Genomic DNA, 69,985 nt, shown 5'->3' on the forward strand with positions numbered 1-69,985 from the left:
CCTCATGCATGTGAGGCAAGCACTCTACCACTGAGCCACCTTCCCAGCCCTCCAAGAGACTGTTACCCAACGTTAACCCCCCAAATTTCAGAAATGGAGCTGTGGTGCAAGTGGTAAACTGCCAGCCATGGGTAGGAAAAGCCAGGTGAGAGTACAAGTTACTGAGTTCTAGCCCCAGGACTGACTGGTATAAGGAGAAGGGAAGTGGGAGGTAGGGCAGGAGGTAAGGGGAGGACAGGGAAGAAAACAAGGACAGGAGAGGAGAGGACTGGACAGGAGAAGAGAGGAGAGGAAAGAATTGAGAGGAGAGGAGAGGAAAGCAGAGGAGGGGAAACTATTGGTTCCATCTAGCCAGAGGCATGCCTCTCCCTTCCTCCTCCTCCACTCTGCTTGGTGTCTACTGTGCAAACCCTGACCCAGAATAACTGGGGTTGCTGGTGCCTGACGCCAGGCAAATGGCTTCAAAGAGAGCCTGGCCGGTCAGTGGGGCCACACAGATGGACAGCACCCTGTCCACACCTCCCCGTCCCCCGCTGTTAGCCAGGCCTGGGGCCCTAGCACCCACTGCATACCTCCCTCCAGAGGAAGTGGCCAGGAAGAAAATTCTAGAAAGACACCTGTTGGAGCCGGTGGCCAGTAGGACAACACCTTTAGGCCCTTCAGAGACCCAGAGACATTGGTGGGGTTGTAGTTTCTTACTCTTCCATATGGACCCACAGTGTGGGAGGAAAACCTTCATGCTGGGGAGACTGAAACCCAGAAGCAGGATTCTGAGGAACAGCATTACAGCCCCAAGGCCAGCCAGGACCCTTCTCTTGGAGTTAACTCCAACAGAATGGAGGCGCCATGCAGGAAGAGTTGGCTGCAGTCATGGAGTCCTGCAGTCTGCAACAGCCAGGAGCTCATGTCTGATCTTTCCCACTTGTGCCCCTGCCTGAGTGGAGGTACTGGACAGTAAAGGTGCCAGGAAAAACGGGGTCAGGTCATCCTGCAGAGGCAGGGCAAGCTTCCTGGAGGGAACAGGAAACCCAATGATTGTCTGAGCAGCTTCCTCCTGTGTCCTGCGGAGCTCACTCAGGAATCCCATAACCACTGAGGGGAGGCTGGGGTCTCAGGGGCCACAGGGCAGTGGCGTCTACTCAGACGGCCTTTGATAGAGGGGAAGGGAAGTCTTGGAGTCCTGTTCCCATAGAAAGAGGACAGATAGATGTTTGTGACATCTATTTGGGGTTCTTCCTCTTCCCCCCCCTCCCCCACCAACACACACTCCAGAAAGGACAAGGCCCTCCTCAGGCCAGAAAGGCAGTTACGGATCAAGGAGTCAGGGCTAGTGCCTCTGCCATGCCTGGGAGGTGTTTAGGCCTCAGACTGTCTGTTGGCTCTACAGAGGGTCCTGAGTAACACGCGTGCTCCACTGTGCCTGTGGACACACACACACACACACACACACACACACACACACACACAATGGCTCCCAGGCTCTGATCTGATTTCTGCCCCTGCTTATCCCACCTGAGTTTCTGTGGCAGCCCCAGGGCTGGTAGGAGGGGGGCTCACATGAGAGCACAGACACCGAAACCCACAAGTATTCATCCGGTCCTTCATCCCAGGGTGTATGAATCCCACACCAGTAAGAGCCTGAGTCCTCCAGAGAGAGGTTCTTCAAGGTCACAGTGAAGGTGAGGTTCTCAGGATGGTCACTGATGGACATTCTGCCTCTGCTCACTTCTCTCTCTGAGTCTTTGGTCTTCACAGTATTCTCACATTGTCCTAGCACACGTGAGATTCTGCACCAGTATTTGTTATATGTCTTGTATTTCTCCTCATACCAGAACTGCAGGCTCAGGGATCCGCCCTGGGTGCCTGTCACTCTTCTGGGGCCTCTCAGAAGACAGCAGCCTGGAAAACACAAGCTCCAGTTCTAGGCCTTCACAGATGGGTGGGGTCAGGGCCTCCAAGCCAGATCACCCCTTTGCACCACTCCAGCAACCCAAGAGGTTGACCCAGCAGTGTCTCCCCTCAGCCTCAGTCCCCCAGAGTCCTCACCCTGCTTTCACACATGCTGCCCCTCCCCCAGCAGCCACCACAAGCCCATCTGGTCCCACTGGGGAAGAGGAGCCAGACCCAAGCAGGGAGGCCTTTTGTTTTGTTGTGCAGATCTGGCTGCTTGAACTCTGGGCCTCAGCACTGCCCCTGAGCTTCTATTCCTCAAGGTGAGCACTCTACCACTTGAGACACAGCACCACTGCCAGCTTTTTTGAGTAGTTTATTGGAGAAAAGAGTCTCATGAACTTTCCTGCCAGGACTGGCTTCAAACCATGATCCTCAGATCTCAGCCTCCTGAGTAGCTAGGATTACAGGTGTGAGCCACAGGCACCTGAGCAGGGTGGCTTTTTTGACAAGGGCAATGCACACAGTTGATTAGGGTGTGGGTCAAAACAGTTCTGAGTGCAGGGCTCAGTGACAACAGCCCTCACTCACCCACACTCAGCCCAGCTGGCCCAGATCTGCTCACTTAATTTTCAGGTAAGCTTTCTTCCTTCCTTCTTTCCTTCCTTTCTTTCTTCCTTTTTTCCTTTCTTTCTTTTTCCTCCCTCCCTCCGTCCCTCCGTCCCTCCCTCCCTTCCTTCCTTCCTTTCTTTTTTCTTTCTTTTTTCCTTTCTTTCTTTTCCTCCTTCCCTCCCTCCCCCCTTCCTTCCTTCCTTCCTTCCTTCCTTCCTTCCTTCCTTCCTTCCTTCCTTTTCTCTCTCTCTTTCTTCCTTTCTCCTTTCCTTTTATTTGTTTTTTTTTTTTTTGGTGTGTGTGCTATTACTGGTGCTTGAACTTAGGGGCTACGTGTTCTCCCTGAGTTTTTTGTTCAAGGCTTAAGCCATAGCTTCACTTCCAGTTTTCTGGTGGTTAATTGCAGAGAAGAGACTCATGGACTTTCCTGTCTGGGCCAGCTTTGAACCATGATTCTCAGATCTTAGCCTCCTGAATTGGTAGGATTATAGGCATGAGCCACTGGCCCCCAGCTTAAGCTCATTTTTGGTTGCCAATATTCTATCTGCCATTTTCCCTAACACTTCTCAGACGCAAAGCTGGCAGCTAATGCTGCCCCCCCAATCAGGGAGCTTGGAGCTGGCCTTGGGATGGCCACACGCCCGGCTGAGGCATGGCTGTGTGTCTGTCCTCCTGGGACCCTTGAGAGGCCCTGTCATCAGAAATGGTGGGGTCCACTCTTTACCTAGGTTGGAATTCTTTGGAGTAGGGCAATACTGAGGCTTGAACTCAGGGCCACTCATTTGCAAGGCAAGTACTCGAGTACTCTACCACTTAAGCCTCAATGACAGCCCTTTGTCTTAGCTTCTTTCTTTTGTTTTTAGATTTTTTTATTGCTATTCTAAAGGTGGTATACAGACGGGTTACAGGTACATAAGTCAGGTAGTAAGTACATTTCTTTTTGGACAATGTCACCCCTTCCTTCAACCTCTGCCAGTTTTTCCCACCTGTACTTGCTGCTTTGGTTATTTTTTATATAGGTTATTCTTACATTTGTGCCCCTGTCACCCAGCGAGCCTCCTATTTATACTTCTCCTGGGATGACAGGAAAACACAACCATACCCAGTTTTTCACTGTTTGAGATGAGGTCTCAATAAGTTTTGATTGCCAGGCACTAGTGGCTCATGCCTATAATCCTGGCTACTCAGGAGGCTGAGATCTGAGGATTGAGGTTTGAAGCCAGTCCAGGAAGGGAAATCTGTGAGACTCTTATCTTCAATTAACCACCAAAAAGCCAGAAGTGGAGCTATAATTACAGTGGTAGAGCACCAACCTTGAGCAAAAGAGAGTCAAACAAGAGCAAGAATCTCTGAGTTCAAAATGGGCAGAGTTAGGGGGAAAGGCTGGCTTCCTAGCACTAAATCAAAGAAATTCTAGGATTTAGTCCAACAAGACAGCGGGACGGTTTGAGGAGTCTGTGGCAAGGAGGACTCAGAGACCAATCTGAGGGAGGAGGCTTTGTCCTTAGCCGGACTCCTCTCCTTTTCTCTTCATGAAAGTCTCCCCCTTTGCTCTGCCACCTGTTTCCTTCCCCAGCCCCATCTCCCCTCTGGTGGGACAGCTGATCCAGGCCCTCCACAGAACCCCTGTCTCATGTCTGCCACCCTGGCTGGAGCTGCTTAGCTGAGACTGAAACCTTCTTTCCCTGTCCCCACCCTTCCTCTTACACCCCAAATCTGGTGACCCACAGGCACCTTCCCCAAGCACATAGCACCTAGGTGTCTGTTCCTGGCCACTCTTCACCCAGGCTGGCACATTTTCTCTGGGGACCCAGATACCTTCCCCTCCCCCACACCTCTCCATGGCCCCCACTCTGCCCTGCCCCACACTGGGGTACATCCAAAGTCAGAGGCACCCTGGCCCTTCCCTCCCAGGAGTGAGGCCTTCAGCCAGTCCCTCCCATATGGTGGACACAGGGCACCAGGGTATGTGGACAGAGGAGTCCAGGCTTGAATGCCTCACATGAAATCTCCCCACAGCCTCCCCCCCCTCCTGCCCTCCTTCCATCTCCTGCCCCCCCCCCAGCCCCCAGGAAGAAGACCTCTCACCTGGGAGCCAGAGAAGCAGTAGATTCAAAGGCAGCCACACAGCCAGGACCCAAGGGCTCATTTTTCCCCCTTCAGGGCTGCCACTGGCAGCCACGCCAAGACAATGGTGGACCTGGGGCCCCTCTGGGCTGGGCCAGTCCCCAGGCCTCCAACTTCTGCTTTTTCTCCTGGCTATTTCCTTTAGGGCTTCTTTCAGCTCTGTTCCTGAGGCTCGTGAGAAAATGGAGGAGAGGACCCCAGGGTGGTGGGCAGGACCCAGTGGTGCCCCAGAGCTGAGAACACCCTTCTGGGGTTTCCTCTCTCCTCCCCTCCCAAATCTCACAGGTCTGTTCCCCCATGTTCAAGACATCCTCAGAACTGAAGGGCGGGATTTCCTTCTGGTTGGCACCCAGCTTCCCTGTAATTGGCATGGCAGCTCTGTGGAAGGGACAAGCAGAGCCGTGGTCCCTGGGCAGGGCCCACCCTGCAGTGCCACCCTGAGGCCTCCAGCAGAGCTCCCCTCCCTGGAGCTCCATCTCTAGCTCTGTTTCCCCTGAGTTAGCACAGTGGCCTCAGGACCCATCAGTGGTGCCTGGTCTGGGATGGATGATCTCAGTTCATCTGGATGGTCCTCAGGAAGACTGTGACCTTCCTTCTGGTGTCCCCAGTGGACCTGGGCAAGAACCCATTAATCATTTTTAATTAATTAATTAATGTGCCCAGATTGGTTTCAAACCTCCTTACATCTCAGCCTTCTGAATAGCTAGGATTACAGCCATGAGCCACTGGGCCCCAAGACATGGCTGCTGAGGGACTGAAGTACTTCTTACCTGTGGCTCCCTTTCCACCCAGCAAGTCCTTTTTTGCCCTTTACCAGGTCTCTTTAGGGAGTGGCTGGATGTGCCAGTGGAAGCCCAGGATTAAAAAGATTATATGCCATGATCAAGTTGATTTTATTCCAGTAATGCAAGGATAGTTCAACAAACTGAAATGGATAAACCTAACAGCAGGTTAATACAATAAGGACTGAGACTGGGAATATGTCTTAGTAGTAGAGTACTTGCCTTGCATGCATGATACCCTGGCTCCATTCCTCCATAACACATGAACAGAAAAAGCTGGAAATGGTGCGTGGCTCAAGTGGTAGAGTGCTATACTTGAACAAAAAACGCTCAGGGACAGTGCCTAGGACCTGAGTTCAAGCCCAGGACTGGCAATAAAATTAAATAAAGGAAAAAGTCACATACATGATCATCACCTCAATAGATGAAGAAAATGCCTCTGACAAAATTCAACATCATGAACTGGGCACTGCTGATTCATACCTGTAATCCTTGCTACTCAGAAGGCTGAGATTTGAAGATCAAGGTTCAAAGCCACCCAGGAAGCTGGGTGCCAGTTGCTCATTACTATAAGCCTACCTGCACAGGAGGCTGAGATTTAAGGACCACAGTTCAAAGCCAGCCTAAGCAGGAAACTCAGTGAGACTCTTATCTTCAATTAATCACAGAAAAAGCCAAAAGGGGAACTGTGACTCAAGTGGTAGAGCACTAGCTTTGAGCAAAAGAAGCTCAGGGACAGCACTCAGGCCAGAGTTCAAGCCCCAGGACCAGCCCCTCCCAAATAAAACAAATCCACCCATAATGGAAAAATACAAGAGACTCTCCAATTAACCAGCAAAAATCCAGAAGTGAAGGTGTGGCTCAATTAGTAAAACACTAGTGTTGAGTGAAATTGAGTGAAATACCTAAACAAGAACTTGGATGACCCAAGTACCAGCACACACACACACACACACACACACACACACACACACACACACACATATCTCTCTCTCTAGGGGAGGGGATGGGGCCTCTGCTTTCCCAGGCAGTAGTTGCTGAAGCTTAGGCTCTGGGGTCTGTCTGGCTCCTGGCTGATAGCAGATGAAAACCAGAGATTTTATCAGATGCCCAGCAGATCATCTGGCTTTGTAGCCAACCTGATATTGTCCACTCACTGGACCTCTAGGTAGGCAGGCTGCTGCTCTATTTCCTACCTCTGCTGATCTGTCCCTGGGGTGGGACTGGTATGGGGCTACAGATGTAAGGATGTAGAAAACACCTGCTCATTTCACCTGGTGGGCTGAGAAGACAAAGGCAGGGAAGTGGATCTCAAGCTTCCCTGGTTCCTCCCGCCTCTTTAAGGTTGGGGTTTTCACCAACAAACTCTGGGCTGGGGACTAGCAGCCCAAGACTCTCAGCTAGTGAGAACCCTTTCTGAGGACATGTTTTAGCCACAGGGGAAGGGACCCAAGAATGTGACTCTAAACCCTTCCCAGGATTCCTGCTCTTAGGAGAGGAGGAGGCTCAACTTTCTTCATGGGCCATCTAGGGGTCAGAGTGTGTGAGTATGAGTTGAGGTGGTGGTTAACAATTGAAGCAGAAACAGCCCTGTGCTGAAGGGGGCTCTGGGGTAGAGCACAAAGAGCACAGGCCGAATGCCACTTCCTAGTCAGGCTAACCACGTCTCTCTATGAGGACATTGACAGCGGGTTCAAGCCATACACATTAGAATGTTTTGGTGATGTTATGACTGGGCTGTGCCTTCCTGAAATCCCAGCACCTGGGAGGCTGAGGCAGGAGGATTGTAAGTTTGAGATCAGCCTGGACGACAGAGGAAAAAAAAAGTGAATAAATGAAATATAATCCTTTGGAGAGTTTCTGAGAAATACACATGCCTGAGCCATGAGGAGTTTCCCTACCCAAGTGCACCCCCTGCTTTTCACTGGTGGCTGGGTGGAGCCCCAAGGAGGAGGGAGGATGGGAGAAGGGGGGAAGGAGGCTGCAGATATAGGGAACTCCTCTCTCTAGATTCTGGATCACACACACACACACACATACAAAATTAAATAAAAATCTGCCCAGAAAAGGAGGGGACCCCTACAGAAACATAAGTTGGTGCCTATGGGACCTGGTGTCCAGCAAGGGCCAGCTGGCTTGGTCTGAAAATGAATAAATGAACCCATGAATAAACACCAAGGGTGATGATAAGCAAGGACTCAGTAGATCTGGGTCCACTATGGGGCTTTACTCCCTCCCTCTGCCTGGGACACGCTGTGTGGCCTTGACTGAGTTACTATCCTCTATGAGCTTCAGCTTCTCGACTTGGGCATTGGAATAATGATCGTAGCGCCACTCCACAGGATCCATATTCCATGAAGGTATGGAGGGGTCAGGTCCACAGCCTTTCGATGTCTCCTGCACCCAGCCATGTTCCTAGGGATGCATGAAGTCCTCATCTTACACCTCCAAAGAGGGCAGTGCAGCCTTCTCCTTTCCTCTAACAGGACAGCCATGTCCCACAAAGGCCCTTCCCTAAACCTGTTCGGGACCTTACCCCACCTTTATCTGACCCCACACTTGGTTGCTACACATCAGATCTTTCCAACGCCACCTGAGACACTGCCATATGCATTGTATCCACCAGGTGGCACTCAATGCCCAGGCCCCATTTATTTGTGTAACAAATAGTTCATAGCTATCCCTGTTGTGCCGGGCACTGGGCCCAAAGATGGGGACTTAGAGATAAAAATGCAACAATTTCTCCTCTCCAGGAGTTCATGGTTCAGTGGGAAACACATAAACAAAGACAGGAAAACACAGGATTCCCTTAAAAGGTAAGAATCACTGCTGAGGTCAAGGCCAAAATCCAAGTGGTCAGATTGAGGCAGAACTGGGCCTTGCCTATCAGGAGACACGAAAAAATGGCACAGGAGAGGCTTAGCACCTAGTGAGCAACAAGGAGATAGCAAGACTTATGGTCTAAAATCTTCCAAGGTTGTGTTAAATGGTATAAAATATTTATCAAAATGAACTCCAGGAAATGGATACAAGTTGTTTGGTTGTTTTTTGTTTTTGTTTTTTCTTTTTTGTCAGTCATGGGGCTTGAACTGTGGGCCTGGGCGCTGTCCTTCAGCTTTTCAGCTCAAGGCTAGTGCTCTACCACTTGAGCCACAGCTCCACTTCTGGTTTTCTGGTCGTTTGTTGGAGATAAAAGTTTCATGGACTTTCCTGCCCTGGCTGGCTTTGAACTGTGATCCTCAGATCTCAGGCTCTTTAGTAGTTAGGATACAGGTGTGAGCCACCAGCGCCTGGCATCAAGTTTTGTTTTAATTCTTTGTTGCTGTTTTTGTTTTCTTTTTGTTTGCTCCTTTTCTGTCTTTGGGAAGATAAGGGGGACACAGAAATGGAGGGACAAAGAGTAAACAAATACAGCAGTGGTACTCACTAGACACTATGTTGAAAATGAACTAGACAATTTGTGAGTGGAGATGGCAGGGAAAAACTAGAAGAGAAGGAGGGAAGGGGTGACATTGTCCAGAAAGAGATGTTCACTTGCAACTCCTTTTGTACATCATCTTTATAATGAAATAAGGATACTGGGTCTAACTGGGCCCATCTTGGCAACATGCTGGATGATAGGGAATTTCCGAGCCGGTTTGATCTGGTTCTGACTGGTTTGAACTGGTTCTGACCGGTTTGATCTGGTTCTGACCGGTTTGAGCCGGTTCGATCCGGTTCTGGCCGGTCTGATCCAGTTTGATCCGGTATGAGCCGGATCGAACCGATTAGAGCAGGTTTGATTCGGTTCTGACCGGTTTGAACCGGTTCTGACCGGTTTGATCCGGTTCTGACTGGTTTGAACCAGTTCGGTGGGGTTTGAGCCGGTTCTGACGGTTCGAACTGGTTCTAACCAGTTTGAGACGGTTTTGAGATGGTTCTAACCGGTCTGATCCGGTTTGAACCGGTTTGATCCGGTTTGAACCGGTTTGATCCGGCTCTGCGTAGTTTGAGCCAGTCTGATCCGGTTCTGACCGGTTTGAACCGATATGAGCCGGATTGAACCGGTTAGAGCAGGTTTGATCCGGTTCTGACCGGTTCAAACTGGTTCTAACCGGTTTGATCCGGTTCTGACCGGTTTGCTTTGGCTCTAAGAGCCGGTTTGTTAGAACCTGTTTGGGCCAGTTTGAATCGGCTAGAGCAGGTTTGATCCGGTTCTGACTGGTTTGAACCGGTTCTGACCGGTTCCAACTGGCTCTAACCGGTTTGAGACAGTTTGATCTGTTTCTAACTGGTGTGATCCGATTTGAACCAGTCAGAGCAGGTTTGATGCGGCTGTAACCGGTTTGATCCGGCTGTAACCTGTCTGATCCGGTTCTGACCGGTCTGATCCTGTTTGACCCGGTTTTGACTGGCTTGAACCGGTTCTGACCGGTTTGAGCCGGCTTGATCGGTTTCTGACCGGTCTGATCCGGTTCTGGCCGGTCTGATCCATTTTGAGCCGGTTTAAACCGGTTTGATCCGGCTTTAAACGGTTTGGGCTGGTCCGATCAGGTTCTGACCGGTTTGAGCCGGCGTCTGATCCGATTCTGACCGGTTCGAGCTGGTTTGAGCCGGTTCTGATCAGTTTCAGCCGGTTTAAACCGGTTTGATCCAGTCTGACCAGTTTGATCCGGTTTAATCCGGCTGTAACCGGTTTGATCCGGTTCTAACTCTCTGATCCGGTTTGAACCGGTCAGAGCAGGTTTGATCCGGTTCTGACCGGCTTGAACCGATTTGAGCCACTTAGAACCGGTTGATCCGGTTCTAACCGGTCAGAGCCGGCTTGACCCGGTTCTGACCAGTTTGAGCTGGTTTGATCCGGTTCTGACTGGTTTGAGCCGGTTCTGACCGGTTCCAACTGGCTCTAACCGGTTTGAGACGGTTTGAGCCGGTTCTGGCCGGTCTGATCCGGTTTGAACCGGTAAGAGCAGGTTTGATCCGGTTCTGACCGGCTTGAACCGATTTGAGCCACTTAGAACCGGTTTGATCCGGTTCTAACCGGTCAGAGCCGGCTTGACCCGGTTCTGACCAGTTTGAGCTGGTTTGATCCGGTTCTGACTGGTTTGAGCCGGTTCTGACCGGTTCCAACTGGCTCTAACCGGTTTGAGACGGTTTGAGCCGGTTCTGGCCGGTCTGATCCGGTTTGAACCGGTAAGAGCAGGTTTGATCCGGTTCTGACCGGCTTGAACCGATTTGAGCCACTTAGAACCGGTTTGATCCGGTTCTAACCGGTCAGAGCCGGCTTGACCCGGTTCTGACCAGTTTGAGCTGGTTTGATCCGGTTCTGACTGGTTTGAGCCGGTTCTGACCGGTTCCAACTGGCTCTAACCGGTTTGAGACGGTTTGAGCCGGTTCTGGCCGGTCTGATCCGGTTTGAACCGGTAAGAGCAGGTTTGATCCGGTTCTGACCGGCTTGAACCGATTTGAGCCACTTAGAACCGGTTTGATCCGGTTCTAACCGGTCAGAGCCGGCTTGACCCGGTTCTGACCAGTTTGAGCTGGTTTGATCCGGTTCTGACTGGTTTGAGCCGGTTCTGACCGGTTCCAACTGGCTCTAACCGGTTTGAGACGGTTTGAGCCGGTTCTGGCCGGTCTGATCCGGTTTGAACCGGTAAGAGCAGGTTTGATCCGGTTCTGACCGGCTTGAACCGATTTGAGCCACTTAGAACCGGTTTGATCCGGTTCTAACCGGTCAGAGCCGGCTTGACCCGGTTCTGACCAGTTTGAGCTGGTTTGATCCGGTTCTGACTGGTTTGAGCCGGTTCTGACCGGTTCCAACTGGCTCTAACCGGTTTGAGACGGTTCGAGCCGGTTCTGGCCGGTCTGATCCGGTTTGAACCGGTAAGAGCAGGTTTGATCCGGTTCTGACCGGCTTGAACCGATTTGAGCCACTTAGAACCGGTTTGATCCGGTTCTAACCGGTCAGAGCCGGCTTGACCCGGTTCTGACCAGTTTGAGCTGGTTTGATCCGGTTCTGACTGGTTTGAACCGGTTCTGACTGGCTTGATCCAATTCTGACCGGTTTGAGCCGGTTCTGGCCGGTCTGATCCAGTTTGAACCGGTTAGAGCCGGTCTGATCCGGTTCTAAACGGCTTGATCTGGTTCTGACCGGTTTGAGCCTGTTTGATCAGGATCTGACCGTTTAAGCCGGTTTACACCCGTTTGAGCCGGTTTGATCCAGTTCTGTCCGGTTTAATCCGGCTGTAACCGGTCTAATCTGGCTGTAACCGGTTTGAACCGGCTAGAGCAGGTTTGATCCTGTTCTGACCGGCTTGAACCCGTTCTGACCAGTTTGATCTGGTTGTAACAGGTTCGATCCGGTTCTGACCGGTTTGATCCAGTTTTTACTGGTTTGAACTGGTTCTGACCGGTTTGAGCCGGCTTGATCCGGTTCTGGCCGGTCTGCTCCAGTTTGAATCGGTTTAAACCGGTCTGATCCGGCTCTAACCGGTTTTGGCCGGTCGGATCCGAATCTGACCGGTTTGATCCGTTTTGACCCGGTTTGATCCGGTTCTGACCGGGCCGGTCTGATCCACTTCGAACTGGTTTAAACCGGTTTGATCCGGCTCTAACCTGTTTGAGCCGGTCTGATCTGGTTCTGACCGGTTTGAGCCGGTTCTGACCGGTTCGAGCCGGTTTAAATCGTTTAGAGCAGGTTTGATCCAGTTCTGACAGGTAAGAACCGGTTCTGACCGGTTCGAACTGGTTCTAACCGATTTGAGCCCGTTGGATCTGGTTGTAACCTGTTTGAGCCGGTTCTAACCGGTTTGAGCCAGTCTGAACCGGTTTGAACCGGTTTAATCCGGCTGTAACCGGTTTGATCCGGTTCTAACTCTCTGATCCGATTTGAACCGGTCAGAGCAGGTTTGATCCGGTTCTGACCGGCTTGAACCGATTTGAGCCACTTAGAACCGGTTTGATCCGGTTCTAACCGGTCAGAGCCGGTTTGACCCGGTTCTGACCAGTTTGAGCTGGTTTGATCCGGTTCTGACTGGTTTGAACCGGGCCAGAGCAGGTTTGATCCGGCCGTAACCGGTTTGATCCGGCTGTAACCTGTCTGATCCGGTTCTGACCGGTCTGATCCTGTTTGACCCGGTTTTGACTGGCTTGAACCGGTTCTGACCGGTTTGAGCCGGCTTGATCGGTTTCTGACCGGTCTGATCCGGTTCTGGCCGGTCTGATCCATTTTGAGTCGGTTTAAACCGGTTTGATCCGGCTCTAACCGGTTTGGGCCGGTCCGATCAGGTTCTGACCGGTTTGAGCCGGCGTCTGATCCGATTCTGACCGGTTTGAGCTGGTTTGAGCCGGTTCTGATCAGTTTCAGCCGGTTTAAACCGGTTTGATCCAGTCTGACCAGTTTGATCCGGTTTAATCCGGCTGTAAACGGTTTGATCCGGTTCTGACCGGTCTGATCCGGTTTGAACCGGTTACAGCAGGTTTGATCCGCTTTGAACTCGTTCTTACCGGTTTGATCCGGTTTTGACCGGTTTGAACTGGTTCTGACCGATTTGGGCCGGCTTGATCCGGTTCTGACCGGTTTGATCCGGTTCTGACCAGTTTGATCAGGTTCTGACCGGTTTGAGCCGGTTTAGACCGGTTAGAGCAGGTTTGATCCGGTTCTGGCCTCTTAGAGCCGGTTCTAACCGGTTTGGACCGGCTGGATCTGGTTCGAGCCGGTTTGAGCCGGTTTGATCCGGTTCTGGCCGGTCTGATCCAGTTTGAACCGGTTTAAATTGGTTTGATCCGGTTCCTGGTTTGAGCCGGTCTGATCTGGTTCTGACCGGTTTGATCCGGTTCTGGCCGGTTTGAGCCGGTTCTGACCGGTTTGAGCCAGTCTGAACCGGTTTGAACCGGCTTAAACCAGTTTGATCCGGTTCTAACCAGTTTGTTCCGGTTTCTGGCCAGTTTGATCCGGTTCTAACCGGTTTGATCCAGTTCTGACCGGTCTGAGCCGGTTCTAACCGGTTTGCTTCGGTTCTGGCTGGTTTGAACCGGTTCTAACCAATTTGAGCATGTTTGATCCAGTTCTAACCGGTTTAAACCGGTTCGATCCGGTTCTAACCGGTTTGTGCCGGTGAGGTTTACGGTATTACTCTGAATCTAGTCCCTAACTAGCTTCTGGCTCCTCATTCAGTAACTGCTCATAGTTCAGCTCTGCCTCATGGAAGGAAAGAATATTGAATTAATTTGTGGGGTTAGGAGATAGGGGAGGGAATGTTCCTCAAGCTGGTGAGTTCAGGGGAAAGAGGTGTCAGGATTGAGCTTACTGTGACACAAAGCAGCATGGGTCCACGGATGATCCACCAGATGTTCTTGTTCTTGTTTGCTGCCCAGCACCTAAGGGCAAAGAACAGATAGGAGACCAAGTTGAAGGTCAAATTCTCATGGCCTGTGGAAAACCTGTGCTTGCTCTTGCTTGTCCTCCAGCCTTGCTTTCTACTAATCATTCTCCCAAGAGGTGAGATAGAGAGAAAAGGACTAAATCCTTTGTACTGGTACTGCTGACTATTCTTACCATGCAAGAGCTCTTCAGTATTAACAGCTCAGTGCATGAGCCCCTCCACATTTTTCTCCATGTAACGTAAATCTTTAATTGTGGTATGTTATTGCTTCACTAGTTTACTTTTTGGTTGTATACCCATACTCGGGCTTGAATTTGGGGCCTAGGTGCCGGGTAGTGTCCCTTAGCTTTTTCTTTTTCTTTTCCTTCCCATTCTTTTCTCTTTGGTCTGAGATTGAGATTCAAACTCAGTACCTGACACTTTTACTCACTGGCTGACACTGTACCAACTAAGCCATGCCTCCAACCCCTGACCCTTAACTTTTCGCTCAAGGCTGACACTCAATCACTTGAGCCACAGCTCCACTTCCAGCTTCTCAGTGATACATTATATGTAAGAGTATCACATACTTTCCTGCCTCCACCTCTTTTTTCAGGACTTTTAGTCTCTAAAAGTCAAAAGATAAGAACTAATTTGGAGCCAGGCATAGTGACACATGCTTATAATCCTAGCTACTCAGGAGGCCAAGACAAGAGAATCAAAAGTTGAGTCCAGACCAGGAAAAGTTAGTCTCTCAAAAACAGAATACAAACCAAAGGCCTGGAGGCCTGACTTAGGAGTTAAGAGTGCCTACCGAGTATGTGTGGCCCTGAGTTCAACACCAGTAGCTTTAGAAAAGTTTTTTGTTCTTTTTGTTTTAATAAAAGGTTCTCATAATATTTCACAAAACAGGTATGCCACAATTTGAGTAATGATTCTCACACTGATGGGAATTCAGGTTTGTTTTTGTTTTTGCTTTTTTTTCTGTCATGTTGACAGTGTTCTAATAACTATCTCCATGCTTATGATGTCCTTACATACTCAGAATCACAAACTCAGCCTCCTGACTAGACACCAGCGCCTAGCTGGAAGCATGCACTCTTACTAGAGGTACCCTTGCACCAGGACTTTGCTCCTCCATGGGTCCTCCCGCACCCAGATTTAAGAACAGCCCCTGTGAGGCAAGCCCTGGTCCCCAACCCAGATACACACAGACACACAGACAGACACACACACACACGGCTCTGTCACTGCCCTCACACACTTGAGTGTGCAGCACCTTAGTGACACTGGAAAGGAGATACAGCATTCACACACCCCACCCTAAAGATGTACAACACTTGGCTGCAGTGATGTGGGGACCGGGGATTGTGGACAGGAAGAGATGGAAGCAGACAGTCTGGGGTGTGAGGAGAGTGGTCCGAACCAGGATGTCAATTAAAATAGATGTCAATTAAAATGATGGCAGGGAGCAGCCCTTAATAAATATTGATGAGGAACCTGGCATTGAAGGAAATAATGAGCCAAACGTTACTCCCACGCCTGCTGTTGTCTGCCTGGAGGGACACAGCCTGTTTGATCAGGGAGCTGGGTGCCCAGAAAAGACAACTGGTAACATTAAGCCAATCTGTTCCCTGAGTGTCATTGGAGTCTAGTCTTCTCAGCGCCGCAGATGCTCACTGAGGCTGGAGTGGGAAAGGGGGCATCACACACACACACACACACACACACACACACACACACACACAACACACGCTCTCTTCCCCAGGCCCCATCCTCAGCCGCCCCAGAAATCCTCCCAAGTGGACAGTGAATTAGAACCAGCAGACCAGACAAGAACTGCCCATCTTTCTAGAAAGGAGGATGAGGGGCGAGAGGACTGGCAGGGAAGGCTGGTCGGCTTGTCTCTATGAAGGCTGGGCAGGGGCACAGGACACCATAGAACACAGAGGGACCCAGTGCTACCACTGGACTCTTTTTCTTTCTTTCAATGTGTATGTATTTGTTAGTTTATTCCTGATCCTGGGCCTTGAACTCCGGGCCTCTTATTTTCCCTTGGCCTTTTTCACGCACACTACCACTTGAGCCACAGCTGATTAACTGGATATAAGAGTCTCTCAGACTTTTCTGCCCAGGTTGGCTTCAAACTGCAATCCTCAGCCTCCTCAGTATCAAGGATTAAAGGCATGAATGAGCTTATCTTCACCGTGACTTTCTTACAATTTTAAACAATATTGTTGCTTATTTTTTAATGTGATTTAGGTTTAGGGGTGTAGCTCAGGGGCAGAGCGCTTGCATAAAGCCCTGGGTTCTTTTCCTAGCACTACAATCAATTAAATATATAATTTGGGGGGTGGGGAGAAAAGAGAAAGGGAAGGAAAGGAAGAAGAGAAACAGAACAGTAAGTCTTCTCCCTCATCTGCCAGGCTCCAGGTGATACTCCCTGCCTAGGCCCACTGCTCAAAGTTCTGCTTGACTTGTGGGGCTGGGGTCATTGCTGAAAGCACTCTTCTTGGCCTTGCTAACATCCTCACAAAGGACCCACTACAGGGACCCTGTGTGTGTGTGTGTGTGTGTGTGTGTGTGTGTGTGTGCAGCCCTCTCATGTCTGGCCTGTCCCTAGAATGACCTGCAGCAGGGCACCACTGCTGGGAGCTCCCTGACCTGCCCTGGCCTCTCTCTAAACCAGAAGCCCCTGCTACTCCAGCTGGCGGAGTCTTTCTAATACTCCAGCTGGCCTGATGAAGTGACAGGACACAGGCCTGTGTCCCCAGCATTGCCTGCATCCCCAGCATCCCCTGTCCCAGGACAGGCTAGGCTCAGCAGGTGTCTGAACGAGAGAGACAGGGCAGGTGTTTGGCCAAGGGTCACGGCCCCCAGGCTGGCCTGAGACAGCTGTCAATCAACTTAACAACAGAGGGAGGCCCAGCAATGCTGAAACAGAATTCTGCTCTGTATGGGCCCCAGCTGGCCTGTGGCAGCGGTGTGAACTGGGTGCCTGTTCCCCTCTGGCTGGGGGTTTACAGGGGTGGGGTGGCATATGCCATACTTAGAGATGTCTTGGATTGTCCCAGTGCTGGCAGTGTAGTGGGCAGAAGCCAGGCAGCTACCAGAAACAATATCCCCCAATATATCAACAGTGCCAGACTGAGGAACCGTGCCTCAGAACCCAGCCAAAGGCAGTGGAAGGGTCTGGGCGCAGCCTGGCCGTCCACTCCACCTCTAGGGAAACCCGAGGGGCCAGTTCTGCTGGGTGGCAGGGACAATGAAGCGCGAACAGTGTGCAGAGTCGCAACTGGGGACCCGGGAGAGGTCAAGAAGAATAATCGCAACCCCAGGAGACTACATAGGGCTGGGAGCCCCCGGAGTCCCCACAGCCAGAAAAGGGACAGAGGACAAGGACAAGCTGGCCCGGAGCCCCAGGGCGCGGGAATCAGATTATACAGAGAGGAGGGGCGGAGCGTGGAGTGGAGGCGCGAGGAGACCTCGGATTGGCTGGGAGGCAGGATGGGGCGGGGCTTTGCTGGAGAGTGACGTGGTGCGTCCCCATTCCAGTTCCCCCTTTCCTACTCCAGGAGCTTAGTAAGAGGGCGGGGCATGTGAGAGGGCGGGCTTGTGGAAGAAGGCGGGGCCTGTGGCTGCCCCGTGGGTGGCGGAATGTGAACCAGATGCCGAACCCACCCGCTGAAACTAGACCTGGACCTCCAGGAGGGTCTTCCTGTACCGTGGGAAGGTGAATGAGCTCCTGGGCCAGGTTGAGTCTGTTTAAAGGCACAGCCAGGCCAAGGCCCTGCCATCAACCAGCCCAGTTCTGTTTCCAGGGGAACACACGCTAGGGCACATAGTGCTGAGGACTGGGGTTCACTGGCAGCTGCTGGGGACTCCCAACTTCGGGGCAAATGCAGACCGATAGATCCAGGACGCCCCTGCTGGGCAGGAGGAAAGTGCCATCACTTGTGAGTGCCCCAGTGAGTGGGCTGAATCCACCACAGCCCCAGGTCTGACCTGAGAGGCGAGGGACCATGTCATCTCAACCCACATCCTGGAGTTACGTGTGCAGCGACGTCTGCTGAAGGATCGACAGCATTTTCCCTAGCTCCCCGAGGACAGGCCAAGGTCAGGCATAGGTGCTGGTAAACTAGACACAGTTTCCTGTCTGTTGTCTCCAGCAGGGCCCGCCAGGAAGCTGCAGCTCCCACCACGGCAGCCGCATGAATTATTTAGCATCTCCACCACTGCCCGGCAGTGCTGACCTCATCCTCCTTGGGCCCGGGTGTGGCTCTGACCTCATTCTCCTGCAGGAAAGGCAGCTAGCTGCTAATGGTCAGAGGTGGGGATGGCAGGTCTTCCCAGGATGGCAGTGATGGCCAGAGTGGCACTCAGGGAAGAAGCTGGGCACCAGGAACTTGACTGCTTTGAAGCAGGAGGTAGCTGTACAGATTGGACAGAACATGGTGTAGGAACCTACCACTGGATTGAGATACTGGCTTTTCCTTGCTTTGTGATGCTGGACAGCTCCCTTGGCCTTCCCTGTTTCCTCACCTGGAAAATAGATGAGCCAATACCCTAGCTTTGTGTTTGGCGGCCTAGCTGCAGATTACTCCCATGGAAGTCACAGCCAAACCAGGTGATTCATGCCTGTAGTCCCAGCTACTCAGGAGGCTGATATCTAAGGATTATCGTTCAACTCTAGCTCCTGCAGAAGTCTGTGAGACTCTTATCTCCAATTAACCACCAAAAAGACAGAAGCAGAGCTGTGGTGTGAGTGGTAAAGTGCCAGTCTTGAGCAAAAAATGCCAAGTGAGAGCTAAAAACCCTGAGTTCAAGTACCTCCGCCCCCCACTTTAAGGGCAAAGAGTCCTGAGTCTGCTGGAAAAGCCAGGAATGGCGTGTGATAGATATTCCTGACCAGGCAGCTATAGAGCTCCTTCTGGGCCGGACACCCATATTCACCCAAGGGGCTCTCCTGGCTGTGTTCCAGCCATATCAGGAAGCAGCAGGGCTGCCACCACAGATGGCTCTTCTCTGGTCCTACCCCTTCCATCTCTTGTGTGGAGGTCAACTGATCTCTAGGCTCAGCTAGTCAATAACTCAATGTCTTTGGTGGCTCCATTTTTCCCTTTAGTCTAAGTCCCTGATCTTGACCTTAAGAAAGGATGGCTGGAATCAAACAAGCTTTGCTGGTATAGAAGGCTGGATAAAGTGATAGACAAACAGACATTCCATATACATACAGTTCAGTGGCAGGAACCCCTCACAGATGGAGGGAACAAGTCCTTTAATTCTAAGCAGTTATGAAGTGGAAACTCCTGCTTTGAGCTACAGGATTTGACAGGGTGTGTGTGAAATTTATCAAGCCATTGGTAAGTACACTTGCACCTGGCTCTGACCCAGGCCAGTTTTCTCCCACTCAAGGACGTGTATAACACAACCTGACTCTCCTCCCAGGAGTGCATCCATTTTCCCCATTTGGTCCAGGACTGGAGGATTCAGGACCCCAAGGAGCTCCTGCATCCGGGCTAGCCTTCACTTACACTAGCCTTCATCTGCTGGGAGCCGCTCCTTTTTGAGCCTGCAGGTCACACCCTCCTGCCATCCACCAAGCGCTGCACCCATGGCTGGCTGATATTCTTAGTGACTCCGTAGTGCTTTTGTTCACTGGAAGGGATCTTGAGGCTGCTACCCCAGATCAAAAGCAGTCTTGAGGTACACGAAGCCCCCCCTCCTGTCTCCCCCTCCCCGGCCTCCCCCCGCCACTTCCCTTCAAGGTAAATATTGCAACTCGATTCATTGGAGCGGTGAAGGGAGAGGTCACACTCGGGGTACAGCCTTGCTCTGTGAGGACCATTCACCTGGTAAGCTCTGAGAAAATACTTTAGTAACCAAGGCACAGATTGTGGGGACATGAGGGTGGCTCTGGAGGACTGTAATCTGACCACAGCAGGGTGATGCTGGGTGGAGTAGCCCAATGCTACTCTCAGAAAGAGTCAGTTCTGTTCAGTGTCCAAGGGCAAGGCAAAGGGCAGGGCAGAGGAAGCTATGGTGATATCCCATGAGACTGAGCTGTGCTGTTTCTGCCCTTGGTACCAGAAGTATGCATTTCCCAGAAATGGCTCCCCCTTAGCTGAGTGGCAGCCATCAGGACTCCCAGGAGCAGGTCCTAAGGCCCAGATCACAACAAGCTCCTCCGGTGACGAAGGCAGTCCTGGCATATCCAGGTGCCCCAAGGGCATTAGCTACCCCAAGTAAGGTAGAAACTGACATACCTGCCAGATAAAACCAGTGAGATTGCCATGAGCTAGAGGCTCACATGTGTAATCCTAGCTACTCCAGAGGCTGAGATCTGAGGAATGAGGTTTGAAGTTAGCCTGGGTAGGAAAGTCCATGAGACACTTATTTCCAATGAACCACCAGAAAACTGGAAATGGCGCTGTGGCTCCAAGTGGTAGAGTGCTAGCCTTGAGTAAAAGACCTCAGGGACAGCACCTAGGCTCTGAGTTCAAGGCCCATGACGGACAAAAATTAAACCAGTGAGATATTCAGTCCTGGACTCCATCTGCCTCAGGGGTCTCCCCATGTCCCCCAAGTCTGAGCCAGCAAAGTCTTCAGACCCTCAAGTCACCTAGTCCCTGAGAGTACTGCCCGGCATCCACAGGGTGCTCCAGTGGGTGTCAGCTGAGCCCCCAGAACCTGTGCAATGAAGGCAATACAGGGACATCTACACTTGCACAGGTCCAGGGGCTGCCTTGTAAACCATGTGAGAAACCAAAAATATCCAGACAGAAGAGCCAGGGAGAGAGCACGGTGACTTGCCAATGCCCCAATTCCTCACTGGGCCCCTTGAAGGAACGTTACTCCTCAGCGCTCCTTGAGGGGCAGCTGGGAGCAGAGAACAGCCAGCGGGACCCAGTTCATTGGAGACAGGGAAGGCTCAGTCAGGGTAAGGGTCACCGTCAAGGTCCAGTGGTATCTGGGACCCACAGGCCATGAAGAAAAACAACACCCAGCTGTGCTGAGCTCTGCCCCCAGCTCCATGATCTTCCTTCCACAATCCAGGTGTGGTGACAGAAGGTCCCCCGGGGAGAAGAGCGAGGGGATGGCTTCTGGATGGTTTAGCTTCTCAAGACTCATGCAGGAAATTCACCCAGGCGGAGTGGGAACAGGATGATGGGCAAGGCCAGGAAGATCCAATGTCAACACAGATCCAGTGTCAGCCAGGTACCAGTGGCTCACACCTGCAACCCTAGCGACTCAAGAGGCTGAGACTGGAGGATCGAGGTTGGAAGTCAGCCTGGGCAGACAAATGTGAGAAACTTTTTATCTCTAGTTAACCAGCAAAAAGCTGGAAGTGAGGTGACTCAAGTGGTAGAACACCAGCCTTGAGTGGAAAAAATAAGTAACAAGCTAGAGTCCAAGCTAGAGGCCCTGAGTGCAAGCCCCAGGACTGGCACACATGCACATACAGGAGGCATGAGACCCGATGAAGTATCAGGAGAAGGTGAGCAGCAGCTGCAGCCAGCTCCTCATACAGGTTGTCACTCAGGGAACAAGAGGCTGGCATGGACAGAGACAGGGTAGAGTGGCCCTAGGAGCCCCAGTCACGTGCCTCAGGCCTTCCCAGTCCCCTCACTCAGTGCACTGCTTCCGATTGATGGCCTCCAGTCCCTCCCAGCTCCAAGAACAAGGTTGGGAAAGAAAGGTGCTGGGCCCTGCTCAGCGTGGGCATGAGCAAAGAGGACATCAGGATACCGTGCAGTCCAGGGAGAGCGTCTACCATCTCGTTTTATTTTGCGGGGACTGAGCCTAAAGCAACCAGAAAGAACAAGAGTCAAAGGGGAAGGATCCGAATGTCCTGAGCCCAAGTACGATTGATGCAGTGCTAAATCAAAATAAAGTTTGTTCCCAGGAGGACACATGCCATCTAAACACAGGATAAGGCTGCGAGTTATTTTTGCTTCCGGCAACCTTTCTCTCCCTTTCAACGCAAATATGTTTCCCCTTATAACCAGTGTCAGAAACAAACATTTCCAGGCTCGGGATGATGGGCGGGCCCCTCCCCAGTTCCCTAGAAAAGCTGTGTCACAGGATCAGGATACAGAAGCTCCATCCCAGCCATAACCCAGGACACCGCAGTCTCAAGAAAACCTGGTCAAGTTGAGAACTGGTGGCTCATGTCTGTTTTTCCTAGCTACTCAGGAGGCTGAGATCTGAGGACCATTGGTTTAAAGCCAGCCTCGGCGGACAAAATACAAGAGACTCTTATCACTACTGAATCAGCAAAAAGCCAGAGGTGGTATGGTTCAAGCAGTGGAGCACTGACTTGGGAGTACAGAGTGCCAGGCTCTGAGTTCAATCCCCAGTACTGGCATAAAAGGAAGAAAGAAAACCTGGTTTTAGTCTTGTCACCTGCAGAGGTCCTGTGCGGCCTCCCTGGGTCTCTTAGGATCAACTTCCTAAGGCTCTGCTTAAGCCTACCATGGTTCCATTCTGAGATGTGGGGTCTAGAAAGGAGAATGGTGGTATTGTCTGCCTCCTGGGACAGCTGCAGGGGAAAGGCTTTTTCTGACAGTAAAGTCCTGAGCAAATGAATACTGTAATTCCTGAGCCAGCCAGGACCCAGTTGCACCTCGGTTAAATCCATACTGTAAACGACCCTAGCCTTCTCTGAACCATCTTTCTTACCTCCCAGGGTGTCATTTTATCCCTCATCCCCTAAGGGACCTTCATTCTCTTCTTTCCAGGAGGAAGTGAGATTAGCAGAGCTCCCTCTTAACCCAGAACACTGCCTGCTGAGTGATAGTTCTGCCATCCCTGTTCCCCAAATGCAGCCAGTGTGGAAGGGGAGGGGTAGAGGAAGAGGAGATCCCAGAGGGAAAGCTGCCTAAGGTTATACAAGCCCAACTGTGGGGCTACACCCCAGGCAGGAGCCAAACACGAGCCAGGCACAGTGGCTCACGCCTATAATCCTAGCTATTTAGGAAGCTAAGGAGATCTGAGGATGGATCGTAGTTCAAATCCTGCCTGGACAGGAAAGTTTGAGACTCTTATCTCCAATGAACCACCAGAAACCAGAAGTAGAGCTGTGGCTCAAAGTGGTAGCCTTGAGCAAAAAAACCTCAGGGATATTACCCAGGTCCTAAGTTCAAGTCCCACAACTGACAAAAAAAAAAAGGAGCCAAGCCCATGGGTTCATTCTGATTATAGTGGATATGGATGAAGCCTGCACCTCAGAACACCCTGAGTGGAGGTGCCAACTCCTGATGGCACCAGCAGTATCTGGTAACATGAGCTGAATTTTGGGAGGTAGGGATGGAAGCCCACACAGGCTGTGGAGGAGAAGAGAGAGGGTCAGAAAGCATAAGGCCACAGTGTGAGTTAACAAAGCAGAAATGTGTTTATTAGGCACCCTTGGTCCTCACAGAGGAGCAAGATCTAGGCCCGCGGTGCCAGCTCAGAGACCTCCAGAGAACGTAGGCACAGGCTGGCCATCACCCCAAGAACACATTTGGCCAGAGCAGGAAGTGGCCCAGGCACCAAGCTGGACAGGTTCCTGGACTCTACAAACACTGAGGAATGGGTAGGGACCTCAAGGATGAGGACCCCCCCCCAAGTCAACATTGGCAAATGGGGGAACCTCCTGGCTCCGAGTCACAAGCTGCTTGGAGCCAGCAAAGAGCCACAGAGCACGAGGGTCCCTGGGCAAGCAGGGAGTGGTCCTGGCCAGGGCTGGATCCCAAGGGCCCTCCCCAGATCTGCCCCGTTTCCTCCTGGCCATGCTGCCGCCGCCGCCACCTCAGTCCCACACATAGGGGTTTCTAAAGACCTGGGAGTTCTTGCCATCTTTGGAAGGTGTGGCCGCCTGGTGGCTCTGGGTCATGTACATGTCTTCAGCCCGCAGGGTTGAGCTGGCACTGCCCATCACCTGGCTGTTGGCGGTGGCTCGTGGGAGGATGACGTCATAAGACGTTTCGGCCTGGAAGGAACAACAGGTGGTCATGGGGGAGTGTCCGTGCCTCCCCCAGACCAATCCCATGCAGACACTCCATTTCCTGTAGCCTTCTGCCTTCCAGCTCTCACTTCTTGTCTCTTCTGCCCATGCTCTTTCTTGTCCAGTAGAGCCAGAGCAGCCTCAGATGATTAACTCCACTTTTGGAAACAAGAGGGCTTTCCTGGAACCCCTAAATCATCCGGCCTGTAGCCCCACCCCCGCCACCTTGGAGCTTCCCAGATGGGGACCCTCTTTCTTCCCCAAGCTCTCTCTCCTGCTTTCTAGTTCCTTAGGGAAGCCTCCAGTCCACTGGATGCTGAGCTGCTATTATCCACTAGTAATGTTTCCACGCTCCCTCTGATGAATCATGGCTAACGCCCCACCCCATCCAATGCCACTATAAAACCATGTGCCCTTCCGTTAGGCCCTGGCTATGTCCATGAAACTTTGGTGTAGGAGTCTGGGCCGGCGAGTCTAGTTTGGAGACTAAAATTCTAAATTCTCGGGGCTGGGAAGATGGCTCAGTGGCAGAGTGCTTGCCTTGCATGCATGAGGCCCTGGGTTCGATTCCTCAGCACCACATAAGCAAAAAGAAAAAAGCTGGAGGTGGCGCTGTGGCTCAAGTGGTAGAGCACTAGCCTTGAGCTGAAGAGCTGAAGGACAGCGCCCAGGCCCAGAGTTCAGGCCCCACGACCGGACCCCCCCCAAAAAAAAAATATTCTAAATTCTGGAGCTGCAGCTGGGGCCAGTGGATTCTGGGAACAGTGTCCTAAGGCAATGGTTTCCTGTGGTTGGGGGCTGGGTGGTAAACTTGGGGCCCCACCTGCCAAATCCCAGTGGAAAAGAACTGCCACAGACCTCTAGATTCCCAAGACCTTATCTAATGGGGTGCAGGTGGCCGCCCTGCCACTCCGGCAACACCTAGATCCTTTGGTGGTCCCAAACCTAGGCTCAAACCAGAATCCGAGTAACTGTTTGTTTAAGCCACACCTCCAGGGATGGGGGAGGCCACCCCCCAGAGGAACTGGCAAATGTTTAACCACTGGGATGGGAAGTAGGGAGCCTTGATGTTCTGTTTGCGGACTTTTCTTGGGGGTTACCGCCTGGCTACTCCAGCAGTTTCACCAGTCCCAGGTTGCAGATGCCAAGGAAGGCTGACAATCCATCCCAGTGTTGGCCAGGCCTCATATCTACATTTCCAACAAGTTCCCAGGGGATGCTTATTCAGGGACCAGGCTCTGAGAACCAAGCAGGAAACGTCTCCCAGCTATAGTCTACATCATACTCAAACATTAACACTGGGGAGGCAGGAGAGACAGGGCAGCCTGTGGAGGGGCAGCTCCTCCACTAGGGCCAGGGGCTGGAGAAGACAGGCTGTGCTCTGGATCTGACAAAAAAAATTCCAGCCCATCCCTACCCTTGGCCACAGCCTGCTCTCCCCAGTCTGGAAGCTGAGGTTGGAAGTTGCAGATACCCCAGTGCCCAGGCTCAGCAGGAGGGGTGAGGGGATGGGAATGGCCCCCCGGCTGACCTCCGGCTTCCTGTTCCCAGCATCCTGCCAAGGCAGGTCGCTGACCTCTCCAGCAGCCACTGCCAGCCAGGAGTCGGAACATATATGGAGTGGGAATCTGACCCACAGCCTTCCTGTCCCGCCCCCATTCCCCCCAAGGCAGCATCTGGCTTCTAGTCCCCAAAGGAGGTTTTAAGGTCAGGACTAGTTGGCTGATGGGGGGGTGGGGGGAGTCAGAGGCCTCTAGGGACAGCTGTGGTTCAGAGCTAAGTATCTATCCAGGCCAGGTGTCAGTGGCTCACGCCTGTAATCTCAGCCACTTAGGAGGAGATCTGAGGATAACAGTTCAAAGCCAGCCAGGGCAAGGAAAGTCCATGGGACTTTTGTCAGTTGTAGGACCTGAACTCTGGGCCTGGGTGCTGTCCCTCAGCTCTTCAGCTCAAGGCTAGCACTCTATCACTTGAGCCACAGCACCATTTCCAGCTTTTTTCTTTTTTCTTATGTGGTGCTGAGGAATTGAACCCAGGGCCTCATGCATGCAAGGCAAGCGCTCTACCACTGAGCCACCTTCCCAGCCCCTCTATAAGACTCTTATCTCCAATTAATCAGTAAAAGCTGGAAGTGGAGCTGTGGTTCAAGTGATAGAGTGCCAGCCTACACACACACACACACACACACACACACACACACACACACACCCATTAAGGAGTGCACTCAACATTTGAAGGGTGGATGCCGCAGGTGACAAGCACATATTCCCCCCCCCCCACTCATCAGCCCTCTCTACCCCACCTACCCACAGGGAAGCCCCAGGAACCACTCACCGGGCCTTTGTGCATCAGGGCCATCTCGGTGGGCTGGTACACACTGGTCAACAGTTGCCCATTGTAGCCACTATAAGGTGATACGGGTCTTTTGGCTGCAAGGAGAAATAGGTATGATTTGAGAATCCTGGGGGTGGGGAGCCTGGCCCACCCACCCACTCTTTATCTACCTCCCACAACCCAAGCAACAGAAGGGGGGACCACACTTCCTCTGGCGTGACATCTGATCCAGAGTGGCTGACTTTGGGGTACCCCCACGCCCCTTAGTACAGATACCCAGGAGGAGAGCACAATGCTGCTTGGTTCTGTAGTACAGCACCCTCCCCCCCAGTCCCTACTCCCCCTCAACAGCTGAGAAAAATGCCCTGTCAGCAACCTTCACATCCTCATCCGCCCTCAGGGCCAGAGGCCAAGAGGGGCACATGGGCCTTCGGCTGCCTTCCAAGATGGCCAGCCTCCAGTTCTGGCCTCTACAGCTGCCAGGCACTGGATGGGGCCAGGGGGGCGGGGGTACAGCTGAGATTCCCCCCCACCCCCACTTCCCTTCCTCAGCTCAAGTCTTCAAATCCCCACAGGGCAGGGCTGGCCACTGACAGTGTTGTGTTGCATGCCCAATCCAGGGCCTGGCCACAAAGATTGCATGCTCATCCCATCCTTGGCCCCCTGGCAGGCTTCCAGAACTATTTGCAGCTCCAAGAATACTTTCCTGTGCCTTTGGGTGTTGATTTCCTGATCTGTTCCACCCTGCTGGGCACCCCTGGGATGTTTGAGGGAAGCTGCAGACCAACTCAGAGCCCAAGAGTAGCCAAGCGCACGGTGGCACAGGGCCGGTCTGTCTCTGCACGCAGGGACCACAACTATATACATATCTACATGGCTTCTAAGTGCTAGCCTCGCTCTATTGATTTTTCCATTTAGTTTTCTTAAAAAAAAAAAAAACAACCACCAAAAACCTCATAGCCCAGAAGTATCTGCGAGAACAAAGGCTGGAACTATGGGCCTGACAAACAGATCTCAAGATGAGACCCGAGGTCGGGGGCTGTGCCCTGAAGTTCTGCCCAGCACCCAGGGTGGAGGCAATGGCCAGCAGGTAGGGGCGGAGTTACTGGCCCCAGAGTCCAAGAGGGCAAAGGTCACTCCTGTCCCCACAGCAGGGATTAAGAGGCTCTCCTGGGGCTGGGAAGGTGGCTCAGTGGTAGAGTGCTTGCCTTGAGCTGAAGAGCTGAAGGATAGCGCCCAGGCCCAGAGTTCAGGCCCCACACAAATCAAAAAAAAAAAGACTCTCCCAGTGCGGAACAGGCATTAATTCTGGGACACCCAGTGTCGCCGCGCCCCCGCCCCCAATCCCCATGCTCAGTAAGCATGTACAGTAACCATGTCTCAACTCCTAAACATTTTTTGTTGGTGGTGTTTTTTTAATAACTTGGAACGTGCAAGGTGCCTGGATTACAGGTATGTGTCACCACATCCAGCTTTTTTCTTCTTTTGGGGGCAGTTATGAGCGGACTACAGCATCTACCTTCTTTCTTTACCAATTCTTGGTACTGAGTTTTGTTTGTTCTTCTGTTTCGTTTTGTTCTTTTTGAAAATAGGGTCTTCCTAGGTAGCCAGGCTAGTCTCAAACTCAGGATCATTCTGCCTCAGTCACCTAAATGTTGGGATCAACAATCCTAGCCACTAGAACTGCTCCAAGTATCTTTATTTCATGTGTACAGGTACTGGGGGTTTTGAACATAGGGCCTGGGCACTGTCCTTTAGTTTTTCCACTCAAGGCTAACGCTCTACCACTCGAGCCAGATCTAAGCCCCCTGAATAGCTAGGATAACAGACCTAAGCCACCTTGTTCCTGGCTTGCTCAAAGCATCTTAAACAACACAAGGAGCCTGAGATCGGGGCAGGGTTTTGCGATTGTGCCTCTAGATCAGGTTAGAAAGTATGGCTGGTACACAGTAGGTGCTCAGTAAATGCTAGTACACAGTTCACAATGTGATGACTTAAGAGCTTTTTCTTTTTCTGGTGAAAGCTGAGGGTAGAACCAGGGGCCTTGCTAGACAAGGGCTGGACCACTAGGGAATACGAAGGCAGAAAATTGTCCACAACCCTAAGAACCTTCCATTTGGCTCACAACCAGTTCTCTGGCCTGCAGTGGAAGATAAAGAAGGGAGGGACAGAGGGTGTCCGCCAGGACTTACCTGAGCCTGGCTCATCCATGGAAAATGCCTTGTTCTCCACAAACATGCTCTGGCCAGTCTGCTCTTTTAGGATGGTCTCGTAGCCCACGCCCCGGGTAGGGTACATGTCACCCTGGTAGCTCTGCTCAGGGCTGGGCTTGGTCACTTGGGAGACCTCGGGGATGACGTAGAAGAGGACAAAAGCCCAGGCATTGGCGGCCAGGGCAATGGCTAGCGTAGGGTCATCCCAGGTGGGGCTGTTGTGCTGCTGGTTGCCGTAGGTGTACATGACAATCCACACCACCCAGATGGCGATGGACATGGTCGTGGTGAGCAGCACGAAGACCCCGTGCTTCCGCCAGCGTTTAAAGCGGCCACACAGGGCAGGCCAGGCCCCCACGAAGCCCCCCAGCAGCAGCAGCATCACATAGATAAGCGCCATGACGAAGTCCATGTTGGCAATGGCGCAGGCAGAAGTCACCGTCCAGCCCGCACTGCCATTGCTCAGAGGGCCCACCTCCCCTCCTCCACTTCCTCCTCCTCCTCGGACCAAGGTGATGATCAGCCACTCGGTGTTGATGATGACCTCCACGAGCGTCAGCAGCAGAGCCACGGTGAAAAGCACCCAACCCCGGGGCCCATGGTTCTTCCGGGCCAGGAAGTTGAGCGCAAACACGTGAGCCAACAGACAGGAGAAGCAGATAGCGAACAGAACCCCGAAGAGGAACCGGCGGGAGGCGCAGGTGGAAAAGTCTGGCTTCACCACGCAGGCGAACACCAGGCAGAAGAGGCCAAGGGTGCCCAGCAGGAAGAACACCTGAGTTCCCAGCAGGCTCCGCTTCTTGGTGTCCTGCACAAAGGGGAGGCTGGCCACCAGGATGATGGTGAGCACAAACGTGGTGATGACACCCGCCCCGGCCACGGCCTCCAGGACGATGCCCCAAGCCCCGGAGCGGTCACACAGGTTGTAGTAGATGGGGTTGAGATCTGGGCTGCAACCTGGTGGGACATGGTTCTGAGCCTGGGTCCTGGGAAATAATAAAAGAGGCAATCCCAGGCATATCAGCAGAGTTTGGTGGGTGGCCATCCTGGCTCCCAGGCCAGGCTCCAGCTGGGTCCCTAGAGTCAGAGGAAGAAAAGGCAAAATCAGTTCCCCAGGGCCAGATTCCAACAGGCACCGTGTTCCTCCTCCATCAGAACCAGGGAAGACAGTGCTAGTCAATCAGTAGATGATCGCCCAGAGCTTTGGGCTTCAGAACGCTTCTTTTATTTTGGGGGGAGGAGAGGGGTAAGGGGGTGGTGTTTGTTTTGTTTTTGGTGCTGGTATTGTGGCTTGAATTCAGGAGCTTGCGCTCCCACGTGGCTTTTTCACTCAGGACTAGTGTTCTACCACTTGAGCCACACCTCCACTTCTGGCAGTTAGTTGGTGGTTGATCTCTCAGATTTGTCTGTCTGGGCTGGCTTTGAACTATAATCCTCAGATCTCAGCCTCCAGTGTAGCTAGGATTACAGGCGTGAGCCACTGGTGCCTGGCTCAGAATCTTTCTTAACACAGAACTCACACAAAGACTTATCAACTGACCAGAGATGAAACCCATCTGTCATCTCTATTCTTTTTTTTTTTTTGCCAGCATTTGCTGAACTCTAGGCCTGGGCACTGTCCCTCAGCTCTTCAGCTCAAGGCTAGTGCTCTACCACTTGAGCCACAGCACCACTTCCAGCTTTTTCTGCTTATGTGGTGCTGAGGAATCGAACCCAGGACCTCATGCATGCAAGGCAAGCACTCTACCACTGAGCCACCTTCCCAGCCCCTATCATCTCTCTTCTTTTTTTTTTGGGGGGGGTCCGGTTATGGGCCTGAACTCTGGGCCTGGGCGCTGTCCCTCAGCTCTTCAGCTCAAGGCTAACGCTCTACCACTTGAGCCACAGCACCACTTCCGGCTTTTTTTTTTTTTTTGCTTATGTGGTGCTGAGGAATCGAACCCAGGGCCTCATGCATGCAAGGCAAGCACTCTACCACTGAGCCACTTTCCCAGCTCCTGTCATCTCTATTCTTAAACACGGAAAATGAGAAAATTCTCACTAGTTTCACCCATCAAATCTCGGGCTTAAATACTCCCTGAGATCCAGGAGCTAGAGGTATATAACCTGTTCAGCACTTCCTCCTCTGCCTTGGAATTTCCAGGGTTCAGGTCAGATTCTACGCCCAAGTCCCTGGCTAGTCAACCATGCATTCCTACATTAATCATTCATCATTCAACAAGTACTTAACAAACACTTAATAAGGACTTAACAAGTACCTGTGGCAGGCATAGCTGCCAGCCAGAAAAAAAAAAGAAGAGATAAGACTAAAAGTTATGTTTACCAAACCTTCCCCAGTCCTCCCACTTCCTCCCTTTTTTGTCCTTCATTTCCCCCCTTTAGTGCCAACTTTCCTCTTTAGAGCCTCGAGTTCTTTGTGTGGCTCAGAGGCTGAAGTTAAGAATAAACTGCCAGGTGCTCATGGCCCAAACTTGTTGTCTGAGCTACTCAGGAGACTGAGATCTGAGAAGCCAACCTGGTTTAGACAAGCCCAAGAGACTCTTATCTCCAATTGACTATCAAGCAGCCAGAAGTAGAACTGTGTCTAGAGTGGTAGAGTCAGCCTGAGCAAAAACAAAACCTAAGTACCAAAAACAAAACAAAAAACCCAGTACCAGCAAAGGCACAGATACGTATGTATACATACAGGAGCACACACATACACACACAAATAAACTAACCTCTTTACTAAGGTGTTAATGACCTAATACAAAGACTCTTCTATAAAGCATTATACCATTTTAAAAGCTAGATCCAGGCAAAAGCAATGCAAAGCAATTAATATTTAATGGAAGATTTAAAGCCATTGCAGCTAAGAACCATATCTTTTATTAACACCAGGAAGGTGTTAATAACGCTGGAGATCTGCACCAAAGAAAACCAGCTCAGCTGGGCGCTGGTGGCTCACTCCTGTAATCCTAGCTACTCAGGGCACTGAGATCTGAGGATTGTGGTTCAAAGCCAGCCCAGGCAGGAAAGTCTGTGAGATTCTTATCTCCCATTAACCACCAGAAAAACGGAAGTGGTGCTAAGACTCAAAATGGTAGAGCACTAGCATTGAGCAAAAGAGCTCAGGTACAGTGCCCAGGCCCTATGTTCAAGCCCATGACCAACCAAAAAAGAAAGAAAAACCAGGTCTTCATACCAACTAGATTGTCCCTTTGTTGTTTTTTGTGTCAGTCCTGAGGCTTAAACTCAGGGCCAGAGTGCTGTCCCCGATTTCTTTTTTGTTAGATGTTCTGAAAGTTTATAAAGTCCAAAATTCTATGAAGTACAGGTCTTCCACATTTAAGTCACCCTAAATGTTCAAGTAACTAGTTGAAGCCAGGCCTTTCCCATGGCTCCAGAGACAGCAACCAAGCTTTCCTGTGATGACAGCGACTACTAGGGGCTGATACTAGAGTAGCATTTCTAACTACAGGTCTTAAACTACCCCACCCCACTCTCTTTTTTTCTTTTTCTTTCCTGGTAGTCCAGGCCAGTCTCAAACTCTAATCCTCCTGCCTCAGCCTCTGAAGTTCTAGGATTATAAGCTTCCACCACCACACCCAGCAATGGCTACACAATTTCCGATAAATAACCCAAATTCCCAAATCTCATTCAATAATATGTCCTTCCATAACTGATAAATGATCAATTTTCAAATGTTCTTGCTCCTTGAAAATATTTTAGGTATCATAAGCCAACTTAACCCCCTCTTCATAGTCCAATTAAGTTTGCTTATTTATCATTATTTTTCCTAAATTACAAGGATCGTAAAAGCCAGTTTCTCTTCGTTTATAATGAAAAAGCTCCTTTCTCCTGAGACCTACTTCAGCTTTCCTAGGGCCTTTGTGTAGTTTGAATCAATAAAGCACCAGTACTACAAACACAAACAATGAGAGAGAGCTAATGGGTAAGAGTAATATGGACCCATCTGGGAGATCCTACATGGTTTAACTCAACCTTGGGAAGTATGGCCTACAGACTCAGCTGGAACTTGGGGTACAGTTAGAATATGAAACTGAACACTGAAAACAACCAGGACACATTTGCACCTTCCCAAACAGAAAAGATTTGGACAAGTCCCAGTGGCTCAGTCTGGTAACCCTTGCTACTCAAGAAGCTAAACTCAGAGGACTGTTGTTCAAAGCTACCCCGGGGCAGAAAAGTCCAAGTGACTCTTATCTCCATTAACCTCCTAAAAGACAGAAGTGGAGCTGTGGTTCAAGTGGTAGAGTACTAGCCTTGAATAAAAAGCTCAGGGATTATAGCTGCCATGAGTTCAAGCCCCAAGACTGGCATGCACGTGTACGTACACACGTACACACACACACACACACACACACAGAACAAAAGAGATGTCTTGATTTCAGTCCAAAGTCACAAGGAAAAAAAATCCAGATTCACCAAGTATGGAGTAAACTCCTATAGGAGGCTGCAGCTGGTTGGTGACAGACAGAAATGCATTAGGTCAAGAGCTTGGTGATGCATTCTAGAGAAGCAATGGGGGCTCACTGAAGAAGGCATATCCAGGGCTGCTTTAAGAGATGAGTCTGAGCTGGATATGGTGACTCGAGCTTGTAATCCTAACTACTTGGGAGGTAAAGATCAGAGATTGTGATTTGGGCATGAAAGTTGGAGAGACCGCATTCAATCAATGGTGGGGTGTGTAGAGATGTCCCAAGTTGTGGCAAAAGGGTTGGGTGCAGAGATGTACATGGGCCATCTCAACAACACAGGGAAGCATAAATAGGAGGATCACAGTCCCAGCCAGCCCGTGCATGATGTTAGATTCCATCTTGGAAAGAACTAACACAACATTTGCAGAGTAGTGGAAGGGGAGGGGGCACCTGGCTAGCAAGCAAGAAGCCTAGAGTTCAAACTCCAGTCAGTACCACCCAAAAAGAGGCAAGTCGGGAAGGAAAAAAAAAAAGCCCGACAATCAATTTGTTGGAGACATGTTTATCCTAGATTAAAGATCAAAGCCAAGTATAAAACCACAACAGCCTTATCTGTGCCATCATTACCAAAAAACCTCTAAAGGACAGTAGAATGTAGGAAAGGGTATGCAAACGTAACTCTCAGATCCACACCTGGCAACAGCCAGGGCTAAGGGTTTAACTCAGTGTAGAATGCTTCTCTGGTGAGTGTGAGGCCCTGGGTTCTACCTCCAGCACTGGGTACTGGTAGCTCATGCCTATAATCCTAGCTTCTCAGGAGGCTGTAATTTGAGGATTGTGGTTCAACGCCAGCCTAGGTGGAAAATTCTGAGAGACTCTCATTTCCAATTAACTATCAAAATGCCAAACTGGAGGCATGGCTCAAGTGGTGTGGTAGCACCAGAAGCGAGCAACAAAGCTCTGAGTGAGAGCACAAGGGCCTGAGTTCAAGCCCTGACATTTTCACAAAAGCAAAAGAGAAAAGAGGAGGCGGAAGACAAGAAAGGCAAGGAGGGAGAAAGGGGAGGGTTGAAAAGAGGAAGAAGGGGAAGTGAAGAGGAAGGAAGAGAGGAAGGAAGGGGAGGGGAAGGAGCTCTTGCCTGTTCTCTTGCTGACCCCCAGAGCCATGATCAGCCTCCTGCCCCTAAGTTCTCCTGACTGACCAAGTTCTTCCTGGACAGCATCCTTCACAAGTCTCATCTTTGCCACCAAATCCCTCAATATGGGGCTTGAACTTAGGACCTGGGAACTGACCCTGAGCTCTTCTGCTCAAGTCTAGCTGCTCTACCACTTGGGCCACAGCTCCACTTCTGGCTTTTTGCTGGTTAATTGGAGATAAGAGTCTTACAAGCTTTCTTGCTGGCTTTGAACCTGCAGCAAGAGCCCCCCACACCTGGCTTTGCTAGAAAGAACTTAGGAAGAACCAACCAGAAGTCTGATCGTCCCATCCAGGTTGCTCAGCTGCTCTGACACTTCAGCCTCAGGTGAGACAACCTATACCCAATCCTGAAATGTCTCCATTCCTCGGCTTCCCCTCACATAGAGGACACGTGGAGAAACAGAAATACATAGACCTGGAAGTGGCACTGTGGCTCAAGGGGTAGAGCACAGGGAAGAGCGCAGGGACAGCATCCAAGCCCAGAGTTCAAGCCCCACGACTTACCAAAAAAGAAAAAAGGTAAGAAATACATAGACCCAGCTGGGAAAAATAAGACGGGCTGGGTCTGGCTCCCATCCCCTGCTAGAAGAGGGACCCTTGAGACAAGCAGGAGGATTCAAGAGAAGAAAACTCAGAGGAGCTCAGCCAAATACCTTTGACACCCAAGAGTGCACCGTCAGTCAGCAAGTGGTGACTAAATGACTGCAGGGACCAGGCCTGCCCAGAGGCACTTCCTCGCCCCCCCCCCCCCCCCCCCAGTCTCTATCCCTTGCTCGGCTCTCAGACTAAGCTTCCTGTGCCCTTGAACACTTAACATTCTGTGGACCTGCCTCTCCTACCAAATGGTTAAGTTTGAGGTTGGCAACCAAGACAGACACCAGGACTAGGACACAGTGGGCATGTGACAACCAATCTGCTGAACAGACACGACCCACCTCTGCCTCAGTTGCATCTGTGTAAAGATTCCCAGGGGAAGAAGAGGGACTTCTACCCTGGAAGCCTCCAGCAGTCCACAAGGTGAGAGGCCCAGCTTCAGACTCATTTCTAGACAAAAGGGCCCTTTGGTTTCATCCCTTTGAAATCAGTCTTAGACATATTTGTAATCATCTCGGAAATCAGCTTTTCCCAGGGTTCAGCTCAACCACCCAGCCCCCAGTTCTGGTCTGAGGCAGTCCAATCCAGTTCCTGAATCCCTTTCCTCCCTCTTGGGGGGGGGGGGGGGAGGCGGGGGAAGCAGAAAGGCTTTAACAGTACTGGTGGGCTAAAGGCTCAGCCAGCACTGACTGGTTTCACTTGTGTGTGTGGGGTGGAGGGAGAGATACACACAGGCCTCACCTTTACAAGTACACAACCTTCTCCCTCCCCTCACACCCTTGAAAACTCTTAGAGGAAAATCAGCTCCAGCATCTGGGGCTCAATAGTCCTAAGAGTAAGAGAGTGGGACATGGACTACAGGATTGTAACCAGAGCCACTTCCAGGCGGCCCACCTAGCCTTCCCCGCTCCTCCTGTTCTCCCACCCACTGCTACCACCTTTCCAAACCCCAGGCTAGTTCCGGTCCTCCCTCCAGGGGGCCAATGGTTAACTCACCCTCTAAGGAGGGTCCAGGGAAATGCTTGGGTCAGTAAGGAGTCAGTCACCCCAAATTTCAGGTGCCCCCCCCTTTACCAAGAGTGGGCATCTGGGTCAAAATGCCCTGAGCACTGGGAGACTTGGTCTTCGAGGCAGGCAAGGGTCTGCTCTGGAATGTCACCCTGGAATGCACCCCACCCCCACTCTTCCCTCCCCACGTTTAAAGGCGTACTGTTGGGGAAGGGGCGGGCTCCAACCCCGCCGAACCACCCTTCTCTATATTCCAGCCCTCCGGCTGTAGGATCGAGATCGGGGGAGTTTAAAGCAATTGGATCTTCCCGGCTGTAAAACCGCGGGTGGGGTGGGGGAAACAGGAGGAGGGGAGCTGGAAAAGCCAAAGAAGACAAGTGAGATCTAGATACCGGGCTACCAGGAGAGCAGCCAGAAAGCGTGAAATTCCGAACATCCCGCAAAGGGGATTCTGACCCCTGGGTCCACCTCCCTCCGGATCCTACCGGGGTCCACGACCCCCCCACACACACACACCCTGCGCCCCTGCAAGTCTAGCCGCGCAGGTGAGCCCACTGTCCTTCCTCCCGTTCCTCTGCGCACCCCGTTCACGGCGGCGCGCGCGGCAGCGGGGACGCCGAGCCTAAGTCACCACGGACCGGGGACTCGCGCCGAGGGGCTGCGGACAGCACAGATCGCAAAGCCCTTCGTGGGCCCTCCATCCGGAGCCGCAGCTCCGGGCTTTTACCCCACCCCTAGTCCCCAGCTGGCTCGAATTTGGAAACTTTCTGCACCCAGAGAGGAGTTAGATCGGTGACCCCCTAGGCCCCCCAGGTCTCCACCCCCAGGCCTCGGCCCTCGCCCACTCCCTGCCAGCCGGACCCAGCTCTTCCGGGCAGCGGCGGGGAGGGCGGAGCGCGCGGCTAGCTGCCCTTACCTGGGACGCGCAGCCAGCCCCGCTTGGGCACAGTGTTTGGAGCCAACTCCAGCCCCAGGCGGAGCGCGGGCCGGAGTGGGAGGGGCTCCACGCGAGGCTCAGGGCCAGAGCCAGCCCTGGCTAGGGTGGCGGGGCCCGGGCCGGGGCGCGGGGCACAGGGCCTGCCTCCCGGGGACCCAGACGAAGCGGGGCGCGCTCGACCGCTGGCTCTCGCGCCGGCCTCCTCCGGGAGCTCGGCGTCTCTCTTCGGTGAAGGGTGGGCCAGGCTGCATCACCGTGACATCACCTCCATTCCGGGCGCGGATCCGGCGCCCCCAGAGCTCCAGGTACGCGCAATCCGTTTACACAGTAACAAAGCCCGCCCTCCTCCGCCCTCCCTCCTTCCCCCGCCTTCCAACTCACCTCCAGGCTCGGCCGAAGCTCACTTTCCGGCCGGGAATCGGAGTTTGTGGCCCAGCCGGCGGGTGGGTTGTTGCTGTTTGCCGCCACGCCCCCCCGCGCGCGCGCACTCCCGCACACCGACTTTCTGGGCCCCGCGTTCGTCTGTAAAGTGGTTTGGGGGTGCAACTCAGCGCGCTCCGCGGGCGGCGGCCTGTCCGCCCCGCCCTGCCCCGCCTCGCCTCTCCCGGTGCGTGCGCCTACCACAGGGCGTGGGGGCCGCTCTGGATCATCTCCCCCCGGGTGGACACCCAGACTTTGTCACCCTACTGGCGGCCTCGGGGGACACACCTGGGGCACCGTCCGCCGCTCTGGGCTGGAGCGAGGAGCACACTCAAAACACAAAGTCCCTCGAGGTCTCCTGCGCCTCCTCTCCCCTCCCCAACTTGCACACGTGGACGCACCACGCACCGTGCGTCCAGATCTTGCACGCGCGGTCCCGTCCGGAGAACTTCTGTCCGGAGTCACCCAGATTCCTACCTAGGGGTTGCCACGCGCGCACCCCTTACCCCGTGGGCCGATCCCAGAGCCGCTGCAGACCGTGGGGCAGATGCCACTGCCACCCTGACCACCCCGCGTTCCAGACCCGGCCCTACTCGGAGCGCGCTCGCCACCCCGCGTCCCTGCTCTCTGTTCCGTTCCGACCAGTCCTCAGCCTCCAGTTCGTTCCCTGAGGGGCAGGGTTTAGCCCGGCCCCCCGCGGCCTCCGCGCTCCTGGCCACGTTGGCTCTGCCTCCGAGCCCTGCCCCTCCGGCGGCCGCGGGAATCCGTGCACGAAATCGGCTTCCTCGGGGCTCCACGCCCGCTCCCCGGCCGGGGCGGGCCCGCGGTACCACCCCTTCCCTCTCTGGCCCCCAGAATCGGCCGAAAGGGAACCGCAGGAATAGAAAGGCGAATCGCAGCCGGGGCCCTTCAGGCCCTGTAAACAAGAGATTTTTCCGGCCACCTTCCCTTGAGTCCCCCACCACCCCCGTGCCGGGCGGGAGTTGGGCCGCGCTGCCCCCCGGGGGGCCTCATGTCCGGCCTAGGTTGGCTTACGCTGAAGGCCCGAGGGAGCCGAGACGCTCCGGGAAGGCGGAGGTTGTAGGGCCTGGCCCGGGCCCTGGGGACGAGAGGGGAGGGCAGGGTGTCGGGGTGCGGGTTCTCGTGACGCCGAGTTGCCTGGGGGATCGCCAGCGGCGCGCGGTCGGAGCCAGCCGGTGGCGGGGCCGGCGGCCCGGCGTTGTTTGTTCAACCCCGGGCGCCCAGCAGGGGGAGGGGAGGCAGCTGGTCCCGGGCTCGGGGGCAGCCAGGTGCGGGCGGGCCGGGCGAGGGAAGGGCAGGGGAGGGGGAACCTCCGGGCTGTGTGTTTGCTTGCCCGGGTCTCTGACTACCCGAGACTCTTAACTTAGTGAATCACCCGGGGTTGCCGGAGCGATAAACCTCAGGCCGGTTCCTCCCCTCGCACTCCAGCCCGACTCTGGGAGGCAATGTTTGCTTAGCAGCGGGGCAGGCCGTGGAGCCAGGCCTTTCTAGAACCCTGGATCCCTTCCGGTGCCTTGCCGTGCCTGGCCTTGTCTTTGACGGCTGGTCTGGAGAATGTGGGAAACCTTGAATTGTTTCAGGGCCAGCGGGTGTGCAGAGCTGTGTGTGATTTCTCCTTTCCCTCCCCTCTGTCCACCTCTCTTATTGGGCCAGAGCAGAGTGCCAGCATTGGGGATTGAACTCGGGACCCGGGCGCTTGGTCCCTTCACTTTTTAAATTAAGGCTGGTATTCTACCACTTGAGCCACACAGCTCTACATCTGGGTTTTTGCTGGCTAACTGGAAATCAGAGTCTCAGGCTGGCTTTCAGCCTTGACCCCCAGATCTCAACCTCCTGAGTAGCGAGGATTATAGGCAAGAGCCACCAGTACCCCCGGCTTCCCTTTATGTCTCTCACTCCAATAGTCAGGGACCCCATGGACAGATGGCTGGAGTTTTGCCTCAGTGCCAGCAGCTGGGTATCCGTGCAGGAAAGGCAAACAGAAATTAATACCTAACTCAGTTGGCCTGAAGGGGTTGCTTATTGACATAAGTAAAAAGCCAGTTAATAGATCCCAGAACTAGAGAGCAAACAGCCTGGAAGATGGGAAGACACATGACCCACAGAGCTGAAGTTGAATCTTGGATCCCACAGGCTGAACTGGGGAACTTACTTTCCCTACCTAGATCTTCCCACCTATAACTCTTGTTTCCTGCAGGGAAAGGGTTGAGGTATCTGATGCCTGGTCACCCCCCCCCCCCCCTTCTTGCCCTCCGAGTCATTTGGAAAAGGGCTGGCATATGGGAGTCCTACCCCTCAGTCCTGGGGGAGGGGGATGGAATTAAGGCAGCATCCGAAGTCTGCCCTGTTCCCCTGCTCACCCCCACCCCAGCTCTTCTGGAACCAGATCTACCTTCAAAGGACAAAGCAAGTTCCTTTCCACAGATGAGCAGGACCTCCGGGTTTCCAGGATCTTTGTTGAACTCTGCATTGGTTGTTAGAACCTGAGCTGGTTGAGGGGATAGAGAGATGGGGAGGGCCTGGGCCTCACCCCCCTCCTCCCATGAATCAGACTCTGGTGGGTGTAGCTACAGTTGGATAGCCTATAATGCTAGGAGGAAAGTTCTGTGGACGTGTGTAGTTCAACCACAGGGCCATGAGTGACCCTCCTCCCCATGTCCCCTACCTTGGTTTATTAAGTCATTGGGCATTTGCACCAAAAAAACAGCACTTCCAGAAGTAACCAGAGCCGGGCACTGGTGGCTCACTCCTGTAATCCTAGCTACTCAGGAGGCTGAGATCTGAGGATTGCGGTTCAAAGCCAGCCCGGGCAGGAAAGTCCGTGAAACTCTTATCTCCAATAAACCACCAGAAAACTGGAAGTGGCGCTGTAGCTCAAGTGGTAGAGCGCTAGCCTTGAGCTTAAAAGCTGAGGGACAGCACTCAGGCCCAGAGTTCAAGCCCCACTACCAACAACAACAACAACAAAAGTAACCAGACAGGTCCTGCCCACTCGATGCTCCAAACACTACTGGCTGGCACCATGGGACTGTGGAGCAACATGGTGCTGTCCCTCATCTTATCCCCCAAGTCCAGGTACTACACTTCCAGTTGGCAGGCAGGGTGCTGCTACCTTTCTTCACTTGCCTCTTCTTTGAGCTGCCAGAAAGACTGCAGTCTGGGAGTCTGAGAAGTCTGAGGAAGCCCACACTTGCCAGTGGTGTGACCTGGCATGTCTCTGAATCCCACCTCTACTTAAAGGGAAGTGAGCCAGGCACTGGTGGCTTCCACCGTTAATGCTAGCTGCTCAGGAAGCTGAGATAAGCTGAGATCTGAAGATCATGCTTCAAAGCCAGCTGGGGCAGAAAGTTGTGAGACTCCTATTTCCAATTAACCACCAAAAAAAGCTGGTCATGGAGGCGTGGCTAGAAAATGTTATGGAGCCAGCCTTGAGCAAAAAATAGCACTGAAGGACAGTGCTTGGGCCCATAGTTCAAACCCTAGTATAGGCACAAAATGTAGTATTTCTAATTTTAGATATGTTCTTCCCACAAGCCTGGCACTCAGACAGTGTCCAGTCTCCCCTCCCCGTGTGAGTGTCTAGCCTCTGTACATTAAGCCTTTCAGTGAAGACATCTAACGGTTTGAACCCATATTCCTGTGGGCCAAGTTGCTTCTCCAACATTCTTTCAAGTCCATTTCATCATCACCATCACAGGAAGAATGTGCTATGCTGAGATCTGGGCCTTGGCCTGTGTTATCTTTCTATCTCTTTGTGTCTCCACCCTACCCGCCCTATCTTTATCTGACCAAATTGTGTATGCTTGTGTGTGTGTCTGTATGTGCTAGTCCTGGGGCTTGAACTCAGGGCCTGGGTGTTGTCCCTTAGATGTTTCACCCAAGGATGGCACCCTGCCACTTGAGCCACAGCTCCATTTTAGCCCTTTGGTAGTATTTTGAAGATAAGAGTCTCACAGACTTTCCTGCCTGGGCTGGCATCAAACCTTGATCCTCAGATCTCAGCCTCCAGAGTAGCTGGCATTAAAGGTGTGAGCCAGCAGTGGGTGGCCTTCCCCACCCCCAATTTTTTTTGAAGACTGCCCTGAGGAACCTGCTTAGAGGAGAGTGCCAGAGGCCATTTGTGTTTCCCAGAGGGACTTTCAGGGTCCCCAGGGAGCAGGCATCCTGGATGACAGTTTCAGTTTGTAGAATCCATTTGAGGAGCCATGCATGGGCCACCTGCCCCCCTCCCCCTTTTAGGGGTTAGAGCCCCTGGCATTATAACTGGGTCCCAGTGGAGTGAAAGCTGTCCCTCCCTGAGCTGAGGGCTGGGGGTGCAGGGGCCTGGAACCTGTGCTGGGAGCCCCATTTGGCTCATAGCCTGCTAGTAAACAGTTTGTATTTCATCTCTCCTCATTCCCAGGCTTGTCATTCATCCCCGCTGCCCCAGCTGCCATGCCAGACCCCAAGTCTCCCTTTTTCTTGGGCCCACAGGACTTCCTGCTTGGAGCAGCAGAGACTGGTTATTTTGAGAGGACTCAGATACCACCATGGCCCCTTTAAGTAAGGAGCTAGGGTTCAGAAACCAGGTGACTTAACCACTCCTTCGCCACAACTGGCTACCCTTGGGTGATCCCTCTGGAAATGTACCCGGAAGCAAGCTTTGGGCAGAGCCTGCTGGAATGTCACCTGATGGTGAGCCCTTCCACAAGACCTGTGCCTCCCTTACCACCACTACCACCCCCTCCCCCACCTCTGCCGCTCCATGGCCAAAAACCAACTCTGTCCCTCGATCGGAGTTCCCACAGCTGCCCAGGCCTGGCCAGCCTCCATGGATAGATGAAGCAGATCGTAAGAACTAGGCCTCACACAGATGTGGGTCTAAAGCATTCACAGCCCTGCACCCACCCTTTCCAATACCACATAGGAAATTTGTCACTCCGCAGAATCTAGATCCCCTACCAATCAGAATAGTTCTGGGGTGAATGTATCATCTGTCACCCCCATGATCCCTAAACTGATCGCCATACTTGAAATCTTGCTTCCAGTCACCCCACAAAGCCCCATGCAGTATGGGACACTCGCTCTCTTCACTGTGTCCCTGATAAGTCCAACCTCCTTCCCCCACCCTGTCCCACTTCCAGCCAAATTTAAGGCCACTGTGACGTGTACCCAACCAGGTGCGCCCTCTTACTTCCTATGAAAATGGTTACTCCAGTCTGAGAGACTGCCACTTGCCGCCTTCTGGCTTGCTCACATTGTCCCCTGATTCTCCACCCAGCATGCCCTCCCCTTCCACTGTCTCTTGGGGACCGGTCCCCCTTTCAAGGCCTGGGATCCTCATGGAAAGAGCCTGGTGCTTCTGTGGTCTTCTCTGTTCCTGGAGCTCCCCTCTGGCTCCCAATTGCTAATCACACATTATTTTTACTGTTACTTATATCTTATGTGTAGATATCTTGTTTCCTCAATTCTAACATAGGTTCTATGGGGGAATAGCCTCTAATTCTTTGCCTTTCCTTCCTGGCAGTCCTTCACAGACTGCTTTCAACATCTCAAACACGGCATTAAATAGAGAATATTGGAGGATCGATTGGCAATCCAATCAATCTGGGTGAAAGCTGAGAGAGTTTATCAGCCCCCTCTCAGCAGGAGGAGGATAGGACTCAAGAGTCTACAGGAATGCAGTGGCCCGATCTCTGGCTCCCAGAATCCAAGGGCAAGAAGTTCAGAAAGATGCTGACTAATCTGATAAATGATACCTATAATAACTTATCTCCATATAGTACTGTACAATTTCATGTTACCCTTTACATGTATTTAATTTGATATTCACAAGACTGTAAGTGTCCAAAAGGTAGATTTTCACAGATGTTAATACTTCTATTTTGTAGATTATAAAACTGAGGATCAAATGATAAGGACAACCATGAGTTTACTATTTGGTGTGTTTTGTTGTTGTTTTGTGCTGGTCCTGTTATCATTTGAGCCACAACTCCACTTCCAGTGTTTTGATGGTTAATTAGAGGTTAGAGTCTCACAGACATTCTTGACCTTTCTTGGCTTCAAACCGTGATCCTCAGATCTCAGCCTCCTGAGTAGCTAAGATTATAGTCATGAACCACCAGGGCCTAGCTTAACCATTTGTATTAACCCCCTTTGGACTTCCAGGAGGAGTCCTTCTTCCCCAACTTACTTTTCTCGCCCTTCTGCCCCAGCTCTTACCATTTTTGCCTTATAGATGGTTATTGACATACAGGCATGGCTCAGTTACTAGAGCTTTAGCCAATAGTGTCACTACCACTCAAGCAATAGTGTCAGATACTGAGTTCAAGTCCTAATCTCTGCGCCCCCCCACCTCCCCGCAAAAAAAAGGTTTTCAAGGGAATCAGTAGAGAGTCTGCATGGGCCTAAGGAGGACACTAGACAGGACTATAATGATGGAGGCCACAGCTTGGCTTGTGGCAGGGCTAGATGTCCCCTTCATCTCCATCCATCTACTAGTGGCCCCCAATGGTCATCTCCATTCTACACATACATGGTGCACTAAACAAAGTCTTTACGATACCCGCTCACTAGGCTGAGCTCTGGTATGTGATGCCTGTAATCCTAGCTACTCAGAAGGCTAAGATCTGAGGATCATAGTTTGAAGCCAACTTGGTCAAGAAAATGCTTAGGGTGGCGTTGTGGCTCTAGTGGTAGAACACTAACCTTGATCACAAAGAAGCTCAGGGACACCACCCAGGCCCTGAGTTCAAAGCCCCAGGACCAGCAAAAATAAAAATAAAGTGAGAGCTGGAGGCCCATGAGTTCATGCCTCAGTATACACACACAAGATCCAGTCACTGGCCACTCTTTCAATGGGAGATTTGAGGCCATCAGGCACTCTCAACCCCAGCCAAGACCTCTTGTGATCAGGGGAGAGCCGAAGGGCACAACACACCTACACTCAGTCGGAGAAGGAGACTATGTCTGCAGTAGTGCAGGGCAGGGAGGGTGTGGCCAGCCAGTTGGCTTCTGGGCGGTGTCCAGTCCCAGCTGTTCTCAGCACAGCTTGAGGCTTAACTGTCTCCCTCACCGGAAGGCCAGCATAGGTTGCCACCGGGGCTGCCGGGAACCCAGTGGGCTATTCTGGGAGTGTGATGGGGCCCAAGGCAGCAGAAACTTCAGCCCCTTTGGTTTCCAGGCTGTTCTCCTCCCATCTGATGATAAGGCAGAGTTCAGCCATTATACAAAGCTTGAGGGTTGTAATGGTAGTTGTGGTCACACTAAAGTGGAACCTGGCAGAAGTGGCCTGTGCTCAGCCCTGGGTTGTAACTACCTGTCACTCATACAGCCCACAGTTTTTTCTTCCAGTTTTACAATTTGTCCTCCTTCCCACCCTGCTACATTAGCTCATTCACAGGCCTTCTGGTGCTGTAGCTCCTAGTTGAATCCAATGACAGGTTTCCTCTGAGGGCTTTTTTTCTTTCTTCTTTCACCTTTTGAGACTGAATAATTCTGTCATGGAAACAAGGAAAGTATGAAGACTGTGGGTAACAAAGATTAGAGTCAGAACCAAAAAGTGAAGCCTGTGGGATCAACCTGATTTTACAGAGATCTTGTTAGAACCCATCTTAGTCCCCTGTCAAGTTCACAATCTTCAGATGAAATTGGAGGTCGAGATGGAAAAGATCCTACCCAGGGACCTACTGTGATGGACAGAAGGCTCACAGGGAAGCAGAGGAGTCCAAACAACGCAAAACTTGCTCATCTGTAAAACGGGTTTGCCCGGGAGGTGGCGGGGAGACAATGCTGTGGAAAGAATGTGAGTGAAATCACGGATTCGGGAATGGAGGGTTTGGCCACTTTGCTCTGCTTTGTGCAGTTCCACAGGGGGAAAATGGCCCTTGGGCACAATTAGAAGAAGCTGGCTTCTGGATGTTTGCCAATTTCAATGCACAGCTTCAGAATCAGTGTGTCTTGCTTAGAAAGCTGGTACCTGGGCCTCTTTCAGATCAATGAGCCAAATCCCTAGGTGAAGCCAGGCAGGGCCAGAGAATTGGAGAGACTCTTAACAGCAAAAAGCCAGGGGGATGGAAGATACTTCCTTTCCCTTCCTCTTTTCCAAACCCTTCCCAGCCCTGTCTGAAATCCACCCTTAGGACATGGTTTCTTGGACTTAAAGGTGCATCTTCTGCTGGCTTAGATGCTGATTAAGAATGTAGATTTCCAAGCCCACCCAAACCTGTTAGATCAGAATCTGTACTTTAACCAGTACAACACAAGTATATCTTAAATCTCATGAAGTTTGAGCCACAGAAACACAAGTCCATTTTTTTTTCTTATTATTTTGGGGATTGAGCCTCACACCCTCCATTGGCTTTAAAAAATTTTTGTTCTAGCCTGACACTCAACCACTTGAACCACAGGCTCTACTTCCAGCTTTTCGGTGGTTAATTGGGGGATAAGAGACTTACAGACTTTCCTGCCTTGGGCTGGCTTTGAACTTTGATCGTCAGGATTATAGGCCTGAGCCACTGGTGCCACTACAAATCCATTTTGGATACAAGCCATGCTTCCCATGAGGGTTGAAGCACTGAGGAGAGCCACGGGGCTGTGGTTGGGTGATACAGGGGGTAGGAGGACAATCTCATTGCACACGTGCACATACTCCTGGGAACAGCTTTGTTGGAGAGAGAAGTCTCAGGAATAAATGAGTACCTGTAGTCTCTGGGGAAGGGGCTGACATGAGCCAGAGCTCCAAAAAAAGGTCTCAGCAAGCCCTCCTCATGTTTTTCTGCCCTCTTCCTAGACATCAAAGCCTGTTGTCATTGATTCTTTTCTTTTTTTTTGGGGGGGGGGGGGTCCGTCGTGGGGCCTGAACTCTGGGCCTGGGCACTGTCCCTCAGCTCTTCAGCTCAAGGCTAGCGCTCTACTACTTGAGCCACAGTGCCATTTCCGGCTTTTTGCTCTTTTTGCTTATGTGGTGCTGAGGAATCGAACCCAGGGCCTCATGCATGCAAGGCAAGCGCTCTACCATTAAGCCACCTTCCCAGCCCTCTTTTCTTTTTCTTTTTCTTTCTCTTTGTCTCTGTCTCTCTGTCTTTCTCTGTCTCTCTCTCTGTCTCCCTGTCTCTGTCTCTCTCTCTGTGCTGGTCCTAGGGCTTCACCTCAAGGTCTGGACACTGTCTCTGAGCTTTTTTGCTCAGATATAGTGCTCTACCATTTGAACCACAGCTCATCTTCTGTTTGTTTGTTTTGCTGGTTATTTGGAGATAATGAGTCTCACAGATTGTCCTGCCCTAATTGGCTTTGAACCTTGATCCTCAGATCTCAGCCTCTTAAGTAGCTAGGATTAGAGGCATGAGTCGTTGGCACCCAGCTTGGATTATTTTCTGTTGGATGTATGGTCTTGTCCCTTGTCCCCAACCTTCTCTTTTTAGAAATGAAAAGGCAAGTCACTGATATGATTTGGGGGCTGCATTCTAGGTCCATTCCATTTAGGAATAATCACATCCAGTAACTTCCTTGGTGTTTTCCAGGCTTTATCTGGCTGAGGCATCCATCCCAAAATTCCCAGCACATCTAGAAATTCTTTTTTTTTTTTTTTTTAATGCTAGTACTAGGGTTTGAACTCAGGGACTCAATCTTACATGGCTTTTTCATTTAAGGATGGAAGTGTACCACTTGAGCCATAGCTCTACTTCTGCCTTTTTGCTGACTAATTAGAGATAACAGTCCCGCAGACTTTCCTCCTTCGTCTGACTTTGAACTGTGGTCCCCTGTTCTCAGCCTCCTGAGTAACCAGGATTACAAGCACAAGGCTCTAGTGCCTGGTACTAACTAGAATTCTTGTACAAATGAAAAAGAACAATCTGCTGTGTCTATACCTACATTTTTTGTGCATCAGCAACCTGCCCAGGTTCTTGCTGTGGCTCTTTTCTCCTTCCCCTCTCTCATTCCCACTCTGTCTGGTCCATCTTGCCCCTGAGCTGGGTCTCAGCAGCCTGAAAGGAGAGAACTTGGATGAAAGGTATGAACTCCTGGTTCACACACCTGGAGCTTCTTTGCATGTAATTTTCCTAGGTGATACCACTCACTTACTGGCCATGGGCTTTTTTGTTTATTTGTTTGCTGCTTTTCCTTGTTTCATTCATTTGACCTCTTATTCTCAAATATGGGGCAGGAGCCACAAACTGAGAAGCAAAGGAGAAAAGGGCACTACTAAGGGAGCCTGTGGCTGCTGGACCTCTGCTTGTACAAGGTCATTTTGATCAGCTTACACTCAAGTAGCCCAGTGCAGTGGAGCAGGAGAGATTTACTCCTGGCAGCTCATTCACCCTAATACCATATTGCATTTCAAAACGCTTGTCTTGCTCTCTGGACCATTTCCTGACTAGAGCTGGGGGGGAAAAAGCAGCTTAACTCCTTCTCTGTCCTTGGGTCTACTCTCTCTGACAATGAAATAGGATTCCGGAAAGCCCCTCTCTCCAAGAACATGCCAGCCCACCCCGCCTCTTCCCCCGTCTGCTTACTCCTGCAGGAGATCAGAAGTTTTCTTCCCAGGGTCAGGCACAGGGCCGGCCAAGGTTTGACCCCACTAGCTGCCCTTCTCACCTCCAGCACCAAGTGCACAGTCAGCTGTTGACAAGGTACTGCTGCTAGGGACCTCCTGTATTGGGCAAGAATGGGAGACTTTCTGGACTTACAGAGCTTCTGACTTCCCAGCCAGTCAGAAGACACAAGTTCAAGACTCAGCCTGACCACCCAGCCACTGGCAATGCACTGTGATGATGCCTTTTTTTAAAAAAAAATGCCAGTCCTGGGGCTTCAACTCAGGGCCTGGGCTCAAGGCCAGCACTCTAATTGGACATAAGAGTCTCATAGACTTTCCCCTTGGGCTAGGTTTGAACTACCATCCTCAGATCTCAGGATTAGCTAGGATTATAGGTGTGAGCCACCAGCAGCTGGCTGGTGATATCTTTTCTCCCTCCTGAGCTACTTTCTCTTCCCTCTAATAAGAATAACTGACATTCACCATGTGATAGGACTGTTAGAAGTTATATAGTATTAACTTCCTCCCAATAGTTTTATTGGGTGAATGCAATTACTCTATCTTCTTATAAACCAAACACAAAGAGACCAAAACACATATTCAGGTTCAATAGCTGATGGTTTACCCTAGTGATGGTTTACCCTAGACTTTGACCCTAAACACTTCTCCATGCTGCTTCTGATGGCATAGGAGAGATGTCTCAGCTGTCTCCCATAAAACCAAGGTCATCATGTATCAGCACGGTGATAGGCAGTTCTGTGGATCTGGAATTAGAGTGATTTACCTGGGTCTGGCCCAGGTTGACAGATGTGGTTGTAGATGAGGTCTTGGCTGGGGCTGTGATCATCTGAAGGCTGGACTGAGGTGGGATGATCTGTTTGCAGCCTGGCTCGCTCACATGAAGCTGGTTATTGGAGACAGGGGGCGGTGCACACAGGTCCTCAGCTCAGTCTGTCTGTGGGCTTTTCCTGGAGCTAGCCATCTAAGAGGGCAAGGCAGGTGCTGAAACGTAGCTATGTGAGGCTCACACTGTACTATGTCTACCATGTCCTACTGGTTACCTAGGGAAGTGGGTGGGACTGTTAGAGCATCTTGGAGTCTGCCTATCACAGACAGTAACATAGAGTCTTAGCCTTGAGCTCATGATCTTTCTGTCTCAGCCTCCAGTGTGCTAGAATTATAGTCATGTCTCACCATGCCTGGCTTGCATGTGGCCTTCTTATTAGGACACTAGGCCTAGTTGATTTGGAGTCTACTGTAAGCTAGTATGACCTCATCTTCATTTGTTACGTGTGCAAGAGCCTGTTCCCAACTGAGGTCACGTTCATAACAAAAGCTTGGGACGTCCACCTTGGTTTTGAGGGTTATACAATCCAACCCATGACATGTACTGTGTAAGGTGTAAAGTCCTATCACAGATGTCATTGTCACCTTCACTGTGGCCATGCCGGTAGAGATGGTGATGACAGGAGGCAACAAGTTGACACGATTGTCATCGGATGGCAGCAGAAGTGGGCAGTTCTTTAAGGCACTTTTAAAATCCTTGTCATAGAGGCTATTTATCCAAGCTTAGCTGCTCTCTTTCTGTGTGTGTGTGTGTGTGTGTGTGTGTGTGTGTGTGTGTGTGTGTGTGTGTCTGTCTGTCTGTCTGTCTGTCTCTGCTTCTCTCTCTCAAACTTCCTCATGGCTTTCTATGGATTCTGTCCACAGAATTTATCTCCATCAGTGTCTCTTGCTAAGACTAGTCTTGCTCTAGTACTTTCTCCCCTTCACCTAACTGTCCCCAAATATCTCTAGAGGGAGACCATGTCTCCATTGTTTCTGAGCTCACTGTTTGTCTAAAAATCTGTTTCTGGGTAGAAGTCTTGGCACCCCTCCAAGAAATACCACCCAGCCATTCATTCCTGGTGCTCACTGAGCCAAATTGGGCACCCAGTCAGTGATGTGTGTAGGAAAGCACCGACCCAGGAATTGGCTGCTGGTCCCCGCTCTGCTTCCAGCGAGCTGGGGGGTGGCCGCAGGTGAGTTGTTCTGCTGCTTCTTGGCATCACTTTGACTCACCAGCAGCATGGATTTTGTGATTTAACTTCCCCATTCATGGAGGATCATTTTTGCTGGGCTGAGCTACTGGGAGAATTCAGAGAGGGACTTTGGTAACTACACCACTGCTGCCTGCTGCCTGCTGTATATCTTTCCCTTCTTTCCTGTGTTCCTCTAGCCTGGGGACACAGACCTGACCAAGTCCCAAACTCTTCTCCAGGGTGATACAGGGACAACAGGGTTGTTGTGAAAAGGAAGCCTGAAGACAGGTAGCCAGAAACCTGGCTTCTGGCCCTGGCTCTACCATTCTTGTTTGTGGGGCCTTGATGTCCTTTCTGCTCAGTGACAAAAGGCACACTCCTGCACACAATTGTGCTTGTCATGGGTGAAATGTGCTCAGTTGTGTTAGCATGCTTGGAAAGCCATCTAATGCTCTTCAAAGAAAAGGCCTTATGGGCCTCTTGAACTCCTCAGCATACCAGAAATTCCTTTCTTACTCCTTGCTGGACGTCCCTGGCTCATTCCTGTAATCTTAGCTAGTCAGGAGGCTGAGATCTGAGGATCACGGTTCAAAGCCAGCCTGGGCAAGAAAGTCCATGAGATTTTTTTTTTAATGTCCAATGAACCAGCAAAAAGCCAGAAGTGGAGGTGAGATGTGGCTCAAGTGGTAGAGCACCAGCCTTGAGCAGAAAAGCTAAGGAACAGTTCCCAGGCCCTGAGTTCAAGCTCCAGTACCAGCATACAAAACACACACACACACACACACACACACACACACACACACACACACACACACACACACACACACACACACACACACACACACACACACACACACACACACACACACACCAAAAACTATCCAGCTCCTTTACAAATACTTGTTGGTTTAAATTTAAGGGTTCTTGCCAACCTCAGAAAGAACAGTGCCACCAAACAACTCTGCCCTATAACCAGGAGGCCACTGAGTCAGATCACTAAGGAGGTACTGAGGACTTAGGGGCCAGGGCCCTCCAAGTTACCAGTGAATACGGATTGGAAAGGAAATAATGGGATAAAGCTTATGGAACATTCCAGCAACTGATCGCTGTGAAAACATACTAGTAGTTTCAAAATAATCCCTATTTATGTATTTTTGTACATCTGGGAAATGATCCTTGCACATGTGAGGCAAGCACTCTACCACTGAGCAGTTTCTGAGAAAAGTCCTCACTCTGTAGGTCAGAATGGCCTCTAATTCACAATCCTGCTCAGCTTTCCCCGTGCTAGGATTATAGGTGTGTGCCACCATAACCGGCTAGTCTGTGAGTTGCTTGTTTTTGGTTTTTTAAAAAATATAAATGCCGGGCTGGGAAGTTGGCTCAGTGGTAGAGCGCTTGCCTTGCATGCATGAGGCCCTGACTAGCCTTGAGCTGAAGAGCTGAGGGACAGCGCCCAGCCCAGAGTTCAGGCCCCACAACCGGACCAAAAAAAAAAAAAATATATATATATATATATATATATATATAAATGCCAACCCCACAGTGAGGGAAATAAAGCAAATTTGCATTCATAATGTCCCTCAGGCAAATTACAACATTCTCTCAGAAGTATGTAAATGGCTGACCCTAGGTTTTCTGTCAAATTGGCATCTTTTCTCCTCCCCTTAGAATTTACCCAAAGATTCTACCTAGATTACTGAGTGCTGGAGTCTTACCTAGAACAAAGAAAAAAGTTGGGCTGACTTAAGTCTATATCTTGTAAAATAATGATGATGATGATGATGATAATGTTAATGTTGTAGCCAGGCACTGGTGGTTCACGCCTGTAATCCTAGCTACTTAGGAAGCTGAGATATGAGGATCATGGTTCAAATCCAGCCTGGACAGGAAAGTCTGTGATATTCTTATCTTCACTGAATGACCAAAAAGCCTGAAGTAGAGCTGTGGCTCAAGTGCTAGGGCACTTGGCCTTGAGCAAAATAAGCTAATGGATAGCACCCAGGCCCTGAGTACAAGCCCTATAACTGGCAGAGAGAGAGAGAGGAAGGGGAGGGAGAGGGAGAGGGAGAATGGGGAGGGTGAGAACCAGGCATCACTGGCTCAGGCCTGTAATTCTAGCTACTCAGGAGGCTGAGATCTGAGGATCATGGTTCAAATCCAGCCTGGACAGGAAAGTTGGTGAAACTTTTTTTTTTTTTGTCCAGTCGTGGGGCCTGAACTCTGGGCCTGGGCGCTGTCGCTCAGCTCTTCAGCTCAAGGCTAGCGCTATACCACTTGAGCCACAGCGTCACTTCTGCCTTTTTTTTCCTTTTTGCTTATGTGGTGCTGAGGAATCGAACCCAGGGCCTCATGAATGCAAGGCAAGCGCTCTACCACTGAGCTACCTTCCCAGCCCCAAGTTGGTGAAACTTTTATCTCCAGTATACCACTAGAAAACCAGAAGTGGCACTATGGCTCAAGTGGTAGATCACTAGCCTTGAGCTGAAGAGCTGAGGGGCAGGGCTCAGGCTCAGAGTTCAAGCCCCATGACCAATGAGAGAGAGAGACAGAGAGAGAGAAAGAGAGAGAGAGAGAGAGAGAGAGAGAGAGAGAAACAAACAAGGTTGTAGATACAGCCAAGATTATTCTAAGATTTCAATGGAAGGACAAAATGATTGGAATTACCAAGAATAATCAAGTGTTGGGACATACAAACACTCTATCCTACCCTGTTTCAAAACTGCCGTCCTCAGTCAGCCAGTCTGTCCACATCTGTGACCAGTAGTTGGATGGCTATGTAGAAGTGGCTTCTGGTTTTCCCCTGAGTAGCTGGGCAGGGCCAAGTACCAGAGCTGACCAAACAATCCCTTTGTTGAAGTGGCTATCTCTCCTGGGAAAGTTGCTTATCATCAGCTCTGTCTGTTTACTGTTCCCAGGCCTCTCCTCCTTGTAGTCTCCTAGCTTACCTTTAAACTGGCCTCACACCCCTGACTTTCCAAGCCCCTCCCTGCCCTGCCAGCTGATTCGTCCTTTCCCTTGTCTCTCCTCAGCCCATAAACGTTGATGTGTACCTTAGAGCTGGCTGGGCATGATGGATGTTCACACAGAACATATTAGCTACTTGTGGCTGCTGTGACAGAGGACCACAGACTGGATGACTTCTAAGAAGATATTTGTTCTCTCCCATTTCTGGAGGCCAGAGCTTGCAGAGAATCCCTTCCTCATCTGGCCTTTCTCCTGCGCTGATGGCTGCCGGTATTCCTGGGCTTCACACGACATCACCCCAGGTCTGCCTCTGTCCTCACGTGGCCTCATCTATGTCTCCAAGGGCCCCCTTTTCTGGTTCCTATTCACAGCTCATCTTATCTGCATCCTTATTTAACATGTGTAAAGACTCATGTGTGGGTTAGTTCTGAGCTTCTTTTTGGTCGGGGATGGGGAGCCGGGGGGAGAAGGCAATCAAACTCAGGGTGTTGTACTTTGCCAGGCAAGCACTTTGCCACTAAGCTACATTCCAGCCCACATTCTGAATGTCTAAGTGGATACCTAAAACAGCCAGGTACACAAAGCAGGCCTGTACACCTGGCATCCGGGTGTTCTTCCCTCCAGTGCCCATCCCTGAAGCTCTTAGGAAGGACTGGCAGTATTAGTAAAGACTGCTAGAGACATGACCCACACTCAAACTCTCAGGTTCAGAGGCAGCTTCACTTTTGTTCTGCATAGAGCTGAGGTGCCCTCATGGCAGTGGGGACCTGTCTGCCCACTGCGTGGAGTGGTGCTTGTTGGTGATTAATTCAATTGGGCTGATGTGATCTTCTGGGGGCTGGTGGGCTAACCTCTGCTTCCCCTCCTTCTGGACATGTGTTCCAACCCTCTTGCCCTTAGACTCAGTGCACAGCCAGGCCTTTGGGGGAGCCCTGCAGTTCCAGAATGTGGGGAGAACAGTTCACAAAGAGTGCTCAGATATATCCTAGGAGGCATCTGTGAATGAGAGCAGGGTCAGCCAACTCCATTCCACTACTTGTTTTTTTTTTACATATAAAGGTAGTGTGTGTATGTGTATGTGTGTGTGTGTGTGTGTGTGTGTGTGTGTTGATCCTGGGCTTGAACTCAGGGACTCATTCTGTAGCTTAGCTTTTTTCTGCTCAAGGTTGGTGCTCTACCACTTGAGCCACACTTCCAGTTTCAGCTTTTTTTGTTTTTTTGGGGGGGTGTTTGTTTGCTTGTTTGTTTTTGTCAGTTGTGGGGCTTGAACTCTAGGTCTGGGCGCTGTCCCTCAGCTCTTCAGCTCAAGGCTAACACTCTACCACTTGAGCCAAAGCGCCACTTCTGGCTTTTCCTGCTTATGTGGTGCTGAGGAATCAAACCCAGGGCCTCAGGCATGCAAGGCAAAAGCACTCTACCACTGAGCCACCTTCCCAGTCCTGTTTTTGTTTTTGTTTTGAAGACTTTTCTGCTTGAGCTGGCTTTTTTTTTTTTTTTTTTTTGGTCGTGGGGCTTTGAACTCTGGGCCTGGGTGTTGTCCCTCAGCTCTTCAGCTCAAGGCGAGCACTCTACCACTTGAGCCACAGCACCACTTCTGGTTTTCTGGTGGTTTATTGGAGATAGGAGTCTCACGGTCTCCCCTGCCCGGCTGGCTTTGAACCGCGATCCTCAGATCTCAGCCTCCTGAGTAGCTAGGATTACAGGCATGAGCCACCAGCGCCTGGCTTTGAGCTGGCTTTGAAACAGATCTCAGCCTCCTGAGTATCTAGGATTACAGGTATGAGCCACTGGCGCCTGGCTTATCAATAAAGTTTCACTGGAGTATTGCCAGGTAGATTTATTCCCATATGGACTGTTTGCTTTCATGCTACGGTGGACAGAGTTGCGATGGAGGTGGCATGTTCATGAAATCAAATCTGTCTGCTAGTGAGTCTTCACAGAGACCGACGGGCGTTTCTGCAGCTCTGCAGTAAGGAAGTCCTCCTCTCACCAGCCTCAGATTGTTCATGCAGCCCTGCATTAGGGAACTTCTCCTCTGTCTGCTTCTGTCTAGACTGCTCTGAGAGCAGATAAAGAAGGGGGCAGGGGTCACAGGGATGTATTGGTGTCTGACTCACCTGGACTTGTGCAAGGTGGGGCACTGAAACATGTCTACATCTATTCCCCTCTCCTCCCCCACTTCCCCCCCCCCCCCAGCCTGCCTCTGGCTCTCCACAATTGTACCCCTACCACACACAGACACACAGACACACACACAGACACACACACACAGACACACACACAGACACACAGACACACACTGTAGCTGGCTTCCCTCCTCCCACCTCCAGGAGGACAGGAGAATTTGTTCCCAGAACACAAGGAATTCCCCACACCCCCTGCCCAAACTGCCAGGGTGACTTCCCTTAGCCCCAGGCTGGGAAAGGCTGTAACTGGAGCTGGGCTGACCTGCTGCTGATGGGAGGGGCCTGGGCTCCCTCCAGGGAAGGGGGTGGGGTACTGCCCTCTTGTCATTGGTCAGAGTGATCGTCAAGGATTGCCCTATTAGGAACCGCAGTGATATCCTCAACGTGGTCCCTTTGCTGGCTCTCCTAGGTGTCCTGGGTCCCCGGTGGGCTGCGACCCTCATCCACACAGCTTTCCAGGCCTGGCAAGGGCTCTGCGGAAGGGGAGGGCCTGCCTGAATAAACAAGTACAAAAGCATCTGGGCCCCATTCCTCCTCTGCCCAACTCCCACTACACTGAAAGCTGCTTTGGACACCCGCTGGCCTGGCCATAGCACCTGCTGAGCCAGGGAAGTGCCCCAGCCCCAGCCCCTCCTGGGAGGAGGGTGCCTCAGTACCCAGTGCTCCTTTAGTCCTGTGGGCTACCGCCTGAGTGAGAGATTTGTTATTAAACCTGTTCTGTGCTGACTCCAGTGTCCCTCTGGCAGCATGAGCTGGCCTGTGACTGATCTGCCAGATGGCCAGGGAGAAACATATGTCCTGGACCGGGGGAGGGGGGACCGGGGCTGTACTCACACCAATGAGGGCCCCGTCTCTCCTCACTACCTCCCTCCACCCCAGGGCCCTGTCCTAGCTGATCTCATCGTGCTGTGTAATTTATGTGATGGGTGCTAGGCTGAGTGACCCACACAGGCTTTACCGAATACCTAGCTGCTTAACAGGACTGACCACAAAAGGCGTTGCTGTGTTACCTTATTTAGTCTCTGTGATGAATGTACACAAACTAGGCTTTCCTTCTCTCTCTCTCTCTCCCCCCAACCTTTGTTTCCTTCCTTCCTCCCTTCTTCCCTTCCCCCCTCCCCCTTCCTCCCTCCCCCCTCCCTCCCTCCCTCCCTCCCTCTTCCCCCCTCCCCCTTCCTCCCCCCCCACTCCTCTTCCTTCCTTCCTTCCTTCCTTCCTTCCTTCCTTCCTTCCTTCCTTCCTCTTTCTTTCTCTCTCTCCCTTTCTCTCTCTCCCTTTCTTTCTTTCTTTTTCTCCCCAACTTCTATTTTGCCAGTCCTGGGCCTTGGACTCAGGGCCAGGGTGTTGTCCCTGAGCTATTATGGTAGGCTAGTGATCTACCATTTGAACCATAGCTCTACTTCCTACTTTGTGGTAGTTAATTGGAATTAAGAGTCTCACTAACTTTCCTGCCCAGGCTGGCTTTGAACTAGCATCTTCAGATCTCAACCTCTTGAGTAGCTAGGATTACAGATGTGAGCTACCAGTGCCTGGCTCATCACTCTCTTCTTCCCCGCCTCCCCCTGCTTTTTCATGCTGGAGATGGAACCAAGAGCCTTGTATATGCAAAGCACACACCCTACCACACAGCTGTAGCCCTGGCCCTACAATTTCTTTCTTTCTTTTTGGTTGGTCATGGGCCTTGAACTCAGGGTCTGGACACTGTCCCTGAACTAGCACTATAATTTTGATCCACAGTGCCTCTTTTGGCTTTCTGGTGGCTAACTGCAGATAAGAGACTCATGGACTTTCCTTCCTAGGCTGGCTTTGAACTGCAATCCCTGGATCTCAGCCTCCTGAGTAACTAGGATTACAGGCTTGAGCACCAGCAAGTGCCAGGCTTGGTCAAGTTCTTTGTCCACATCTAGCACCCAGGTAAGGCAGAACTGGAAGGAGTAAAGACGGCACCAGACCACACCCCCTGCTCCTGCCCCTGGGATTGGCTGGTCTAATGAGCAGCCTAGGATAGCTTCTCCCCAAGCAGTCATCTTGTTGTACAAGTAGAAAACTCAGAGGCCTCCTTTCAAGTAGTAAACAATACAGCCTTGTTGGAGGGTGACCTGCTCTGTGAGACCTCTCTTGTCCTTGCTGCTGTCCTTGCTCTCCCCTGTGCAGGGATGGCTAAAGTCTCTGAGACTTCCCAACACAATGCTGGGAGCCAAGGGCCGGCAAGACGGCAGGACCATGGCTTGTTGGTCCTAGGGCCCAGCTGGTGGGACCTATGGTTTCCATTCCCCTTCAGCAAACTTGGCTCTTCACTTTCTTATGAAGCAAGCAGGTCAGCAGAAGTTGGAGAGCAAGATAGTCAGAACTGACGGTTGTAGAACATGGTGGATTCCTACTGTTTCAGTGGGAGAAGTTGTGGGGTTTCTGCAAAGTTCCTGGATCTGATGAAAAAGCATGTTTCCGGGCTGGGAAGGTGGCTCAGTGGTAGAGAGCTTGGCTTGCATGCATGAGGCCCTGGGTTCGATTCCTCAGTACCACATAAGCAGGAAAAAAAAAAAAAAAAGAAAAAGCATGTTTCCAATGGATAAGTAACATCTCCAGGATAAGTCCAAGGGCTGTAGACATTGTGTGTGTGTGTTGTGTAGTACTGGGGCTGGCACTCAACCCCTCACATTCTCACTCAGCTTTTCCACTTATCACTAGCATTCTGCTACTCCAGATACACTTCTACTTCCAGCTTTTTGCTTAATTGGAGTTAAGAGTCTCACAAAATTTTCTGTCTAGGTTGCCTTCCAACCACCATCTTCAAGTCTCAGCCTCCTGCTTATAGACATGAACTACCAACATCCCACACCTGTTTGTTGTTAAAAAAAAAAGCCAATAGAGCATACTAGTACATAGGAGGTCTATGGTGGAGCACTAGCCCACCCTGGATTTAATCCCCCTGCTACCAGAAGAATGAAAGAAAGGAGGAGGGGGGAAGGAAGGAAAAAAGGGAAAAAAAAGAAAGGAGAAAGAAGGAAGGAAGGAAAGAGAGAGAGGGGAGAAGGGAGAGAGAGAGAGAAGGAGAGAGAGAGGGAGAGGGAGAGAGAGAGGGAGAGGGAGAGGGAGAGAGGTAGCACATTCTTGCACTTCTAGCACTGAGAAGGGGCATTGCAAGTTTGAGGCTAGCCTGGACTAGGTAGTGAGACCCTGCCTCAAAACGAGACTCATAGACTAACCACTTTCATTCTAAACACTAATTCTGGGGCTGGGAAGGTGGCTCAGTGGTAGAATGCTTGCCTTGCATGCATGAGGCCCTGGGTTCAATTCCTCAGCACCACATAAGCAAAAAGAAAAAAGCCGGAAGTGGCACTGTGGCTCAAGTGATAGAGGGCTAGCCTTGAGCTGAAGAGCTGAGGGACAGCGTCCAGGCCCAGAGTTCAGGCCCCATGAGCGACCAAAAACAAAAAACATAAACACTAATTCTACACTGAGTGAGAGAAAGCAGATTTGCATTTTGTCAAAAAAAATTTTTTGGCAAAATTTTTTTAAACAAGTTTTATTAACACTTGCCAACTCCACAGTGAGGGAAAGAAAGCAAATTTGCATTCTTTATGTCCCTCAGGCAAATTAAAACCTGTTCTCTTGAAGTAGGTAAATAGCTGACCCTGGAATTCGTCCTTCTCCTCTTAGTTCTTACCCAAAGGGTCTACATGGATAACAGATAACTAACGGGGCGCTCAAGTCCTACCCAGAACAAAGGAAAAAAACTGGGCAGACTTAAATCTATACCTTGTAAAAACAAGGTTGTAGATAAAACCAAGAGGACCCTAAGATTTCCATAGAAGGACAAAAGGATCAGAATAGCCAAGAACATTTTTTAAATGAAGAATAGCCAAGTGCTAGGACTTAAAAGTCACTCTTCCCTACCCTACCTGACTGCTCAAATGCTAAGCCAGTATTCTACACTAAAGTCCATCTCAGCCAAAATTAGACTTTTAGTTTGTTTTTGTTTTGGTTGTGGGGCTTGACCTCTGGCCCTGGGTGCTTTCCCTGAGCTCTTCAGCTCAAGGTGAGCGTTCTACCCCTTGAGCCACAGTGCCACTTCTGGTTTTCTGGTGGTTTATTGGAGATTAGAGTCTCACAGGCTTTCCTGCCCTGGCTGGCTTTGAACCAAGCTCCTCAGATCTCAGCCTCCTGAGTAGCTAGGATTACAGGCATGAGCCACTGGCACCCAGCTAAAATTAAACATTTTTGACTTGAGTGCCTGTGACTCATGTCTGTAATCCCAGCTCCTTGGGAGGTTGAGACTGTGAGGATCACCGTTCAAGGTCAGCCCAGGAAGAAAAGTTCAGGAGACTTCCTCCCATCTCATCCCATAGCTAAGTGGCAAGTACCCACCTTCCCAAGCTATGCTGTATTGAGATTATTAGGAGACTGTGCTGTCAGGTGGTACTGAGCCTGCCTGGCCAAAGAAGTTGGCAAGCCAGTCTCAGTGGAAAGAGAGCCAGATGAGGTGGCATGTGCCTGCAATCTCACCAACTACAGGAAGCCTAAGAGTTGGCAGCTCATCTCAGGCATGCCCAGGTGGCAAAACAAGAACTTAGCCTAATTTTAAAAATTACCCCAAGCCAGGCGCTGATGGCTCACACCTGTCATATTAGCTACTCAGGAGGCTGAGATTCGAGGATCACGGTTCAAAGTCAGCCTGGGCAGGAAAACCCTGGTGACTCTAATCTCCAATTCACCACCAGAAAACCAGAGGTGGCGCTGTGGCTCAAAGTGGTAGAGTGCTAGCCCTGAGTAAAAGAGCTCAGGGACAATGCCTAGGCCCTGAGTTCAAGCCCCACAACCAACAACAACAACAAATTACCTCAAGACTCAGTGTTCAAATTCCTACTTAGTGGAGAAGAGGAAGAAGTATTTGGATATTTAACTGGGGAGAAGGGTGAGAAGAGGCATTATTGGCTCTCACATTCCTCCTGTCTTCCATGTGGCCTGGCCTCTGTCACTTAGCTTTGTCAATCAAGCCTGGTTCTTTACCACTTGAGTCACAGCTCCACTTCCTACTTTGTGGTGGTAAATTGGAGATAAGAGACTCACAGACATTCCTGCTCAGTCTGGCTTCAAACCTTGATCCCCAGATCTCAGCCCTCCTGAGTAGCTCAGATTACAGGTATGTGTCACCAGTGCCTGACTTGCCTACTTGTTCAGACCATCTGTGGGACCAGGTCAGTGAGAGGTATGGAGAGGCCTGGTTTTCCACTGCCCTCTCTGGTTGGGTCTGAGTGCATGTGTGGCTGCCTTGGTCAGGTTGTTGTAGTCAGAGCTCCTGGCTGCCTATGCATTTGGCTGAGTCTTGCTCACTGATAGCTAGGAGGAGCCAGGCAGAGTCAATGGCTGGATTCCCAGGCCCTCAGGGAGTCTATAGGCTGTTATTTCCTGACTCAAACAAATGATAAATTTGCACTGGAAATTGCTGAGGTCCAGCCCTCTTGGAGCCCCTTGAAGGATGAGCCCTGTCATTTTCTAACCCCTAGGGCACCTGACCCCATAGAGATACTGGGTCTTTGCATCTGTGAGCTACAGCAGAGCTCCTGACACTGCTTCGAGCTCAATTACCATCCTTGGTCCAGGCCCCCCACTCCAGCAATTCAGAGATGTCTAGGTGAGAGACTCTTTGGTGTCTTGGTCCATGTCAGAGTTCCCCATGGAAGAAACATGGTGGCTTCCAGTGGTCAGAAAGCAAGAACGCTTAAGCCACACAATGAAGCAGGTTTTTGTTTTGTTTTGTTTTTGTCAGTCATAGGGCCTGAACTCTGGGCCTGGGCGCTGTCCCAGATCAAGGCTGGTGCTCTACCACTTGAGCCACAGAGCCACTTCTGGCTTTTTCTGATTATATGGTGCTGAGGAATCAAACCCAGAGCCTCATGCATGCAAGGCAAGCACTCTACCACTGAGCCATCTTCTCAGCCCCACAATGAAGCAGTTTTCAATCCCCAAACTGGATGCCTGTCTCCCCAGCTCAGCAGCCTCCTGGGGGGGGGGGGGAAGTAGAAAAAGTTGAATTGTCCCTGAGGCCACTAAGAATTGTCTAATTGCTTTCTGAGAGAATTGTCACCTCCTTCTGGTCTCAGCCCCTTCTTTGCCCCTCCCCTCCCTGCCCCTGGAGACTCTTGCTTGGGGAGCTGGGGCTAAAGCCTTGAGCTCCTTGGCTACATCCCAAACTAACCAGGAACCTGGTGCTGAATAGCAGCTTGCTTCTCCAAAAATACTGCTGAAAAAAGAACCCTATTTGGGGGGTGAGGGGTAATAAATGTGTATTTGCTGGAAGCCAGGCTCTCAGGGACAACAGATGGGTGGTGGCTTGGGCCAGCTGAGTAGGCCAGACTGCAGAACAAGCAGACAGAACGGACCAAGACAGGGAGGAGAGCCAGTGAAGGAAAGTGAAGTACAAGGATCCATGAGGGTTTTCATCCCAATGCTTTGTCAGCATCTTATGCAACCTGATTCAGGTGGAAGGCCAAGGGAAAGGATGTGTCTTCTGAAGGTCAGCCTATAAAGCAATCACCAAGAGTCCCTCAGCTATATAATGGTTCAAATAAAAAAATCTTACATAAACCAAACAAGGTAGGTGTTTCTGATGGACCAGGGGTGCTCCTCCACGTGGTGATTGAGGGACCCAAGCTTTTTTCATCTCTTTCTCCATTATTCCCTAGGTTCTCTTGGTTCAGCTGGCAGGAGGGAAGTGTGGAGGAAGCACACCTGCACCTTACAGTCTTGGATCAGAAGGGATGTACTTTTTTCTGCTCACATTCTATTGGTGAGAACTTGCCACATGACCCCTCCCACCTAGCTGCAAGCATTGCTGGGAAATGTAGTCTTTTTTAGTCACAACTTTGTACTATGAAGTCCAGTAGGGTGTGTGTGTGTGTGTGTGTGTGTGTGTGTGTGTGTGTGTGTGTGTGTGTGTGTGTGTGTGTGTGTGTGTGTGTGTGTGTGTGTGTGTGTGTGTGTGTGTGTGTGTGTGTGTGTGTGATGGGGCTGGAACATGGGGCCTTGGCACTGCCCCTGAGCTTTTACACCCAAGGCTAGCTCTCTACCACTTGAGCCACAGCTCCACTTTCAGCTCTTTGTTGGTTAATTGGAGATAAGAGTCTCATGGACTTTCTTGCCCAGGCTGGCTAGGAATCTTGATTCTCAGATCTCAGTTCTCTGAGTAGTTAGGATTGTAGGCATGAGCCACCAGTGCCCAGCTTGGAGTGGGGACTTTTGTTGGCAGCTAACCATCTCTCCCAGTACTGGGCAAAAATCAAGGCATTTGGATCAGGGGCCCAGGGAGAGGAACTCATTCTGAAGTGGTTCTTCCCCTCTCTCTCTTTCCTCCCTTTGCACTGATCACAAAGCCCAGGGCCTTCTGAGCAAGCACTCACCTACTGAACTACATCCCAGCCCTCATTCTGAGTTTTAAGAGACTTTCTGGAAAAACAGCCTGGGTCTTCAATTAGCCTAAATAACTTGCTAGAAAAGTCTTTACTTCTGACAGGAATTAGCAAATATATAGCCAGGCATGGCAGACTAAGCCTGAAATCCTCATTAGTTGGGAGGCCAGCCTTGGGGGGAAAAAAGTTCACAAAACTCCATCTTGACTAAATGGCTGGGTATAGTGGAATATGCCTGTCATCTCAGCCACATAGAGAAGCACAGACAGGAGGATCACACTCCAGGGGGGTCTGAGCACCATCTCAGAAAATAACCAGCACAAAAGTGACTGGTAGAATGACTCAAGTGGTAGAGTGCCTCCCTAGCAAGTATAAGGCCTCAAATTCAAACCCAGTATTGCCCTCAAAATGGCAGCTAGAAAAGGAATATAGTAAGTGAGCAGAGAAGCACACTTACAAGAAAACTCCCATCATTTGGCCCAAGAAACTGGGCTGGGAGCATAATTCAAGCATGAGACCCTGGGTTCAATCCCCAGAAAAGCAAGTTGGGGGGGAAAGGGAGGAGGAGAGGGAGGGAGGGAGAGAGGGGGAGAGAAAGGGGGGAGAGAGAGGGAGAGATAGAGACACAGAGACAGAGAGAGAGCGAGAGAGCAGTTCATTTGTAATTGATCTATATCTACCTAAGCTATTTTATACCCAGCTTCCCAGGCTGAGGACAGTAGCCTGGACTTCCTGTTTTCTTGCTGGCTATTGGCTGAGGGTCTCTTGTCACTTCTAGAATCAAGTCCTTTCCAAGTAGCCCCCTCCCTATGAGTGGATCAAATCCTTCTTATGCTTACAATCTCTCTTGCTTCCCTTCTGCTAGCAAAGAAACTCTCTGCTTTTAATGAGCTCATGTGATTAGGTCAGGCCCACCCAAGTAGCTACTCTATTTGAAGGTCAACCAATTAGTGACCTTAATCACATCACACCTTTCTTTTGCCAAATAATGCAATAAGTTCTGAGAGTAATGGCTAGGGACAGAGATCATGAGGGCGATGGAAGAGTTCTGCTTTCCACAGTGCCTGAGGCGTTGTGCGTGGGACCCAGGTTTGCATTTTTAAAGCATACTACAAGCTAAAATGACTTGGAAATTAACCAGAAAGCTGCCTAACTTGATTCCACCTAATCATGGTGGGGTGTGATCCATAGATCTTACCCACTTCTTGCCATGTGCAGGGAGATCTGGCAACAGAAAGGAAATGCTACCCCCAACCCAAGTCCCAATCTCAAAGCTTCCTGGAGACTGGGTGCTCTCTAACAGAGAGCAAAACCCTGATTGAGCAAAACACACTGATCTCAAGTGGCTTTCCTGATACCTCCCTTCCTTGTAAGGAAGGGCAGGCCTGGGCACTGTGACTTTAGGACATGGCAGCTCCCCAGGCATTCCCTGGCCCACCTCCTGCCACCCAGATGGTGCTCTGGTGGCAGCTCCTGATTTGTCCCCACAGATGGCCAGGCATGAGGGGGAGGAGAGGGAGGAGAGGAAAGGGGAGAGTCACTTGTGGGGGCCTTTCCTAACCATCCCTTACCTGTCTGTTGGCTCCCCGTTCTCCTGAGAGTCTGTCTTCAACGTGTGTCCCAGGCTTCCCTGAACATACTTCCAGCTCCTTCTGATGCCTGTTCCTGGTAGCAGGGCAAAGTGGCCAGCCTGCATGTCCCTGTCTGGAGCTTTTCTGCTCTGCAGATACACAGGAATGTAGCCACCTGCAGCTACCACCATTAAAACGTTTTTTTTCTTTGTAATCCTGGTCAGATGCTCCATTTCTATTTTATTTATTTTGTGCCAGTTCTAAGACTTGAACTCAGGGTCTAGGCACTGCCCCTTAGTTATTATTATTATTATTTTTGCTCAAGGCTAAGCTCTACCACTTGAGCCACAGCTCTACTTCTAGCTTTTTGGTGGTTAACTGAAGGTAAGAGTCTCATGGACTTTCCTACCAGAGTTGGCTTTGAACCATAATCCTCAGATCTCAGCCTCCTGAATAGCTAGGATTACAGATGTAAGCCATCATTTTATGCCTGGCTTGAAATGTTTCCTGAACTGCGAGGCTTCACCCCCTAGAGTGCCCTAGGGTATACCACTAGGCAGAATGACCCTTTTACAGCAAACCTTTTTCCTTCTGGCCATGAACTCTAAGTTTCTGACTCAACTTTGGTCTTCCCTTTTTTCTGGGGAGTTCCAAGTCCTAGGGGATTCAAAGGACCTCCCCCCAGCATTTAAATACCTAATACAGAGGTCCCATGGGACCTGTCCACCCCATCTTCATTCCATCCCTTTCTCCTGAGATACCATGGATGGAGCAAAAGGAGGGGTGGACTGTCTGGAAGGGTCCCAGATAGCGACTTGAGCTTCTGTGGGACCAGGATGCTGACTGCAGAGCCAGCTGGACAGAATTTTGCACGGCTAGGACAATAAGATCTGTGTGCTTAAGTGTCTTGCCTTTCCTGCCTTTTAAAGCAGAAACGAATCCACCAGGCCAGAAGGCTTGTTATCACTCAGGCATCGCATGCTAGGTATGGAGGGTACAATTGTCAGGCCCTGTGTTAGAGGTTGGGAATCTGATGATCCTCATTTCCCCCTCCAGCTTGGCAGGATCATGGGTGTTTCTGGGAGAGATGGGGATGCAAGACTGGAGGCCACCATGCTGAGATTTCAGGATTCATCCTGGGAGAGCACTGGAGGGCTTTCTGTGGTGACAAGGCCTGACAGGGTCAAGACTGCGTTAGCAAAGATGGTTGGAGGGGAGCCACTGCTAGCTAGAATCTGGGAGAGGTGACAAGAGGCAAATGGGCAAGTCTCCCTGCCCCCCCCCCCACCGTGTCCCATAAACACCAATAATCCACTATTGATTCTGTAATGGACACTATGCTGGCCCTCTGCCCATCTGACTTGGCACCAAGCAACTGTCAAAGGAGATGCTGCTCTCAAAAGTCTGCTGGTTTTGCATTTTCTCATCCTGTCCCCTCTAAGCCCTTTGGCTTTTAGACAGTCAGGCACCCACCCCCTTGTCCTCTAACAACATCCTCAGGGTACCTTAGGGGTTCGGGGATGTCCCTCTCCTCCTGCTCCTTTGGCCTGGCCACATAGATTGTTTGTTGATGTTTTGTTTTGCCTTCGCTGAGCAACAAGCCCCAGCTGGACCTCATTCTGGAGAAAAGAAAGGAGGCTGGCGATGGGAGCAGAGATGCCGGAGTTTGCATGCAGGACCCCTGCCCATCCAGCCTCCTGCAGCTGCATGAGGTAGAGAGCTTAGGAAGGGCTGTGAGGTTCCCATTCTTCCTGTCTGGTGCCATCTCTCACCCTTTGTGTACATACCAGCATTGTGCAGAACGGGGAGGTTAGCCAGGTGGTCTCCAGGCTCTGGATCTGAGGCTTCATCTGGTAGTAGCCACACCCCTCCTCTGTGGCCTCAGGGAGTGTTCAGCCAGCTTGAAGCAGAACCAAACATATGGTGGGGGGGAACCAAGAGCCACACCTGTTACCCACGGAAGTCCTTTTTCTTTGCAGGTGTGACTCTTCCACCCAAAGGACTGACCTAGGGAAACTGGGGGTGGCAGGTGGGGGTGGGATGACAAATAGGAAACTTTATAGCCCATCCACACAGCAGCCAGGTAGGGAGTAACTGCTTCTGCTTCTTTCTTCCACAAAATGAAGGCCCCACCGGCACCCATTTTGACCTGCATTTCCCAAGGGAGCTGGCCTTAATCCCAGCCTTTCTTGGGCTCCAAAGAGTCTAGCTCACAATAGGTAGTTAGGTTACTCAGGTTGGCACTTGCTTTACAGATACAGAAACTGGGGCTTGGGGAGGGGTGGGGCTCGGGACCCTGGGCCATGAGGCCAATGAAGGACAGCGTAGGACCAGCAGCAGGTCATCTCCCCCCTGGCCACCGCTACTTCTCTGTACTGTGGAGCCACAGATGTCATACCTGGACAAGGATGGAGACCCGGGATCATTGTGGAATTCTGTCTGTCACATTTCCTGAGGCCCATGTCCTTTCCAAACTGGCTTCTCAGGAGGCTGAGATGTAAGGATTGTGGTTCAAAGCCAGTCTGGGCAGAAAAGTCCAAGTGAGACTCTTATCTCCAATTAACCACCAAAAAGCTGAAAGGGGAGCTGTAGCTCAGGTGGTAGAGCATCTTGAACGGAAAAGCTTAGAGAGATCTCAAGGTCTTGAGTTCAAGCCTAGTAGCAGTATGTGTACACATGTGTGCATACACGCACACACACACAGTTACAGAGCAGCTGGGTGCTGGTGGCTCAGATCTGTAATCCTAGCTACTCAGGAGGCTAAGATCTGAGGATTGGAGTTCGGAGTCTGTCAGGGCTTTCCTTGAGATTCTTTTTTTTTTTTTCCGGGGGGGGGGGGGGGGCTCTGGTCGTGGGGCCTGAACTCTGGGCCTGGGCGCTGTCCCTCAGCTCTTCAGCTCAAGGCTAGCACTCTACCACTTGAGCCTCAGTGCCACTTCCGGCTTTTTTTTCTTTTTGCTTATGTGGTGCTGAGGAATCGAACCCAGGGCCTCAGGCATGCAAGGCAAGCACTCTACCACTGAGCCACCTTCCCAGCCCCTTCCTTGAGATTCTTATCTCCAATAAGGTAATCAGAAAAGGCCGAAAGTGGCACTGTGGCTCAAATGGTAGAGTGCTAGCCTTGAACTGAAGAAGCTCAGGGACAGCACATAGATGCTGAGTTCAAGCCCAGGACTGGAACTCTCCCCGCCCCCACACACACACAAGAAAAAAGAGCTCACAGAGCCAGTGAGTTCTGTTGATTTGCGGAAACTTAGCAGCTCTGTGATCTTAGCCAAGCCAACAAACCATTCTGATTCCTAGTCCACCTGCCTGAAAACCTATGATGACCCTTACAGGTTGCACAAATGGGCCATGGCCAGGCCAGATAGGAAACTTAGTACTGATATACAAGGCTCTGGATTCCATCCTCAGCACCATGTGTGTATGCATGCATGCATGCGCATGCGTGTGCACACAGAACCTAAGAGATGTAAGGTGGAAAGATTGGATCATTAACAGATGCACTCACAGAGTCACCTCAGGCCTACTCCAGGCCTCTGGTCCCAGCTCTGATGGTGGTTTGGGGCGGCCTCCTTACAGTCAGCCACGTGAGCCCCATAAGGACAGGCTTGGGCACCCTTGGGACTAGAAGTGGGACAAGCCAAAGGAGAATGAGACAGTGGAGCCAGGAGCCCAGGCCCGTCAGGGTGGCGCCTCTCTCTGCCCAACCACCTCCACGTACCCATCACAAACCTCGAGGGACACCTTGAAACCCCTGGGCCTAGGGCTCAGCCCCCCCCACCCCCGGGCACTGGCTGGTCAGTGGGTCCGGGGGTGCTGAGCCCCCCACCCCTGTTAGTATTGGGAGCTCAGATTAAGATGCATCAATGATCTGTTAGGGGCCTATGTCTCCCCTCGGGGTGAAAAGAACCCCTCTACCCCGACCTGTGTCTTTTATAGTCTTCCTTCTCCCCTCCCCAGAAGGGTCCCAGAGAGTGTGGGCATCCTCCTCCTGGATCTCAGACTCATGGCAGCCTGCAAAGACATCTGGAACCATTTATCCCAGCTGCCCCTGCTCCCCTGCGCTCTCTCTCCTCCTGGCCTCCTAAGAGGTCTCTGTCTCCTGTTATACCTGTCCATTCTCTGTAATACCATCACTCCGTCTTTCTAGAACAAAATCCTATACATTCCAGAAGCTCATCCTTCCAATTCTATCTTCAGTTACTAGCAGGTTCTTGTCCTGCCCAAGCCCTGAGTTCAAGCCCTAGGACTGGCACATGCACACACACAAAAGGCTTGACTGCCTTCTTTCCTTCCTTCCTTCCTTCCTTCCTTCCTTCCTTCCTTCCTTCCTTCCTTCCTTCCTTCCTTCCTTCCTTCCTTCCTTCCTCTTTTCTTTTCTTTCTCTGCCAGTACTGGGGCTTAATCTCAGTCTCTTGTGCTCCTGCTTTGCTTTTTCACTCAAGGCTGTTACTCTACCACTTGAACCACAACTCCTCTTTTGGGATTTTTGCTCAATGACCAAAGATAAGAGTCTCATGGACTTTTCTGCCTAGGCTAATTTTGGGCCATGGTCCTCAGATCTCAGCCTCCTGAGTAGCTCGGATTATAGGCCTGAGCCAGCAGCACCCAGATTAGAAATGACTTTTTTTTTTTTTTTTCTTTTGTCTGTAGTACCAGCAACTGAGGAGGATGGTTTAAGTCTGGGAGTTCAAGGCCAACCTGAGCAACATGAAAGGACCCTTGCCTCAAAAAAAAAAAAGGGTGGGAAAAAAAAAAAAAAGGGTGGGGGGAGATGAAGGCTGAAGATTTAGACAGCGATTTTTGCAGGGTGGAGGAGTCAACACAAACTAAACCCAGATGGACTGGCATGGCTCGGAAGGTAGGCAGTCCCTGGGGTCATTTATTTCTGGAAAGATTGCATGCAGCTCACTTTGGTAAATCAAGTCTCTGTGGGCTAGAACAGCCTTACCTGGAGGGGCCATAGCCCCTCAGCTTGGGATCCAGGGTCAGGAGTTCTGAGTCTAGCAGCAGGCCATTGGAGATCTGGCTTCTCCATTCCATCCACTGACCTGGGAGAAGGAAGAAAGGAGGGCCGTGCAGAGATCAGCCAACATGGCCAAACCCCTTGTCTCTGGAAGCAGCCTGTGGGGCTGAAGCTATGCTGTGGGGAATTATCCTTAGGTTCTTTTGGAAGGGTGCAGACCCTGTGCCCTGAAGTGGACACAGCTGGGCAGGTTGAGGAGGAAGAGGGGGACTGGAAAGGGACCCTACCACCACAGCATGGGGCTCCTACAGATGGCCCCACCCAGTCCCATACACCCGGTCACTCTGTTCCCAGCCCGCTCTCCTGCAGTCCCCAAGAGACTGGGTCCCTGAAGAACAGGCCTGGTCATCTGTTCTCCCTGAGACTACATCCTCCACTTAAAGCCTCCTCAGACCCTCCTCCTGACCCCTGCCTCCACCTCCATACCTCCCCTCCCCCCTCCATTTCCTCCAGCTCTCAAAGCACCCTCTGGCTCCCACCCTTTGAGAAGGGCTGCGGTAACTGGGGCAGCCTGGCATTCCTCCATTGTCTGCCCTGCCCTGCTGTGCCTGCTAAATATACCTCAGGAGGAGTCTGGAAGGAGCCACCACAGGCTGAGTTAACTCTTCCCCCACCAGCATCCTGGCAGGAGATGTCCCCCCACCCCCCCACCCCCACCCTAGGAAGAGGACCCTCTGCCCAGGCCTAGCAGGTGGATGAGGTCTCAGGGTTCTCCATTACTGTGGAAAGGAGACAGCCTCTGCCTCCCTGTTCCTCCCACCCACCCGAGTAGACCAAAGGAGGGAAAGCTAAGTCAGAGGAGAAAGGGGAGGCCAGATTCCAGCTCACAACAGCTGCCTAGCAAAGCCAGGCCCCAGCTTGGGATGGAGGTGGAGACTATGGAGGCCTGAGGCTGTGGGTAAGGGTGTGTGTGTGGGGGGGGGGGGGGTAAGGTAAAGGTCAAAACTCCCCCTCTCTTCAGGGAGTTGTTCTGGGGACAATAGTGATAGATGGGTGGAGGCCCCCCCCCCCTTCTGTCCACTTCTGGGCATGACTCATGGGAGGTTTGGCAACTTCCTCTCTCTTCACCTTCCTGGTCTCTCCATCCCCTCCCCTGAGGATCAGGATCACTGCCAGGATTTAAATGCCCTTGTTAGGCAGGGCACCCTTGTGACTGCTGGGGATAGAAAGTGCTGGTTTGGGGGCTCCTAGTAGAACTAGAATGGGGTGAGGCAAGTAAGATCTCAGACACTCACGAAACCCAGGAGGGTCAAGCTCCCACAGAGGGCAGACCTGCAGGAGGACTGACTGGTGCTCACCCACAGGGAGGGAAGTGGGTAATGAAAGAGCCCCCCTTCACCCCGCACACAGCCACATACAGGAGATCCAGCACAGTGGTAGGAGAGACTAGTAGTCCGCCAGGGCC

The 69,985-nt window shown here is 51.4% G+C and overlaps 2 protein-coding genes across 6 annotated transcripts in view; both read right to left on the reverse strand.

Annotated features, from left to right (window-relative positions):
* Positions 1 to 4,841, reverse strand: part of LOC122103415 (CMRF35-like molecule 6) — a 6,964-nt gene extending 2,123 nt beyond the window's left edge. The window contains exons 1-2 of the mRNA XM_042673997.1: positions 4,591 to 4,841; positions 1,513 to 1,899 (exon numbers count right to left, since the gene is read on the reverse strand). Coding sequence (XP_042529931.1) covers positions 1,513 to 1,899; positions 4,591 to 4,651 — 448 coding nt within the window. The 5' untranslated portion in view covers positions 4,652 to 4,841. The remainder of the gene's footprint in view (positions 1 to 1,512; positions 1,900 to 4,590) is intronic.
* A 16,261-nt stretch (positions 4,842 to 21,102) lies between these two features.
* Gprc5c (G protein-coupled receptor class C group 5 member C) lies at positions 21,103 to 37,976 on the reverse strand. Of its 5 annotated transcripts, none has more exons than XM_042673626.1 (6): positions 37,902 to 37,976; positions 36,828 to 36,968; positions 28,268 to 29,365; positions 26,076 to 26,170; positions 23,577 to 23,726; positions 21,103 to 21,556 (listed from the first exon to the last, which is right to left on the reverse strand). In XM_042673626.1, the coding sequence occupies exons 3-6, from the start codon at positions 29,331 to 29,333 to the stop codon at positions 21,524 to 21,526; spliced, it is 1,344 nt and encodes a 447-aa protein (XP_042529560.1). In that variant the 5' UTR covers positions 29,334 to 29,365; positions 36,828 to 36,968; positions 37,902 to 37,976; the 3' UTR covers positions 21,103 to 21,523. The 5 variants fall into 5 exon arrangements, with proteins under 5 accessions (XP_042529560.1, XP_042529561.1, XP_042529559.1 ...); XM_042673627.1 differs by lacking the exon at positions 37,902 to 37,976 and adding an exon at positions 37,373 to 37,467; XM_042673625.1 differs by lacking the exon at positions 37,902 to 37,976 and having other exon boundaries at positions 36,828 to 37,041.
* Positions 37,977 to 69,985: the final 32,009 nt, after the last annotated feature.

This window comes from Dipodomys spectabilis, unplaced genomic scaffold, assembly GCF_019054845.1.
Source record: "Dipodomys spectabilis isolate Male_0828 unplaced genomic scaffold, ASM1905484v1 ptg000018l, whole genome shotgun sequence".
Classification (NCBI taxonomy): domain Eukaryota; kingdom Metazoa; phylum Chordata; class Mammalia; order Rodentia; family Heteromyidae; genus Dipodomys; species Dipodomys spectabilis.

What these genes read in the sequence shown, in the direction of transcription:
- Gprc5c (XM_042673626.1), bottom strand. Translation starts at nt 29,333, where the DNA reads ATGGCCACCCACCAAACTCTGCTGATATGCCTGGGATTGCCTCTTTTA. An exon ending in CCCTGATGCACAAAGGCCCG is followed by an intron (nt 23,727 to 26,075) that starts GTGAGTGGTTCC and finishes TGTTCCTTCCAG; the next exon opens with GCCGAAACGTCTTATGACGT. An exon ending in AAGATGGCAAGAACTCCCAG is followed by an intron (nt 21,557 to 23,576) that starts GTCTTTAGAAAC and finishes TGGTTGCTTTAG; the next exon opens with GCTCAGTCCCCGCAAAATAA.